The following is a 72,089-nucleotide window of genomic DNA, read 5'->3' as shown; positions in this document are numbered from 1 at the left end:
GGTTTCACTTACATTCATGTCAGAGAATTATATAATTTCCCTTGTGACTTACCCTTTGAAATATTGGTTCTTTAAGAATATCTTGTATAATTTTTCATACACTGACAAATTTGCAAACACATATCCCATTTTTCAATTTTAGCTTCACATCTTGGTTTTCAGAGAATATACTTGGTATTATGTAAAATACTAAGACTTGTTTTATGCCTTAATGTGAAGCATATTTTTGAGAATATTCCAAAGAAAGTTCAGGTACAATTGAAAATATGACATACACACACACACACACACACACACACACACACACACACACACACAGAGTATGTGTTTATATGCCTATTTGAACATATCAGTGTAGGTACATAATTTTAAATATATATATATATTTTTACCCTTCTTTGATCTTGAAGTGTTTTGGGTCATGTTCCTCAGATTTATAGTTTGCTTTCAGTCTCCTGTCTTTTTGGGATTTATACTAAACCTGTATTAGGTATTTTCACATTACTTTAGGTCCTCTGACTCTGATGATGGGAGGGATTGGAGGCAGGAGGAGAATGGGGTGACAGATGATAAGATGGCTGGATGGCATCACTGACTCGATGAACGTGAGAGATGGTGATGGACAGAGAGGCCTGGCGTGCTGCGATTCATGGGGTCGCAAAGAGTTGGACATGACTGAGCGACTGAATTGAACTGAACTGAACTGATGTCCTATTCAGGCAGAAGCCCACAGTCAACTTCTTTGAGAGTGTAAGAATCTTTCTAGAGACAGTATCTTTCTGAGGTTGTAGAGAATAGAGCACACTGTGAACCAAGAAATTTGCCAGCCATATCAGTAAACAAATGATGCTGCAGGCATCAAGTCATAAGCCCTTGAATCTATCCATAAACGTAAAACCTGGGGGAACTCTTGATGAAATCAGTTTGCCCACTATCAAGTCCTTAGTTACTGCACTTGAAGCTAGTGTGGCCTGAAGAACTGACTTGAGACAGAAAGAATAGATACTAGCCCTAGTTAAGGTGATTGTCAAAGGAATTATTTCAAGGAGCCCAGATTCTTGCATCTACCATAGGTAGAAAATATTTAAATCCATTCACTTGAGGTGTCCAGTTTTTCTTTCGTTAACCATAATATTCAGACATTCTCCATACCTGATCATTGTACCAAAATTTCTGTAAAACTTGGATCCTCCTATCCTTCGTTAGAGCAGTCTTTTTGCGATACTTGAGAAGTCGCTTCTCATGATTAAATCCTTCTTAGAATGAAAGGCTTGATGAAGAAAACATAATTCTCCACTTTTGAACCATGCATTTTTCCCATTAGGTAGCACACATTCTAGAACTGCAATATAAGGGATTCTTGTGCAGCACCTCACTGTTAACCTATGTTTACTAATTCCTACTTCCCAAAGTTTTGAAAGTCAAAGGTCAGCTATTACTTGGGGCTGGTGCACTGGAATGACCCAGAGGGATGGTATGAGGAGGGAGGTGGGAGGAGGGTTCAGGATGGGGAATACATGTATACCTGTGGCGGATTCATTTTGATATATGGCAAAGCCAATACAATATTGTAAACTTAAAAAATAAAATTAAATTTAAAAAATAAAATTAAACTTGAGGGGATTCATGGTTTCATAAACCAGTGACATCAGTTTATGAAAATATATAACCATATATGTTTACTTTACTTTTAGAAAGCCGTTCTTTACTTTTAGAAACAATGGAAAATTAGGGAAGTGAAGGGACACAAGTATAGAGTCTGAATTTATTCTGCACAACATAGCTCTGCATTTAAGTTTGTCTTTTTTTTTTTTTGCTTTTTCTATGCCTATACATACTAAAGCCATCCTGGGTACACATTTTAATTGACATGCAGTGATGCTTTACTTGTCACTAGCACAAATTAGACAAAGACTGATTTTCTTTCCTTACAATGTTGTGTTGGTGTCTGCTGCCCAGCAAAACAAATCAGTTATTAGTAAATACAGGTGAGCCTCCCTTTTGAGCAGTCCTCCAATCTCCCACTTGGGCCTCCTCTCCTACTCCAAAACCAATTCCACTAGAGCACTGCATAGCAATAGCTATCTACTACATACTTGGTATGTCCTTCCTGCACTGTGTCCACAAGTCTGTTTTCCATGACTGCATCTCTTCCTACACTCCAAATGGTTTACTCAGCATCTGTTTTCTGGATTCCACTTAAATGCATTAATATGCACACACATATATTTATTACTTCTTTATTTGGTTGCCACAAACCTCAATCGCTCTGTGTGGAATTCAATTCCATGACCAGGGATCAAACCTGGGACCCCTGCATAGGGATCATGGTGTCTTAGCCACTGGACCAACAGGGCATTCCCCTGTTGTTGTTTTTTTTTAAATGATGGCCATTTGTAATGGTGTGAGGTGATACGTTGTTGTACTTTTGATCTGTGTGCCTTTGTTAAGTTGAGGTCGTTTTTTCTATGTTCAGTTTTTGAAGAGCTTCTATCACAAGCACTTGTTGAATTATTTCAAAAACTTTCACCAGCTATTGAGGTAATCATATGGTTTTAAACCTTGACTATACATTGATATGCAACTATTGAAGAATGTTTCCATATCTTGAATAAACCCCACACTTAATTATGGTGTCCAATCCTTTTACGGTATTGGTGGAATTTTTTGCTCATATTTTGGTAAGGATGTTTGCCTCTGTTCATCTATGAGATATTAGTCTCTAACTTTCTTTTTCTGTGTTATTTCGGAGTTGGTATCAGGGTGATGGTGAACTTGTAAGATGACTTCTGGGTTTTCCGTCCACTCTAGAGTTTTGGAAGCGTTTCAGAAGTGCATGTGCCAGCAGTTCTCTGACTGATTCATAAAATTTCCCTGTGAAGCTTTCTGGAGTTTAAGTTTGCCAACTGGAAATTTTTTCATCACAGTTTCAATCTTAGTGCTTGTAATTGCTCTGTTCATATTTTCTGTTTTGTTTTTTTCAGCTAAAAAAAATTTAGCTGAATTTCTTAGTATTTGTCCATGGCTCAAATTCTAAATTTTATTGACTTATAGTTGTTTGCTGTAGTCCCTTATGACTCTTTGTTATTTCTGTTATATCAGTCATAATGTCATCCTTTGTCATGTCAAATTGATGGATTTGTTGTCCTCTTTGTCTTGATAAGTCTGTATCATGATTTGTCTATTTTACTTCTCCTCTCCAAGAGACCCTTTTTAGTGATACTGATTTTGGCTATTTTTTTTATCATTTCTTTTTTTTTAAATTTCTGCTTTGATTTTTATCATTTTTTCCCCTTCTATTCACTTTGGGGAATTTTGCCTGATTTTTCTTCTTTCTCTAAATGCTTTAGATTGTAGGTTATGTTGATTACTTGAGATGTGTAGAATTTATCAACTTCACTCTTTTACTGCTTTAGCATGCTCCATAACTTTTGGATAATCATGTTTTTAATATTATTTTCTTCTAAGATTTTTCTTTCATTTTCTCTCACATTTCATGAGTGATCTCTTGGCCATGTACAGTTGTATTTATTCATCTACATGGATTCATGTTTTTCACAGTCCTCATCTGCAAATTCTGCTATGTAAATCATAACGTTGTGGTTAAAAAAAAAAGATTAATACCATTACCACTATCTCAAATTTATCAAGGCTTGATTTGAGATCCATTTTGTGATATATCTTGAAGATATTTTATTTTCACTTAAGAAAAAATGTGTATTCTGCTCTGCTTCAGTGAAATGTACTATACGTATCAATTAACTTTGTCTGGTCTCGTGTGCCTTTGAACACTTGTGTTTCATTTTAAACTTTATTTCTAAATTGGAGGATAGTTTCTTTCCAGTGTTGTGTTGGCTTCTGCTGTACAACAGTGTGTATTAGCATATAGGAGGCCAAAGTCTTTTTTTGTGTGTGTGTTGTTGATTGTCTGTTACTTATTCATTTTTCTAGTCCCTATAGAAATGTTTATCGTCTTTTCCCCATTCCATTTCTAGAATGTTTTATCACCTTTACTACCACAACATCCAAGTTATTTTCAAGGAGCTTGCCTACTTTTTCTTTCATTATGTTTTGAGTTTTTACCACATTCCTTTGCCTACAACATATTTCTCTGACTTCACATTTCCCTACTGCGTTCCTCATCATTTCTTCCCAAACTTCTGCGTAATAGTTATTGCTCCTCGTCTCCACTCCAAGTTGATAAAATTAGTTGAGTGTCTAGTGTGGGCTTTGCAGTTGGAGAGACTGACAACTATGTTCTTGAATCTGCAGTTGAGTCTTCCGTCTCTAATGGTGATACCATATCTGTTCATGTCATTTGTAGATGTCTATAGAATTAGTCTGACATTAGGCAGTCTATTTGCTGAAGATTGGTTGCGTTTTTCTGTCTTGCTTGTTGTGTAGTGTGAGGCATCAGCCCTGGGTTGTGTAGGCAGTTGGGTGCAGTACATCTGAGATTAAGAAAGAGGCCTTCAACGAGACTGTCACCAGTTAATAATCAGTGTAGACAGGAATTCTCTAGTGTCCCATGATCCTGGTCTCAGTGTGAAAGGTTGTAATGGAATGCAAAGAGCTGGGATTCTTGGCCTCCAGAGGAGAGGAATTCAATCTGGGGCCAGAGATAAGGCTGGATCACTCAGAGCTTTGTATAATAAAATTTTATTAAAATATCAATGAGATAGAGAAAACTTCTCATATAGGCATCAGAATGGGGCAGAAAGAGTACCCTCCTGCTAGTCTTCAGCTGGATATTATATAGTCACTAGTAGTCTGTTAATGAAAGAAAGGAATGTTTTAAAACTCAGAGTGGTACCAGGCCCCCTCACACATAAGATGCATTTTGGGATAATCTTGGCGTCAGATGATTCATCCCGGGCCATAAAATGATTGTCTTGAAGAAGGATAGATTACCATACAAATGATTCATTTACATAGATTAGGGAAATACTATCTGAGTATGACATACTGGTTTGTCAAGTAGGTTCTGAGCCATTAGGAGGAACTGACTTAAGAACAGAGTTTGGGGTAAAAGCATAGTACATTAGCATAGTTTAAGACAAACATTTCCATAAGAAAAATGCATTGGTTATCTCAAGGTTTGAGAATAGTTAACTTCAGATGAAACCAGGTGTCATTCTGGCAATATAACATTTTAAGAGAAACCTCCTTTTAAATTTGTATAAAGACAGAAAAAAAAATATTGCTAGTTTGTTTCCTCCTGCTACTTAAGAGAGATAAAAATGTCTGATACTTTCAGGCCAAATCCTTCATTTGGAGACCCCGGCCTTCCTGCCTGTTACCCTCTCAGATGATGACAGCAGAAAATATCAGGCCCAACTTATGCCCAGAGAACTACAATACCATAGTGATAGATTGAGGAGATTACAAAAGTAACATAGATAAATGGTAAATAAATAAGTAAAAGGTGCCACAAGCAATAAACACTACAGAGAAGACAACAGATTCATAATGAGAGCAAATCAAGTAAATCTCAAGGCAAAAAACACCACCAGAGTAGAGTGCCAACTGAAAAATAAAGAAAGCAAATCTGACAAGAAGAGCAGGACAGCCCCCACAGAATAACAGAAAACCACAGTTAATATAGAAATGCATACCCATGTTAAAGAATGAAGTGATGCAACAGCAACTAAAGGCACAGAAAATAGGGAACCAAAGTAAAAGTAGAAATAGCTATACAAAAAATAAAAATATAGTTGAAATAATCTTCAAGATCAAATCAATGTGTAGTAACAAAGAAGCATACAACTGAGAAAAATAGTGCACAAACAACACAACAATTCAATGCATCAAAAGAATAATACATATTTCCTTGTGTCTCATCTGTGAGTGTCCTAGGGCTCAACATGGGCCAGAGGACAATTACACCTCTTTGGGAAGTTCTCCAAAGATGGAAAGAACTGGATTCTGGATATCTCTAAGGGCACCTCAGACTCAAAACTGCTATAATTCCTGTGCGTTCTTATAGCTGCCTGAGCCTGGGCATTTTTTTTTTTTTTTTGACCTCTTCTCAGCTTTGGATGTAATCCGTAGACACAGGGTCTGCATCATTAATCCTGTGTATTTAATCTGCAGCATGCACAACTGGATGGAAGATTCATAATCCTCTTTCTTAATGGCTCTGTCCCTGGGCCTCAGGTGTAAATTTCATCCTTGCTCACATGTGGTCACCAAATGTGTCTGACTTGAGACACTTGTGGTGCACTGGGGTCTGCCATGATGAGCACAGAAGGTTAAGGTACAGCTGCTTGGAATTCTGGAAACATGGTGGTGCTAGTTATGAATAGGAGCCAGCAGCCATAGGCAGAAGAGGTTTTGCCTGAATGGGATCCTTTTCTAGCCTGTGTTTGCAGGAGCATGAGTGGTACTTCTGCTGGTCTTTCTCTATTGCCTTATAGTAGGTGTTAACAGGTGGGAAGGTGAGGCGCTACCAAGGTATCTCTGCCTCCTGAGTGTGACACAGTACAGTTGCTTTGGCAGTTTGGGAATTCTCAAAAGGTATTCCCTGCTACACAATGACTCGTACCTGCTCCATCAGGCCACTTCCACATAGTCAACAGCAGTCCTCTCCCAGGATCCCTCTAAATCCCTTCTTAATTCCTTTTCACTCAGGTATGTCTGGAACCCACATGGGACACTCTGGTGAGCAGGGTCTTCTGCTATTTGATGCTGTGGGAGAACTATTGTCCTTGCAGAAGTATTATTTGTGAACCATTTATTGAGAGAGTTGCATTTCACATCTGCCTACATTTCTGCCTTCTTGGAACTTCTCAGTTTTTCCTGGAAAGCTCAATTATTATTTTTTCCTTGACAGAAAAACATGAAACATTAGTTGCCATGAATCAATCTGTTTGATGGGACATTGCTTACGTACACACGTAACTGGTACTACTTTGACTTTCAATATGCAATCAAGCATATTGTGTTGTCTTTTTTTCTTTCCCCCTTGGAAATTTCTCTTAATGAGGAATTGTCATCAGCATGAAGAAATGCAGAACTTTCCACATAAAATATAATAGCAAAATTGGGCTCAAAAAGGCAGCACTTGAATATCTCTAGCTATTTTTTGAACGTTCCTGACATTTTCCCAGCGTACAAATGTCTAACTTCAGATCTCAAAGCGCAATTCCATTCAGTAGATATCAAAGGTGAGACTTCCATGGGCATAATTTAAGTATTGTGTAATAAGATGGCAAGTTCATAGGAAATTACCAGTTGGTACTTGGCTACTTGAAAAAAGAGAGAAAACGACAGCAATGACCAAAAAATAAAATTGAAAAAAAAAACAAAACAGGAATGTGTAGTTAATTATTTAATTATAAGAGGTACACATGAATTGATGTTTGTATCACAGAATAAGCAAGGAGATAGCATACAATCATCTATATCTGCTTAACTGTCTCTGCTAATGACTTGGACACTGTGGATCACACACAAACCAAAAAAAAGAAAGAAAGAAAGAAAGAAACATAATTTTGTAAAATTCTTAGAGATAAGAATACAAGAATACCTTATATGTCTCCTGGGAATCGTGTATGCTAGTAAAGGTGCAGCAGTTAGAATTGGACAGGGGACAATGAACTAATTCAAAATTGGGAAAGGAACAAGTCAAAGCTATATATTGTTGTCCTGATTATTTAACTTCTGTGCAGAGAACACCATGAAAAAATAAAAATCTAGATGAATCTCAAGTTAGAAACCGAATTTATGTGGGAGATATGAATAACCTTAGTTATCCCAGTGACAACACCAAAATGACAGAAGAAATATAATAATTAAGGCGCCTCTTGATGAAAGTATTATCTGTTTCAAATATAGACATCTGAAATGAGATAGTCCTACATAAAAGATGAAATTCTCAGTTTCACATATGAAAACCTAGATAAAGATTTCAGGGTGTGAAACATGAAATTCTCCATTATTCACATATACAAATCTGGAGAAAGATTTTCCAACGTAAAGTACGAATTCTCTGTACATCATACATGAATGTACGGACACGAAATATTCTGCAGAAAATGTGGAATTTTTTTACATTAGAGTTATGAAAATATGGATGCAGATTCTTTGACAGGAAATACAAAAATGTCTGTTTCACATATCCACACATGGTCACATGAAACATGAATTTTTTCATATTTGTCATTTGAAAATATTTGTGAGGTCTTTCCTTCATGAAATATTGAATACTGTCTATTTCACATTTGAAAAACCTGTGTTAATTTTCCTACAAGAAATATAGAATTTTCCCACAGATTTTCATGCTTGGGCTCTGAAATTCTCTATCTTTTCATCAAGAATGTTTGGAAGGTATTCTGATATGAGATTCGGAATTCTGTGTATTTCCCATTTGACAATCTGGGGAGAAATGTTCTCATATGAAATATGAATTCTCAATTGTTCACATGTGAAACATTTTCCAGATTTGTACACATGAAAGAGAATTTCCCGTCATTCAGAAATTAAGATCTGAGCTAAACCGCAAACATCAAACAGCTATATTTCATGTATATCCTGAATACCATATAGAGTTTTCTGTATTTCTTTGATAAAAATCTGGGTGAAGATTTCCCTATAAGAAATAGGGAATAATATATTTTACACATGTAAAATCAAAACCCTTATGATTAGACAGTGGAATTGATAAATAGATGCAGGGGATTCTATCTGACAGATGAGTGCCTGAAGACCTATGGATGGTAGTTAGTGATATCGTATAGGAAAAAGTGATCAAGACCATCCACATGAAAAAGAAATGAAAAATGGTAAAGTTACGAGGCCTCACAAAGAGCTGAGAAGAGGAGCGAAGCTAAACAAAAAGGGGAAAAAGAAAACAATAACCCTGTATCAGATCAGATCAGATCAGTCACTCAGTCGTGTCCGACTCTTTGTGACCCCATGAATTGCAGCATGGCAGGCCTCTCTGTCCATCACCAATTCCCGGAGTTCACTGAGAGGAGACAGCAAAAGAGACACAGATGTATATAACTGTCTTTTGGACTCTGTAGGAGAGGGAGAGGGTGCGATGATTTGGGAGAATGGCATTGAAACATGTATAATATCATATATGAAATGAGTCATCAGTCCAGGTTCCATGCACAATACTGGATGCTTGGGGCTGGTGCACTGGGATGACCCAGAGGGATGGTATGGGGATGGAGGAGGGAGGAGGTTTCAGGATGGGGAACACATGTATACCTGTGGAAGATTCATTTTGATATATGGCAAAACTAATATGATATTGTAAAATTAAAAAATAAAATAAAGCAAACCTTAGAGGGAAAAATGAACATTCACAGTGTTGTGTAACTATTGACACTATTTCTGGAATGTTTTCATCATTCTTCCTGCCAGCCGTGTTAAAGGACAATTTTGCAACACCTATAAATGTTTTTATTTTATTTTAAAATGCAAAATATTTTGATTCATTGTTTTAATCAATTTGGAACATGTGTTCAAATAGAAAATAAATGTTAACTGCTTCCTCTCAACCTGTATTTATATAATAATAAATCTGGATAGCACATAAAAAGAAAAGAAAAGAAAATTATACACATTTGGATGAAGATCCCCAAAGAATTGCAAGGAGAGGTAAAACCACCCTCAGTTATCAATGTCAATAAATAAAGCAAATCAATAGAATTGGAAAGTCTACTGATCTCTTCAAGAAAATCACAGATACCAAGGGAAAATGTCATGCAATCATGGGCACAATAAAGGACAGAAATGGTATGGATGTAGCCAAAACAGAAACTATTAAGAAGAGGTGGGAAGAATACATGGATGAAATGTGCACAAAAGATCTTCATGACCCAGTTAAGCACGATGGTGTGATCGCTCACCTGAGGACCCGATGTCCTGGAATGTGAAGTCTAGTGGGACTTAGGAAGCATAACGACAAACAAAGCTTGTGGAGGTGATGGAATTCAGTTGAGATATTTCAAATTCTAAAAGATGATGATATGAATGTGCTGCCCTCCATATGCCAGCAAATTTGGGAGACTCAGCAGTGGCCAGAGGACTGGAAATGGTCAGTTTTCATTCCAACCACAAAGAAAGGCAATCCAAAGAATGTCCAAACTACCACTTAATTGCACATGTCTGACACACTTGCCCAGAACTGCTCAGAATTCCCCAAGCCAGGCTTCAACAGAATGTGAACCATGAGCTCCCAGATGTTCAAGCTGGATTTATAAAGGGCAGAGGAACCCGAGATTCAATTGTCAACACCCGTTGGGTCCTCCAAAAGGCAAGAGAACTCCAGGAAAGCAGCTACTCTTATTTGACTATGCCAAAGACTTTGACTGACACAACAAAACGACACACACACAAAAAGTCACATCAAAACGTGGAATATTCTTCCAAACATCGGAATACATGCCTCCTGAGAATTCTTACATCCATGTAAATAAAATAAATATTTATCAACTTGGAAAATTTTCTCAGTCAATAGGAAAGGTGAATTATGATAGTAGTGCAGGTTATAGAATGTTGTTGAGTAATGTGTAGAGCATTTGATTGGTTATTACATTTCTTTATTGATAATTCAGTAAGCACTTAAAATGTGTCATTTTCAGGCTCTATGTTTCAGCTGTTGTGAAAGATACATAAAGAGGGTAGACCCAAAACACATTGAAGATATCTGTACTCTCCTTCGTAGGAGGGCAAACAGTAGTTCCTTCCAACCGCAAGAAATAGTTGAGACAAAGTTGTTAGAAGGGGCTTAGCATAAGGTAAGGTAAGGTTAGGTAAGTTACTTCAGTTGTGTTTGACTCTAGGCGACCCCATAGACGGCAGCCCAACAGGCCCCCACATCCCTGGGATTCTCCAGGCAAGAACACTGGAGTGGGTTGCCATTTTCTTCTCCAATGCATGAAAGTGAAAAGTGAAAGTGAAGTCGCTGAGTCGTGTCCGACTCTTAGCGACCCCATGGACTGCAGCCTACCTGGCTCCTCTGACCATAGGATTTTCCAGGCAAGAGTACTGGAGCGTGGTGTCATTGCCCTCTCCGAGGGCTTAGCATGACTGAAAATAATTTGTGATTGTAGCTTCAGAAGAGAAAGATAATGAAATGACTAAGGAAAACAGATATCATGTCTTCCAAGAACTTTGTAACCATGCTGATGTGCTGCAGTAATGACCAGGAATTTATTCTGTCTCTATGGGGACAGATAAGCAACATCTAAACATGCATTTGAAATTATAGGGTGGAATCTTGGTGTCAGGAAATAGAGACATGGCTTAAGGACAGCAGCGCAAAAATGACCCTATAGAATACCACTTGTAAAGTACATAACTTGTGCTGACCATGGGCCAGTCACTGATTATATCATGCTATCTTTTCTATCACAGTGATGGTATAATTGTGATCATGATTTTGGGTGTACTACAATATCTATATTTTCAGGGACAAAATTAATTTCTATAATGAAAACAATCTGCTGTCTAATCTTTAAGACTCTACCAGTAACTAATAGAATATAATATGTGAATGTGCTGAAGATCATACTGTGTATTTTTATTTATCTAATTTTATTTGCATCTCTTTCTTCACCCATACCATCCTAATTTAGACACCCCTTCATTTCAGCAGGGATGATTTCAGAAATCACTTTACATCCATTACCTCTTTTCCCTTGCTTCTCATTTTCTTGCTTACAAATATTATATCAGGTGTCATTTACCTAGGATGCATAACGAATGCTTTCTTGAACTGAAGAGTTTGGAATACCATGCAGTAAAATAGTAAACCAATGAACTAAAGCCTCATTTTCTCTTCTTTGTTTAAAAATTGAAAATGAAACTATGAAGATGAACATGTAAATTTATTGTTCAAATACAGGAATGGTAGGTATTTGTTGACATCTCCCAAAGTAACGTTCAATCTTCCTTAGGCTCCATAATCTGACACGTATTTGATAGGACAGTTTTAATTAGCATGGTTTCCATATAATGATGATTGTTGATGAGTTGACTTGAAAGAGAGGAAGCAGATGTGTAAGTGCTTGTTGGCACTGAGAACCACGAGTTGCCTGTCTCTTGGAGGTTAGGAAAAGGATTGTCATGGCCTGACATATCGCTATGCCTGACTGGAAATTTAGAAGGCTCCACCATCAGTCCAGAATAAGTGCTCTGTAATGGGGATACAATGTGGTTCTGAGAAGTAGATGTAGTTGTAGTAGCAAAGTCCTCAATGGGGCCATTTACTTGAGTGTAGCTGCTATGTGAATGCCAATTAAAAATGCTCAACTTTTTTAAAACAGCAGGTTGATTTACCAAAATCTGTTCTGTTTGTCTAACCGATATTGGTGATGGGTGGTTAGGTAAGTCACATGGAGATAGGGCATTTGTATTAGTGACAATCTGGATGGTATGAGGCTTTTGTATGAAAGGCACAGGTAAACGTGTGGAGGCTGAAAATGCGCTCTCTCTACTAATTTCTGGAATAAATTCAGAGTTACGATCATCTTCGTTGACACTTGCTTTAACATGCTTCTTGTTATCTTGCACTAATGAAGATATTTGAGACACATTATTAATCCCAACTCTTCTTTGCACTCTTAATAAAAGTTGAGGATGACCTCTTTTGAAATTTGGATTATAGTAGGTCTGTAACTAAAATCAAAGGATTACATTATTTAGTTTCTTTATAAACCAAGGTAAAACTGACAAGCAAAGCTAAGTTATAAAAATGTATTCCTTTAATGAAACCAACTAAATAGCATCAAATAAAACACCTCCATTAGTAGTTTAACAGGTAACATGTTAGAAAGAATATGATCCTCAATGAAAAATATATTTTATATATACAGTAAATACCACTTTAAGTTGCTTCAGGACTTATATCTGGTTTCACAGTGCTAGGAAAGTTTGTCAAACATCCAATATTTTAACATATCCAGCTGTTCTCAACTTCAAAAAATAAAACTTTTTAACGATTTGTTAGCTCAAGTTTAAATTCGGTTTTAGCTACATATGTAAATGTGCTTTCTACGTCACATGATTTCATCTTACATATTGCCAATAAGTGAAAATGTTGGAATACCTTACTCAAAAGAGAGATGTTTTTTTTGGAATGTGAACATTTTTTTTTCTTTTTTTTTTTTTTTAAATTTTATTTTATTTTTAAACTTTACATAATTGTATTAGTTTTGCCAAACATCAAAATGAATCCACCACAGGTATACATGTGTTCCCCATCCTGAACCCTCCTCCCTCCTCCCTCCCCATACCATCCCTCTGGGTCGTCCCAGTGCACTAGCCCCAAGCATCCAGTATCGTGCATCGAACCTGGACTGGCAACTCGTTTCTTACATGATATTTTACATGTTACAATGTCATTCTCCCAAATCTTCCCACCCTCTCCCTCTCCCACAGAGTCCATAAGACTGTTCTATACATCAGTGTCTCTTTTGCTGTCTCGTACACAGGGTTATTGTTACCATCTTTCTAAATTCCATATATATGTGTTAGAATACTGTATTTATGTTTTTCCTTCTGGCTTACTTCACTCTGTATAATAGGCTCCAGTTTCATCCACCTCATTAGAACTGATAGAGAGATGTTGTTTTCTTCTTCCAGAAAGACAGGTAGTGAAGCAGATCTTTGAAAAGTTTGTCGCTTTTTACTAAATCCATAAAGGTTAAGCTGTCGAATTAAACTCTTCATACTCTTGGTTTCAAATATTCTGAAAGGTGCCTTTCTTTCCAAGACTTCTTTCTTCAAGTTCCCCCTTCATCCAACTCTTTTTGATTGTTCATTGTTTCTGAAATATTCCCCTTCACTGCCTCATGTTGGAATATTACACTTTGGTCATATTTTCTTGTATCTTGAAGTGTAATCCTGTGTCATAAAATCATCCTTCTAATGTATACAGTTCTTTGATTTTTAGTGCACTTTCAAGTTTGTTCACTTTTTACTACTATCTACTTCCAGAACGTCTTCATCAGCCCACGAAGAAATCTACACCTTCTAGCTCTCACTCTCCTTTCCTTCCTCTCAAGCCTGGCAACTGCTAATATTCTTTTTGATTCTATGTGGTTTCCTATTATTGGCCTTGCATATAAAGAGAATCATGCTCTGTGTGTGTGTGTGCTTCCTGTTAGGTTTATTTTCTTCAGTAAAATATTTTCAAGTTTCATCCATGTTGTTACATGTGTTAGAATTTTGTTTCATTATGTGGCGGAATAGCATTTCATGTTATGGATATAATACACTTTGGCGATCCATTTTTCAGAAGGATGAACACTGGCTTGTTTCTACTTTTCAGCTGATATGACTAATGACACTATAAACATTCCTGTCAATCCCTTTCAAGACAGCCCTCATTACCAAATATCAGCTTTTTCCCATTCTCCAGCCACATATCATCCAAGGACATTTCACTGATTTTGTGACTTCATCACATTGTCTAAATAGTGTACTCTTTTCTGAATTATGTTTATTTTATTTATTTAAGATTTTTTTTTAGTACATTAAAGGTCACAGAAATAAAATCAATGATTGCTTTGTATTCCCTAAACTATATGGTACTAGTATTTGTAAAGGTAGTGGTTTCTAAATATTTATTATTATGCATTTTTCACTATTAAATGAAGACCAGAGAATAATTGCAAGGATAAAAACATACTTGCTTTGGGAATTTTTCTATGTATATAGATCATATGAGTGAAGATGTCTCATTTTAAAAATTGTCCATGGTGATGATTATTTTTTTTTGCATTTCTTTTTATATTTATTTTACTTTTTAACTTTAAAATATTGTATTGGTTTTGCCATATATCAACATGAATCTGCCACAGGTAAATCAACAGAGATCTATTATTTTTCTTAAAATAATTTGTTTACTATTTTTATATTAGTTATGTACAAAATTGGAAAAAAAAAAACATATCTTGGATGTTAAAAAAAAAAAAAAAAAGAGTTCTTCGTGGACCACTACATGTGCCTCTCTCATCCCACCAAATAGATTCAAACTGATCACTTTCAACTATATTCCAAAGTTTTTGTGGAAAGGTGAGTGAAAGAAAATTAGTCACCTCATCTGTTTCAGATACAGAATATTTGTAGCATGGCCTTTTTATCACAAGATCCTCAGACAAAGCCTGAAAAGCATATTCTTCAATCATAGATCTCAAAACTGAGTCCCTAGTAAGTGTATAATCATACAAAGATCTAATGGAGGTTTCTGAATCAGTTGATTCATCCTTAGGAGGCCCATCTTGAATTTCTGAAGGTATATGTGCCATCTCAGAGAAATCTTTCTTCAGATCCTTTTCTCATTTGTCTGATTTTACTGACCACTACTTCAAAAATTGCTTGGCTGGCCAACAGAGAGAAACTCTCTAGACCATCGCAGAGGTCCTCAAAGTCAAAAGGCTGTGACATCACAAAATCACTTGTCTCCTAGCAATCAAAGGGTAGCTGTGACATCACAAAATCACTGGTCTCCTAGCCATTGAAAGGTGATGTTCAGCTAGGGTTTACTTCAGCATCAACTTAAAAATACAGCCTGCTTACAGAAATAGTAACCAAAACCATGAAGCATGCAAAATCTCATTCCTAAAGAATTTTTACACAGAAAAATCACATCAATAAATCTACTTGGTTTCTGAAATACAAGTGATTTATCACCCTTCTATACACACATTTTTCATATTCAGTACTGTTACCCAAGCAAAATTGGTCTACTGGCCTCTGCAATAAAATCTTTTAACTGTCTGGTTTCAACTACTCTGTGGTCTCTGTACTTAACTTTCAGCCTGGCTGGGGCTTTGGCATCTCTAAAACTGTTCATAGGATAATGCTCAGGATGTTATTGATGGCCCTTGAGGAGGAACTAAAGACCCTTGAATTTGACTAATGGCTAAATCATTATTATTCTCTATCACTTGATTATTATCCTTAGATTCTGTCTTTTCTAGCCTCACTGTTTAAAATTACTTTTTTTTATTGTTTTGTGTGTATTTTATTTTATTATTTTTTATTTGATTTTTTAACTTTACAATATTGTCCTGGTTTTGCCATACATCAACATGAATCCGCCACAAGTATACATGTGTTCCCCATCCTGAAACCTCCTCCCTCCTCCCTCCCCATACCATCCCTCTGGGTCGTCCCAGCACACCAGCCCCAAACATCCAGTATCGCGCATCGAACCTGAACTGGTGACTCGTTCATACATGATATTATACATGCTTCAATGTCATTCTACCAAATCATCTCACCCTCTACCTCTCCCAAGAGTCCAAAAGACTGTTCTATACATCAGTGTCTCTTTTGCTGTCTCATATACAGAGTTATTGTTACCATCTTTTAAATTCCATATATATGTGTTAGTATACTGTATTGGTGTTTTTCTTTCTGGCTTACTTCACTCTGTATAATAGGTTCCGGTTTCATCCACCTCATTAGAACTGATTGAAATTTATTCTTTTTAATGGCTGAGTAACACTCCATTGTATATATGCACCACAGCTTTCTCATTCATTCATCTGCTGATGGACATCTAGGTTGCTTCCATGTCCTGGCTACTAGAAACAGTGCTGCGATGAACATTGGGGTACACGTGTCTCTTTCAATTCTGGTTTTCTCAGTGTGTATGCCCAGCAGTGGGACTGCTGGATTATAAGGCAGTTCTATTTCCAGTTTTTTAAGGAATCTCCACACTGTTCTCCATAGTGGCTGTACTACTTTGCATTCCCAGCAACAGTGTAAGAGGGTTCCCTTTTCTCCACATCCTCTCCAACATTGATTGCTTGTGGACTTTTGGATCGCACCCATTCTGACTGGTGTGAAATTGAACACCAGGAGGTCTACAATCTCCTACCTCTTTCTCTCGGTTTTCATACTTTTCAGTCTTCAGAAGGGACTGCTTAGAACACGAAAGGAAATAAAGTGTTGGACTTAGAACTCAATCATAAATGTGACAGAAAATCTCAGTTGCAGGTTCGATGTCTTTTTCAGGTTTTCCAGCTCTTGGAGTGTTTCAATCAGCAACAACTTTGGCTATTTCCTGTTGAGATGGAGCCTGGAGTTGGAAATAATTCTGAAATCTAAGCTTGGCATCAATATTTTCTCTTATGAAAATATACTTCTATATTTTATGTATGATATATATGTATATATAAGTCTATATCTGTCTATTTTTGTCAAAACTGGACAAAAATTTGAAAATTGGTAGATCTTTATTAAAAGCAGAGAGGTGAGTGATATAAAAGAGTCCTCATATTTTACATTCAGCCAAGAAAACATATTTTGAAGTATTTCCGCTTACATATATTCAACAACCGAGTCGACTTTTTAATCATTCTTCATTTGGGTTTTAATTTTTTTCCATTTCTATTAAATCTAACAGGAGTTAAAAGCCATTGCACCTTTTTTATACACACACTCATACACACAGGTGTATATATGTCAAAATATAATTTTATGCAACACTATTTAGGTGGCCAAACTCATTGCTTGCTCCCAAGATCTTAAATAAACTGTTTGGGAAGCCTTACATTACTTAATAATTTTCTGGCTGAACAATTCAGATCCTGTTGCTGAAAAGCTCTCCTTTAATCTCGCTCATCTTCCACAATTCTTTCTGTAATAAGAGGTAGGGCTCATACTTATGGGGACACCTTGAACGCATAAAATCACAACTCTCATTTACTTAGATATATTGTTCAAAGAACGCTGTTGCTCTCCTCACATTGGACACAATTTTATTTTATTTATTTTCAATATAAATATATGTATTTTAATTGGAGTCTAATTGCTTTACAATATTGTACTGGTTTTGCCATACATAAATATGAATCTGCCACAGGTATACATGTGTGCCACCTCCCTCCTCATATCATCCCTCCTGGTTATCCCAGTGCACCAGCCCCAAGCATCCTGTATCATGCATTGAACCTGGACTGCCAGTTTGGTGACCTATGTTATTATACATGTGTCAGTGCCATTCTCCCAAATCATACCACCCTAGCCATCTCCCAGAGCTCAAAAGACTGTTTTATACATCTGTGTCTTTTTTGCATTCTCGCATACATGGTTATCATTATCATCTTTCTAAATTCCACATATATGTGTTAGTTTATTCTATTGGTGTTTTTCTTTCTGGCTAACTTCATTCTGTATAATAGGCTCCAGTTTCATCCACCCCATTAGAACTGACTGAAATGTATTCCTTTTAATGGCTGAGTAATACTCCATTATGTATATATCCCACAGCTTTCTTATCCATTCATCCACTAATGGACATCTAGGTTGCTTCCATGTCCTGGCTATTAGAAACAGTGCTGTGATGAACATCGGGGTACACATGTCTCTTTCAATTCTGGTTTCCTTGGTGTGTATGCACAGCAGTGGGTTGTTGGGTCTTATGGCAGTTCTATTTGAAGGTTGTTTGTTTGTTTGTTTGTTTTTTAAGAATCTAAACAGTGTTCTCCATAGTGGCTGTACTAGTTTGCATTCCCACCAACAGTGTAAAAGGGTTCCTTTTTCTCCACACCTTATCCAGCATTTATTGCTTGTAGACTTTTGGAGCACAACCAATCTGACTGGCATGAAAAGGTACCTCATTGTGGTTTTGATTTTTATTTCTCTGATAATGAATGATGTTGAGCATCTTTTCATGTGTTTGTTAGCTATCTGTATGTCTTCTTTGAAGAAATGTCTGTTTAGTTCTTTGGCCAATTTTTTCATTGAGTCGTTTATTTTCCTGGAATTGAGCTTCAGGAGTTGCTTGTATATTTTTGACATTAATTCTTTGTCAGTTGCTTCAGTTCAGTTCAGTTCAGTTGTTCAGTCATGTCCGACTCTTTGCGACCCCATGAATTGCAGCACGACAGGCCTCCCTATCCATCTCCAACTCCTGGAGTTCAACAAACTCACGTCCATCGACTCGGTGATGCCAACCACCATCTCATCCTCTCTCGTCCTCTTCTCCTCCTGACCTCAATCCCTCCCAGCATCAGAGTCTTTACCAGTGAGTCAAATCGTCACAGGAGGTGGCCAAAATACTGGAGTTTCAGCTTTAGCATCATTCCTTCCAAGGAACACCCAGGACTAAACTCCTGTAGAATGGACTGGATGGATCTCTTACATCAAGAGTCTTTTCCAGCACTACAGTTCAAAAGCATCAATTCTTCCATGCTCAGCTTTCTTCACAGTCCTACTCTCACATCCATACATGACTACAGGAAAAACCATAGCCCTGACTAGATGGACCATTGTTGGCAACGTAATGTCTCTGCTTTTGAATATGCTATCAAGGTGGGTCACAACGTTCCTTCCAAGGAGTGTCTTTTAATTTCATGGCTGCAGACACCAACTGCAGTAATTTTGGAGCCCCAAAAAATAAAGTTTGACACTGTTTCCCCATCCATTTTCCATGAAATGATGGGACCAGTTGCCACAATTTTCATTTTCTTAATGTTGAGCTTGAAGCCAACTTTTTCACTCTCCTCTTTCACTTTGATCAAGAGTCATTTTAGTTCCTCTTCACTTTCTGCCAGAAGGATGGTATCATCTGCATATCTGAGGTTATTGATATTTCTCTTGGCAATCTTGATTCCACCTTGTGCTTCCTCCAGCCCTGTGTTTCTCATGATGTACTCTGCATATAAGTTAAACAAGCAGGGTGACAATATACAGCCTAGACATACTCCTTTTCCTATTTGGAACCAGTATGTGTTCCATGTACAGTTCTAACTGTTGCTTCCTGACCTGCATATAGGTTTCTCAAGAGTCAGGTCAGGTGGTCTGGTATTCCCATGTCTTTCAGAATTTTCCACAGTTTATTGTGATCCACACACTCAAAGGCTTCCACATAGACAATAAAGCAGAAACAGATGAATTTCTGGAACTCTCTTGCTTTTTCAATGATCCAGCGGATGTTGGCAACTTGATCTCTGGTTCCTCTGCCTTTTGTAAAACCAGCTTGAACATCTGGAAGTTCACAATTCACATATTGCTGAAGCCTGGCTTGGAGAATTTTGAGCATTTCTTTACTAGCATGTGAGATGAGTGCAATTGCATGGTGATGTGAGAATTCTTCGGCATTGCCTTTCTTTGGGATTGGAATGAAAACTGACCTTTTCGAGTCCTTTGGCCACTGCTGAGTTTTCCAAATATGCTGCCATATTGAGTGCAGCACTTTCACAGCATCATTAAAAGGGGCCAATAGCTCTAAATAGACATTTCTTTAAAGAAGACATATGGATGTCTAATAAACACATGAAATATGCTTAACATCATTCATTATTAGATAAATGAAAATTAAAATTGTAATGAGCAGTCATCTCACACTGTTCAGAGTGGCCATCACCAGAAATTCTACAAGTAAGAAATCCTGGAAAGGCTGTGGAGAAAAGTTAACCCTAATACACTGTTGCCCGTAACACAAACTGGTACAACCTGTATTCAGAACAGTTTGGAGATTCCTTGAGAAACTTGGACTAGACCTGTCATATGACCCAGAAACCCCACTTCTTTGCATATACCCAGAGGGAATTAGGATGGAACATAACACATGTACCCCAATGTTTATTGAAATTGCCTTTACAATAGCTATGACATGGAAGTAATCTAGATGCACATCAGCAGATGAATATATAAGGAAGTTGTGGTATATATACAAATTAAATATTACTCAGCTACAGAAAGGCATATAGTTGTGTCACTTTTAATGAGGCAGTTCAACCTACAGCCTATTATTCAGAGGGAAAAAAGTTAGAGAGAGGCAAATATTGCACATTAATGCATATAAATTGGATTTAGGAAGACAGTAACAATAACCCTACCCACGTGGAGGCTAGTAAAGAAGATCCACATATAAATAACAGACTCTTAGACTGGGATGATTTGAGAACATAGCATTGAAACAGGTATATTACCATATATAAAAGAGATGATCAGTGCAAGTTCAGCATATGAAAGATGCACCCAACACTTGTGCTGTGGAAGAACCCAGAATCATGGGGTAATAAGAAGGTTTGAGTTGTGTTCAGGATAGGGAGATACATATTTTCATGTGGCTGGTTCATGTTGATCTATATGTCAAAAACCATCACAGTAATACATAGTAATTCTATTCCAATTAAATAAATCATTTTTGTAAAAAGAAATTAGAAGAAATTTTAAAAAATGCATTTAGAAATAGCATGGACATGATCCAGAATACAACCTCAACAGTTGTTTTATACCTACTCAAGAAAGTGCTGTGATGAACATTGGGGCAGCACTGTTTATAATAGCCAGGACATGGAAGCAACCTAGGTGTCCATCAGCAGATGAATGGATAAGAAAGCTGTGGTACATATACACAATGGAGTATTACTCAGCCATTAGAAAGAATAAATTTCAATCAGTTCTAATGAGGTGGATGAAACTGGAGCCTATTATACAGAGTGAAGTAAGCCAGAAGGAAAAACACCAATACAGTATACTAATGCATATATATGGAATTTAGAAAGATGATAACAATAACCCTGTGTACGAGACAGCAAAAGAGACACTGATGTATAGAAGAGTCTTATGGACTTTGTGGGAGAGGGAGAGGGTGGGAAGATTTGGGAGAATGGCATTGAAACATGTAAAATATCCTGTAAGAAATGAGATGCCAGTCCAGGTTCGATGCACGATACTGGATGCTTGGGGCTAGTGCACTGGGACGACCCAGAGGGATGGTATGGGGAGGGAGGAGGGAGGAGGGTTCAGGATGGGGAACACATGTATACCTGTAGTGGATTCATTTTGATATTTGGCAAAACTAATACAATTATGTAAAGTTTAAAAATAAAATAAAATTAAAAAAAAAAAAGAAAGTGGACTTAGGGCCCTTCCCCCCAGCCCATGACCCGCCTCCGGCCCCCGCCCTCCAAGTCCAACCTCCAATCTGTTTAATAAGAAGGCGCCTGTATCTGGCAGAGCTGGTGTGAGACGAAGAGTCAATCCTTCCCAGCCACCGGGATAATCAAGAGTTTGGCGGGACCTTCAAGCACACACCGAGATAGTGAGGAGCCAGATGAAAAGCACAGACTATGGCGCTGAAATGGATTAATAAGGAACTTAGTGATTTGGCCCGTGACCCTCCAGCACAATGTTCTGCAGGTCCAGTTGGGGATGATATGTTTCATTGGCAAGCCACAATTATGGGACCTAATGACAGCCCTTATCAAGGCGGTGTATTCTTTTTGACAATTCATTTTCCTACAGACTACCCCTTCAAACTACCTAAGGTTGCATTTACAACAAGAATTTATCATCCAAATATTAACAGTAATGGCAGCATTTGTCTCGATATTCTAAGATCACAGTGGTCTCCTGCTTTAATTATTTCTAAAGTTCTTTTATCCATTTGTTCACTGCTATGTGATCCAAACCCAGATGACCCCCTAGTACCAGAGATTGCACGGATGTATAAAACAGACAGAGATAAGTACAACAGAGTATCTCGGGAATGGACTCAGAAGTATGCCATGTGATGCTTAAAGTCAGACTAACCTGCATTATAGCTGGAATAAAATTTAAATTACTGTTTGTTTTTTTTTTTTTTTTCCTTATCTGGCTGCTCCCCTATCAGACCTCATCTTTTTTAATTTTATTTTTTGTTTACCTCCCTCCATTCATTCACATGCTCATCTGAGAAGACTTAAGTTCTTCCAGCTTTGGACAATAACTGCTTTTAGAAAGTGTAAAGTAGTTACAAGAGAACAGTTGCGCAAGATTCAGAATTAAAAAAAAAAAAAATGGAGCATGTGTATTATGTGGCCAATGTCTTCACTCTAACTTGCTTATGAGACTAAAACCATTCCTCACTGCTCTAACATGCTGAAGAATCATCTGAGAGGGAGGGAGATGGATGCTGAGTTGTCACATCAAAGGAAGCAGCATTATTCTAACAGCATCCATTCTTTTTTAAGCCTTCCACTGTTAGAGATTTGAGGTTACATGATATACTTTATGCTCATAACTGATATGGCTGGAGAATTGGTATTGAATTTATAGCATCAGCAGAACAGAAAATGTGATGTATTTTATACATGTCAATAAAGGAATGACCTGTTCTTGTTCTACAGAGAATGGAAATTGGAAGTCAAACACCCTTTGTATTCCAAAATAGGGTCTCAAAACATTTTGTAATTTTCATTTAAATTGTTAGGAGGCTTGGAGCTATTAGTTAATCTATCTTCCAATACACTGTTTAATACAGCACTGAATAAATGATGCAAGTTGTCAATGGATGAATGACCAACTAATAGCTCTGCTAGTAATTGATTTATTTTTCTTCATTAAAGTTGCATAAACCAAAAAACAAAACAATAAAGAAAGTGGACGTAGGAGGGGCAGACCATGTGTGCTGGTATAGAGGCTGAAAGTCAAAGAAGATAAGCTTGAGATTGCAACTATGTTTTCTTTCTACCTGTGTAGCTTTCTGTGTTCACCTGTCTAACTGTGCCTCCAAGAGCTACCTCCCTTTAGCAGGAAAAGGCCAAAGAGATGCCCGAGCCTCCAAGGGCCCCCAGAGTCTTTGACAGGCCTGGGTGTGATCCAATGTTGTGAAGAAGGTGCACATAGATAGATGGTCTCTTCTGATACAAGGCATGAAACCCGAGCCATAATGGTAAGGTGGCATTCCTACAGGTGGTCCCTTCTGTTTATTCCTACCCAGACCCATGGAGTCCCCAAACAGATGATGATCTGGGAATCCTGCCCTTTCTGGGCCCACAGCTCATCCCTCCCTTGGGCAGAAAGCAGCTCTTCTATCTCAGAAACACCAAGAGGGCTTGATTCCACCCAGGCCTCATTGATTTGCTAAATGCAAATACTCTCTTTCATTGGGTTCATTAAGCCCAGGTAGGACTCCCTACAACCAGGCATCTCTGCTTACCTACACAGCCCAAGTGCCAAGGAAGCCAGTCCTTGGTTGTGTACATGGACATCCAAGACGGTCACCTGGAATGCAGCTTCCCTCTGAGTGTCACCTGGTGCAGATTGCCTACAACAAAATCAGAGATTGTGGTCCAGAGAGACTGACAAAATCCTCCCCTAGGTGCAGACACTCACCTTTGCCCCTCAGGCCCCCAAAGCCAAGGGAAAGCCCCAGAAGAAAGAGGGAATTTATGTCAGGGCTTTCTGCACGAGCCATGGGGTATCTTTGGCAGGACTGCTATTGCCTTTCCCCTGGACCCTGAAAACCAGCAGGCCCCGAACTGCCCCCAGGGGCTTCCCTGTCTCCCACTCTCTTGAGTTCCCATGGGACATGCAATAAGCCCACCATCCTTGCTTCCTCCCTGTTCCCTCCCTCATAGGCACACCCCAGCAGAGGAGCACACACATACACCAACACCTGCACTTTCTTCGCCTTTTTGCACTGCCAGGGAGGCTGGAAGTGCCCAGAGGCATGCCATGCTCACACCTTGTCTCTCCTAGGATGCCTGTGGTTTTGCATGGACAGCCTACCTTAGCATGTCTCACATTTTGTGTCACATCGTGCCAATGTTTGCCACCTTCATGGAGAGGGTGCCGGCTGATGGGCTGATCCTAGCAAGCACTGGCCCAGGACCTTCCCGGGTCTCCTTCTCACGTGTGTAGGACAAGTCTCCAGGACAGCAGTCAATCTGTGCCTCTTTCTCCTTTGAGTCTCTGTCCTTCTCAGCAAGACCATAGCCTCCTCAACCATCCCAGGCCCTCGGTATCCACATCCACCACTTCCACAGGCCAGCCCATATCCACACAGACTGTGGGCTCCACAGGTGGGGGTTTTAAAGCCCCACCCCACCTGATTTGCCCTGGGTGAATCTGCAGACCATGCATCTGCTCTTCTCGTCCAAACACATACAAGAACATGGTAGAAATGGTGAGTGTGTTTTTGTATTTCATCTCATTGCAGATTTTTGGAGCCAAGGTCCTGAGTTATCTCTGGCCATCCTTTCCTCATTCCCATCCTGGACAGGGTCACTGCGGAGATAGGGCGACCTACCACCCTCAGACTGGAGACACCTTGTGCTGCCTCTTCTGACTGCTTGGCTCTTCCTCTCTTGTCGTCTTTATCTCTGCTTTTTCCCTGGGCCGGACACACACACACACACACACACACACACACACGCAAACACAGGCGACACAAACACACACATGTATACATACACAGGCTTGATATGGGGACACAAACGCAAACAGGGAACACAGGTGTTTCAGGAGCTGAAGACTCCCGTGTCCAGCAATGTCAGAGATGACATGAGTAGGCACCATGTTCTGCACTTAGAGCTCTCTGTCCACCTCCTCCCCAAGCATTTCCATATTTTCTGAAGGCAGCCAGAAGCCTCTTCCAGTGCAGCAAGTGTGGTCATGGTGAGACACTGATTGGTGAATGTGCAAAATCACAGAAGATCCCAAAGTCAGCACATAGGTCCGCTGGGACCCTTGAGAGGACGCCCTTTCAATGATAGGCCTTCCCATGGTAAGGTTAAACTCAGTGAGAAACAAGAGGCCGGGGGATGGCAGGACCCACGGAAGGATGATTCTGACAAAGACACTTAATTCACCCTGCCTCTAGTAGTATCACCTAGGACTCTCACACTGCAACCACAGCTAAATTGAGGGAGTCTTGCTTCACTCATCGACACACTGAGTCCCAAAGCCCCAGGTCTCAGCAGGTCATCTGCTACATGCATGACCCAAAATCTGGCTCCACAGATAGCTTGCATGTGCCTGAGCATCCTCACTTGGGAAAGGACAGTGGCCCAGCACTACACTACAGGGCATACCTCCAGACCCCTTTCATCACATGTGTTTCTGTCAGTTACCGCTCATAGCAGAACCTTCCTTCCTATTATAATATTTCACATGATCGTCCCCCACATCTCCACCAATGATCTGCTGGCAGCACAAGCAAGATCAGCCCGGGGCTGTCCAGGGCCCCAACCCTCCCGTGAGCATCCAAGAACTCCAACATCAATCGACACCTGTATGCAGGCCCAAAGCAAACCCACCTCAGCAATCCTGTTTGACTCTGGGCAGTAGCGGCCAGACAACCAGTTGAGAAAGTTAAGGCACCTGATGTCCAGCCTGCGGCTTGTGCTCCTCATTCAAAGTCCCAGAACCAGTGGACTGGAGTGGAATAACGTGCCCTATAACCTGCAGAAAGACAGGGGACACAGGGGCGGATTCCACAGGTGGATCATCCACCTCCTTACACACCTACACTCACCACCCTGGAGCCACATTTTACCAGTGATGCCAAGGTAATACTCCTTAATGATCATCGTGTTCCAGAAGTAGGAGTTGTCCCAAAAGGAAAAGATTGGCTTGCAGTGCGACCTTCTCTGCACCTGCACCTGCCAGGATAGGGACAAGGATAAAAGTGCAAGCTTCTAGGTGCCTCAGGTTGCCTCCCAGGCAAGCATTAAAAACTTCCATGATGCCTCTCCAAAGTCTCACAGTGCAGGAACATGGCTAACACGATCCTCCCACTCCCCACCAGGTCCCATACCCACCCATAATCAGTCTCCCTCAATGACCTTCAAGTCGATCTTGTAGCTAAGAAAGTCTTTATCTTGGTTGCTGATCATGATGGAATTGAGGGTGCTTTAGGTCAAGGAGCCATTCAGGCCACATGCTGGTCCAGAATATCCAATAGCAACAGCCCTAGTCTTGGTTGGAAGAAGCACACTGGAACTGAGTTTCCAAGGATGCTGGGTACTTCCACATGCCCAGCCAGCAGTGATGTGCTCAGGTCCTGCCATACCATCAGACAAGCTCATGGCTCCATGTTCCCTGTGGTGTTCTGCATCTGAGGTGGTCTGTATCCCCTAACCAGGGGCTGTTTCTCACAGCTACTGTACTCCTGACTTGTGTGTGCTGGCAATTGTCATGTCACTGCTTACCTGGTCAGGATTTAGCAGTCCCTGTTGCACACTGTGTCTTCAAGCAAGGGGGTGGTGTGCATGTGTATATGTGTGTGTGTGTGTGTGTGTGTGTGTGTGTGTGTCTTCAGCAAGAAAACCCTGGGTCTCTGACCTGCTCCCTGTCTTCACAATGGATGGCAGGCATGTGTCTGAATTCGTCTGGCACTCAGAGCAGATGAGAACAGCAGCCCCTTCCAGTTCCACCTTGCTTGTGGGCCACCTCATGCCTTTGCACTGCTCTAGTGAGTGCAACTACAGTGGGTCTGACTGATGGGTATGGGTCTTGGGACTCCTGCTCTCTCAGCTATTTCCTGGGATCATTCATATTTACAACCATAACTGTCTATGATGGCTGCTCTGGTGTACTGTCTCTGGTCATTCCTGACATACAGGCTTCGGGTGCTGCTCCTTCTCAGATGCAAGCCTGAGGGAGACCCCCAAACTCATGGCTGTGACACTTACAGGTGTGGCCCTGCCAGATTCTTCTCAGCTGTGTCTTTGGAGCCTGCCTTTCCCCCGGACCACACTTCATTCAAGGGTCTCCCACACCTTCCCTCTTCCCTTGCCCTGTGGCCTCACCTGTTTTAGCAGGATCTTTAGCACAACCATCTTGAAGGTGTTTTTGCCATTCTTTAATTTGGCTATAAAGCTCACAAATTTTAACAGCACAGAAACACAATTTTTCTAATGTGCTCTGTTACAGTTTGGTGAGCTCTTGGTGAGTTTCTTGGTTTCAGTTAGAAAGCCCTGCATTACTCTTAGGGCTGTAGAATCTTCTGAAACTGAAGGAAAGACTACAAATATTCCAGGCTAAATTGATTATGATACATTTTTCTAAAGACTTAAACAGTTTCTGCTTCCCCACCTCCCAAAAAATTACCCCTAACTCCTTAAGATCTTCATGATTTTATTGTGGGAATCTGGTAGAATTGAGATTTCTCAGTGCTTTGTAATTTCATCAGTAAGCTTTTCTGAGGTAAAAAACACATTGGAATTAGTTTTTAAATTAGTCCTAGACACAGCAATCAGGGGAGAAGGAAATAAAAGGAATACAAATTGGAAAAAAACAAAAAAACAAACAACAACAACAAAAAAAACTATTCCTGTTAAAAGATGGCATGACCCTTCACACAGCGAATACTAAGGATGCCAGCAGAAAATTACTCGAGCTAATCAATGAATAGAATATAGCTGCAGAATACAAAATTAATCCTCAGGAATTGCTTTCATTCTGATACACCAGCAATGAAAAATGAAAAAGAGAACTTAAGGAAAGTATCTCATTCACCATACAATTAAGAGACTCAAATATTTAGGAATATATTCCCCCAAAGAAAGTAAGGACCTGGTACAGAAAACTATAAAACCAAGTTGAAAGAAATCAAAGATGGCACAAATTGATGAAGAAGTATACCGTATTCTTGGATCTGAAGAATCAATATAGTGACCATCAGTATACAACCCAAGGCAAGCTATTGGTACATTCATTCACCATTGATATTCTTGGATTCAACTGTGGAATCCCTATAAAAACACCAACGGTGTATTTCACTGAACTAGAACAAATAATTTCACAATTTGTGTGGAAATGCAAAAGATCTCCAATGAGCAAATCACTCTTGAGAAACAATGGAAATGGAGGAATCAGCCTTCCTGATTTCAGACTATACTACAAAGCTACAGTCATCAAGATAGTACGGTACTGGGCCAAAGACAGAAATACAGATCAACGGAACAAAATAGGAAGTCCAGAGATGAAGCCACACACCCACGGTCATCTTGTCTTTGACAGAGGGGGCATAAATATGCAATGGAGAAAAGACAGCCTCTTGAACAAGCAGTTCTGGGAAAACAGGTCAACCACATTAAAAGAATGAAATGTTTTCTAATGGCGTACACACAAATAAAGGCAAAATGGATTAAAGACCTAAGTGGAAGACCAGAAACTATAAAGTTCTTAGAGAAAAACATGGGCAGAAAACTCTCTGACAGAAATCACAGCAAGATCTTCTCCTCTATGTTCCACCTTCTAGAGTAATGGTAATAAAAACAGAAGGAAACAAAAGCGACTGATTGAAACTTCTAAGCTTCTCCAGAGTGAAGGAAACTATAAGCAAGGTGAAAAGACAGCCTTCAGAACTGGAGCAAATTACAACACATCAAACAACTGCCCAAGAGTTAATCTCCCACATATACAAGCAGCTCATGCAACTCAATACCAGAAAAACAAAGAACCCGATTAAAAAGTGGGCTGTAGAAATAAATAGACATTTCTCCACAGAAGATATGCAGATGGCTAATGAACACAGGACAAATGCTAAACATCACTCATTATCAGGGAGATGAAAGTCAATACCACAATGAGATGTCATCTCACACTGGTCACAATGACCATCACCCAAAGTCTCAAATAAGAAACTCTCGAGAGGGAGTGGAAAGGTAACCAGCTTACACTATTGGTAGGAATGAAAACTGGTATAGCCACAATAAATCGTATGATGTCTAAAAAACTTGGAAATAGAACCGTTGTATGACCCAGCAATCCCACCGCTTACATACACCCCAAGGAAAGCAGAACTGAAAGAGACGCTTGTACACCAACATTCATCCCACGACTATTTATGATAGCTAGGACATGGAAGCAATCTAGATAGTCAATGCAGATGAATGGACAAGAAAGTGGTGGTATATCTATACGATGGACTATTACTCAGCTGTGAAAAGGAATGCATTTGAGTCCATTCTAAAGAGGTGGGTGAAACAGGAGCCTGTTCTACAGAATGAAATAAAGTCAGAAAGAGAAATACAAATACTGTGTAGCAATGCATATGTGTGTAATTTGAAGAGATGGTCACAATGATCCTACATGCTGGGCAGCAAAAGAGACAGAAATGGAAAGAACAGACTTTGGGGCTCTGTGGAGAGGGCAATGGTGGGATGATTTGAGAGAATAGCACTGAGACATGTACATGACCATACGTAAACAGATAACTGGTGCAAGTTCAGTGCATGATGCAGGGCACCCAAAGCCAGTGCTCTGGAACAACAAAGGACAATAGTCTGGGGAGTGAGGTGGGAGGAAGGTTCTGGATGCGGGAACACATGTGTACTGCTGACTGACTCTTGTTGATGTAAGGCAAAAACTAACCTGATACTGTAAATTTAATATCTTCCACTAAAATAATTTGAAAAAATGAAAAGGTTGCTTTCTGAGGTTTCAGTGTTGGGAGTACATGGTACAGCATATCTTCTGAACCTATATAACAATGTCTGATTTGAATGAGGGAAGTATCAGATTTTGATGCCAAGGACTGTGTTCCAATATTCTCAAATCCTACAAAACAGAACTGTTAGGTTTCCATTAAAATAGTACTTTGTGCTCCCCTTCAGGACATCTTACAGAATGTTTCAAGTGACTGGAGAGGAAACAAAAGAGATTACTCACTTTTTAACACCAATTAATGTGGGACATTCAATTGGAATAAAGTTTCTAGGCCTAACAAAAATGTACCTATACAATTTCTACATGACATGCATCAAAATAATTCTTCCATAGAAAATTACACATAAGCAACTCAAGAGGAACACTGCCTCATAGTTACTAGACAGTGAGAATGAAACATGTTGTCACCAGTGTGTCACTTCATTCAAGTTCTTACGACAAAATACTACAAACTGGCTCCTCAACAATGGAAAGTTTCATTTACAGTCATGGGAAGTCTAGGATCAGTGTGCTGGTAGGGTTAGGGTTCTGGTGTAGATCCTCCTCTGATTTGCAAACTGCTGAGTCCTTGCTGCCTCTGCTCATGGCGGGCCCTCTGAGGTCTCCTTCATACGTGGAGAGATTCCTTTCCCAACAGTTCCTCTATGGTGGCACAAGGACATCCCAGAGGATCTGCTTCCCAATACTATCATCTTCTGGGGTTAGGGCATCAGTATACAATTTTTAGGAAGATAAAAACAAACAACAACAACAAAACAAGCATACAACAATCAAATTTCCAGTTCTAACTTTCTTCCTGGCCTGCATACAGATTTCTCAAGAGGCAGGTCAAGTGGTCTGGTAATCCCATCTCTTTGAGAATTTTGCACAGTTTATTGTGATACACAATACACAAGTCAAAGGCTTGGCCATAGTCAATAAAGCTGAAGTAGATGGTTTTCTGGAACTTGCTTGCTTTTTTGATCATGCTGCAGATGTTGGCAACTTGATCTCTTGTTTTTCTGTCTTCTTGAAAACCAGCTTGAACATCAGATAGTTCACAGTTGAAGTATTACTGAATCCTGACTTGGAGAATTTTGAGCATTACTTTTCTAGTGTGTGAGAAGAGTGCATGTGTGCGGTAGTATGAACATTCTTTGGCATTACCCTTCTTTGGGTTTGGAATGAAAACTGACATTTTCCAGTCCCCTGGCCACTGCTCAGTTTCCCAAATTTGCTGGCATAATGAGTGCAGCACTTTCATAGCATCATCTTTTAGGTTTTGAAATAGATTAAGGGGAATTCCATCACCTCCACTACCTTTGTTCATAGTCATGCTTCCTAAGGTTCATCACATTCCAGGATGTCTGGCTCTAGGTGAGTGGACATTCTATCATGATTATCTGTGTTATTAAGATCTTTTTTGTACAGTTCTTCTATGTATTATTGCCACCTCTTCTTAATATCTTCTGCTTCTCTTAGGTCCATACCATTTCTATCCTTTATTGTGCACATCTTTGCATGAAATATTTCCTTAGTATCTCTAATTTTCTTGAAGCGATATCTAGTCTTTTCCATTCTATTGTTTTCCTCTATTTCTTATCTGAGGAAGCTTGAGACAAAAAGTCAATGTGGGTATATATTTTACTTTAATACAAAACTTACCTTTGTGAATTCTTGAAGACTTCAAAAATAGTGATTTATGTGACAATATAAATCCATAAAATTAGAAAATCCTCGATAACTTTCATAATAGGATTTATATTTAGAAAGAATGATTTGTGACACCTAGGCTGGATTTATGCCAGATATGTTTGCACTTGAGGAAACAGACAAATTCTGTGTATGAAACAAATGTCCTAGACTCTTAACAAAAATATTAACCCATGAAAGAAAAAAAGAAAATTATTTTTAAGACAAAATGACTCTAATTGCTAATTAACTATATAGAAAAGGCAGAGGAACCAGAGATCAAATAGCCAACATCTGCTGGATCATGGACAAAGCAAGAGAGTTCCAGAAAAAAAAAATTATTTCTGCTTTATTGACACTGCCAAGCCTTTGACTGTGTGGATCACAATAAACTGTGGAAAATTATGAAAGAGATAGGAATACCAGACCACCTGACCTGCCTCTTGAGAAATCTGTATGCAGGTCAGGAAGCAACAGTTAGAACTGGACATGGAACAACAGACTGGTTCCAAATAGGAAAAGGAGTACATCAAGGCTGTATATTGTCACCCTGCTTATTGAACTTCTATGCAGAGTACATCATGAGAAACACTGGACTGGAAGAAACACAAGCTGAAATCAAGATTGCCAGGAGAAATATCAATAACCTCAGATATGCAGATGACACCACCCTTATGGCAGAAAGGAAAGATGAGCTAAAAAACTTTTGAGGAAAGTTAAAGAGGAGACTGAAAATGTTGGCTTAAAGCTCACCATTCAGAAAATGAAATTCATGGCATCCGGTCCCATTGCTTCAGGGGAAATAGAGGGGGAAACAGTGGAAAGAGTGTCCGACTTTATTTTTTGGGCTCCAAAATCACTGCAGATGGTGACTGCAGCCATGAAGTTAAAAGATACTGACTCCTTCGAAGGAAAGTTATGACCAACCTAGACAGCATATTAAAAAGCAGAGACATTACTTTGCCAACAAAGGTCCGTCTAGTCTAGTCTATGGTTTTTCCAGTGGTCATGTATGGAGGTGAGAGTTGGACTGTGAAGAAAGCTGAGTGCCAAATAATTAATGCTTTTGAACTGTGGTGTTTGAAAAGACTCTTGAGAGTCCCTTGGACTGCAAGGAGATCCATCTAGTCCATTCTGAAAGAGATCAGCCCTGGAAATTCTTTGGAAGGAATGATGCTAAAGCTGAAACTCCAGTCCTTTGGCCATCTCATGCAAAGAGTTGACTCATTGGAAAAGACTCTGATGCTGGGAGGGATTGGGGGCAAGAGAGAAGGGGACTAGGGAGGATGAGATGGCTGGATGGTATCACTGAATCGATGCACGTGAGTCTGAGTGAACTCCGGGAGTTGGTGATGGACAGGGAGGCCTGGTGTGCTGCTATTCATGGGGTCCCAAAGAGTCGGACATGACTGAGTGACTGAACTGAACTGAACTGAACTGATAGTGTATGGTCCAGTGTAAGACTTGGATTTGTAACAACAGCTGTAGGTCCTGTTAGGAACATTTGAAATTGAAACATGATAGACCATCTTATTTAGTAACTTTGGCATATTTATTGATCACTTTGTTTAAAAATTCTTTCAACCCTAATTTTTTGGATTAAAAAATCCTTTTGTTCTCTTGAGTCATTCTTTTCCAGTTAGTGATTTGGGGCCTGAACTGATGTAGATTGGTAATGGATGGCTATATTTGTGTCAATGGGTTATTTTCATTTGTTTAAAATAACTAAATACAGTATTCTAACGCATATATATGGAATTTAGAAAGATGGTAACAATAACCCTGTGTATGAGACAGCAAAAGAGACACTGATGTATAGAACAGTCTTATGGACTCTGTGGGAGAGGGAGAGGGTGGGAAGATTTGGGAGAATGACATTGTAACATGTAAAATATCATGTAAGAAACGAGTTGCCAGTCCAGGTTCAATGCACGATACTGGATGCTTGGGGCTGGTGCACTGGGACGACCCAGAGGGATGGTATGGGGAGGGAGGAGGGAGGAGGGTTCAGGATGGGGAACACATGTATACCTGTGGTGGATTCATTTTGATGTTTGGCAAAACTAATACAATTATGTAAAGTTTAAAAATAAAATAAAATTAAAACCAAAAAAAAAAAATAAAATAAAATAACTAAAAATTCGCAGAGCGATTTGTGAATAAAAGTAATTTATGTGACAAAGAACTATGCTTTTGTAATTTTAAAAGACTTTAGTTGAAGTAAAATTATTGTATTTATTAATAGACTAAATTAGAAAATTTGACCCAAACTGAACTGCCTAACTTTAGTTTTTGCTTAATATATTGTCTCTATCTATAACTAGACTTTGTCTCATAGGCATGAACACACACACACACATCATACACACATACCTGCACAGGCACACAAGACACATACACACCCCCATACACACCCCACACATCTGTAGTTTTCCCCTAAACCTTAGCAGACAGTTTTCACACAGTCTGTGAACTGTACTTTTTGTATCATGTTAAGTATGGCTTAACACCAAACACTATTTTTTGTTTGTATTTTAAATGTAATATACTGTGAGTTTTATTTTATAGATTTGGATAAATACTTCAGATATTATATTGATTGGTCTTTGAGACTATCAGGTAACAACTACACTTAAATTTATATTGTTCTTGAATTTAGGAATCATTAATATCATTATTTCTCTGATGTGATAAAATGCATTTGACCTGTCCTAGCCAGTTATGATTCTCATCCTTCTGGCATCAAAATTTGTTACGATTCACTTATGTTTAAGATGATAGGATTCTGGCTGACTTACGGTATATGTGTTCTCTGGGAAGACTGGTTGTTTCTTTTCTTATTTTAAATATAATATGCAATACATATTCTCTTATCATTTTGGATAAATACTACAGCTCATCATTCTGTATTCATTTAAAGTCCAAGTGTATTCAAAGCTTCGTGCTAGATTTTCAGGGTTTATGCTGCAGGCTGACTTTTTCAGGTTTCTGTAGTAAAACAAGAAGATATCATTGTATTTTATGAAATATATTTCACAGAGCTAGATTATTCATTTTCCTTTCAATTTTTTTTTCTTTAATTTTTGACAGCACTGCAAGCTTGTGGGATCTTAGTTCCCCAGTCAGGGATTGAATCCAGAATACTGCTGTGAAAGCCCTGAATCCTAATGTTTGGACCACCAGAGGACTCCCTCCAGTTTTACATTTTAAATATTTTTGAAAAATGACTTTTGCTGAAATAAGAACAGTAGCATATGACAATGATTTTCATTAGTATTCTCATTCATCAAAAGAAAAAAGTACTAGTAAGTTTATATTGGGTTCTCAGTTATGATTTTAAAATTTAAAGGTCTCATTTCCAAGTTTGAGAAACCACTGCTGTAGATGATTCAATTAAATAAGGCAAAACCTCTATCTCCAAAAAGGTTTTTTGGGGCTTATAGGAGAAAGGTAAGACATAGACTAGAGCTTTTAAAGTGTAAGTTATAAATCTGAGATGGATACTTAGAGAACTACTTGGTAGTTGCCCACTGTTATCTCAATGTTTGAAATATGACTTGTGAGACAGAAATCCTTCTGATTTCTGGGTCAAACCCATCACTTGTGCTTAAGTAAATTTTGAGTGAAATAATTACTGTTTCTCTCTATTTTGTTATCAGGTCATGTTTTCTGTAAATACCTAAGACTTTCTGATTTGTAAAATTTCAGTCTTCTCTTTCCTAGTTGATTTTTTGGTGTGGTTGTTCTATTAGTGATCTACAGAGACAGTTTGAAGTCAGCCACTCCACTTTTCATCTCCACAGGTTTTCTTTTAAAGAATCTGTATGTCCCGGTTCTCTAGTGAAATATTCTTGACAATTTAAATACACACACATGAACACACACACACATGCATATTGTTTCTCGTATTCTTTTTATCTATACTACCTGATGTAAAGTCTCCGTTAAGTCCAGCTTCTAGGCTTTCTGAGCCATGCTTTGTATTAAGTACTTATTTCCTTATATGTGACCAGACACCTTCTCCTATTTCTTTGTGCATCTCGTGTTTTGTTGTTGTTGAAAACTAGAAAATGCAGATATAACATGGTGAGATGGAACATCAGATTTCTTCTCCCTGAGCTTTTTCTTGTCATCATTTGTTGGATGATTTCTGAAACAGATTCTGTATGGTATGTATTTTTTCCTTGTGTGTGGCCACTGAATGCTTGTTTATAACCTAGCAGAAAGCCCATGTTTGAGGTTTCATTAAAAACCAGCAGACCTCTCAACCTCTGTTTTTAGGCTCTGTGCATGGTGAGGCATACCTTATATACTCAGCCAGGCAACTGATAATCCTTCTCTTCATTTCAGGCTTGTGCAGAAAATCCAGGTCACTCAAAGCTGAGCAATTAGGAGCATCCCTGAACTTTGATGAGTTTGTGTTCAGTCCTGATTCCACATATAAATGAGGTCCTGCAGTGTTTGCTTTCTCTGTGTGACTTGTTTTTCTTAGCACACTACTTTCCAGGTTCATCCATGTTGTTGCAAATGGCAGGATTTATCTACCTTGGATGTTAATCCCTTATCGGTCATATCATTTGCAAATATTTTTACCGACCTAGTACACTGTCTTTTGTTGTTGTTGTTGACAGTGTCCTTTTCCGTGAAAAATCTATTTAGTGTGATATAGTTTCACTTACTAGGTTTTGCTTGTGTTGATTATGGGTTTGGTGTCCTATACCAAAAGCAAAGAGCAGGGTGGAATTTGGTAGTTGTACACTGTGTTCTCTTGTAGTAGTTTTATGGGTTCAGCTCTGTGTTTAAATCTCTGATCTATTTCAGGGTAATTTTAGGTAGATTCTAGTGTAACAAAGGGGGTCTACTTTTATGTTAAGTATTCTGTTTCCAGTCCTGTCTCTTGGAGAGGATGTGTTTTCTACACTGTGATCTTGGTTCCTTTCATAAGTGTTAGTTGGGTGGTTTTGAAAAATTGTATTTCTGAGTGTTCAGTTTTGTTCCAGGATCTGCATTACTGCTGGAATGTCAGTGCCATATTGTTTGAACAGTTGTGTTTCAAAAGCAGGAAGTGTGTGTCCTTGAGCTTTATTCTTTTTTATTTATTTTATTATTATTGTTATTATGTTTTTAATTTACAATATTGTATTGGTTTTGCCATACATCAACATGCATCTGCCACAGATATACACGGGTTCCCCATCCTGAAACCCGCTCCCACTTCCCTCCCCATACCATCCCTCTGGGTCATCCCAGTGCACCAGCCCCAAGCTTCCTGTATCCTGCATCAAACCTGCACTGGCGATTAATTTCTTATATGATATTATACATGTTTTAATGCCATTCTCCCAAATCATACCCCCTCCATCTCCCACAGGGTCCAAAAGACTGTTCTATACATCTGTGTCTCTTTTGCTGTCTTGCAAACAGGGTTGTCATTACCATCTTTCTAAATTCCATATATATGTGTTATTATATTGTATTAGTGTTTTTCTTTCTGGCTTACTTCACTCTGTATAATAGGCTCCAGTTCCATCCACTCATTAGAACTGATTCAAATGTATTATTTTTAATGGCTGAGTAATATTGCATTTTGATATGTACCACCACTTTCTTATCCATTCATCTTCTGATGGACATCTACGTTGCTTCCATGTCCTGGCTATTAAAAACAGTGCTGCGATGAACATTGGGGTACACATGTCTCTTTGAATTCTGGTTTCCTTGGTGTGTATGTCCAGCAGTGGGATTGCTGTGTTGTATCGCAGTTCTAGTTCCAGTTTTTAAAGGAATCTCCACACTGTTCTCCATAGTGGCTGTACTAGTTTGCATTCCCAAAAAGAGTGTAAGAGGGTTCCCTTTTCTCCACACCCTCTCTAGCACTGGTCAACGACTTATGAAAGAATGAATCTAGAACACTTTCTAACACCATACACAAAAATAAACTCAAAATGGATTAAAGATCTAAACCAGAAACTATAAAACTCCTAGAGGAGAGCATAGGCAAAACCTTTCCATTTTTTGTATTTGCTGACTAAAAACATAGAATCTGTCCATAAAACTGTATCATTTTCATGTCCATTTATTTTAGTTTAACTTCATATAACCCCACAAATGGATCAAATGATAGTTAATTCCCAGTTAAATCCTCTGTTTGATGGGTGGTGTAACCACAATTATATTAATCCCTTAAGGGATTAAAATATAACTGTAAAGTGATAGCCACAAATAGCTCTTCTGATTTTTAATCAGTTGTGGATAATTACAAACCCTTGGTACTCACATCATAATCTAAAGATAATAGCAGCATCACTACTCTATGGAATTGTATGAGCAGGTTATTAGCTTATCTCTTCACTACTGAGTTACACTCAGAGTTTTAACAACATACCTATGTGTTTTTGGCACACATTGTAGTGTGAGAAGTGTTGGTTTGTATTACACTGCAGTTTTATGACTGATATTTTCAGTTGTCTTTCTTTAGGCCTTTTCTAGCTTAATTGTAAGCATTCAGAATGTTTTCCTCTGTCAGTGACTCAGCTTCTTTAAAATGGAGAACAGTGAACTCCCTAAAATGCAGTAATTCTCAAGCATATTTGCATCATAAACACACAAAAACTTCACTTCAGGCCTCTCAGGTTTTAGGAAGATATGGTATCTTTGTTAAAAGCACCACAGATAATTCAAATCGGTAAGATACTCTAAGAACTATGGGTTATAGAAAGATATCTCTTGGGTAATAATACCACTTTCAGTTTGAACTACAGTGTTAGAGTGTGGACAAGGACTGCATTGCCACCCCACCTGTTTTCTTTTCTTTCTTTGATTCAGTGCATTGTATACATAACTTTCCTAGTCTATACTTTTTTTGGTCATGCATGCAAACTTCATCACGAGGATTGTGTGTGTGTGCAGATGACAGAGGAGGTCTAAGTGTGTTTAATTTGAAAGGAATTTATGAGACAAATGATGATTCTTTGCATAACCAGTTTTGATGCTTCCTTGTTTTTCTCCAAGGACCACAAAGCTGATGTAATTTTAAAGTACAATGCAGATGAAGCTAGAAATATGAAAGCTTATGGAGAGCTTCAGAAATATGGTAGTTAATATCAAAGTTATTACATTTCCCTGCCTTTTCATAGTATTTGCTACTTAGTATTTAGGTGAAACGGTCGTTTCAGAATTCTCTTTTCTGTATTTTTGCAAAGATGCTTAAATTTGCTTTAAGTAGGTATTAAATACTTCAGAATATTAACAACTTAGTAATGGATTCTCTCCCTAATATATGTTCTTTTGGTGGGGAATTAAAAAGCTTACAAGTCCTAGACTTGTACATAATAATTGTTAAAGGAATGCCTCTTTTACACTCTTAAAAACAACTCTTAAGAGATCATACCTGTTTTCAGCTAATCAAGGACAACATTTATGGTACTGGTATTGATTTTTTTTGGAAAAGAGTATTCAGTTTTTCTTAGTGTATAGAGTACTGTTGTGGAGCTTTGTGGACAGTGTTTTTAAATCCCTTTTATTTCTTAGAGACAAAATATTTTATTCTTCCTCTAGTAAGTTTGGGAAAATTAAAATAAGTTTTTAGTAGACAAAAAAGAGGAAGTGTACTAAACTCACATTTTGAACATGATAGCATTTTTTTATTCTGTTACAGTGCATTTTATTATATAAATTATGAGGTGTTTTGTTTGTTTTGTTTTGTTTTTGTTTTGTTTTTTTGCTTCCCTTGTAGCTCAGTTGGTAAAGACTCTGCCTGCAGTGCAGGAGACCAGGGTTCGATCCCTGGGTTAGGAAGATCCCCTGGAGAAGAAAGTGACAACCCACTCCAGTATTCTTGCCTGGAAAATCTCATGGACAGAGAAGCCTGGTGGGCTGCAGTCCATGGGGTCGCAAAGCGTTGGGCACTACTGAGTGACTAACACATTAACATGAGTTTTTGAGTAAGAGTGAAGATTCTGATGATGTATAGGTCGTTTAAGAAATACTAAGGTAATTGGGAATCAGATAAATACTTACTTGGCAGTGAACTTCTTTTAGCGGTTTCATTGTGAGTTTGTTCTCTGTGATATTTGTGTAGTTAGGAAGATTTTTCTGGAATAAAACTGTTGAATCGAAGATTTATTACAAGTAGTTTCTTGTACAGTTCAGTGTTTTAGTATTAATCCAGTATTATTTCCTTAAATAGACAATTAATCTAATAACATCTTGATTTTATATCTTTAAGAGTATGCTCTTACTCTTTTTAGCTGAACTTGATGAAACAGACACCTTTGATCCTGAAGATGATGATGAAATCTAGTTTAAGGACCCCGAAGGTGAGGATGAAGACATTAACTCCAGGCTGGACCATGTGTATGTGTGCTTTTTACTGTTTTATATATGAAAGTAGTCAATTCTCTCACCGTCTTTGGTCTCAGAAGGTTGAACATTGAATTGAATATATATTGAGGATTATGTATCCATGATGGAGAAGGCAATGGCAACCCACTCCAGTACTATTGCCTGGAAAATCCCATGGACAGAGGAGCCTGGTAGACAGTAGTCAATGGGGTCGCTAAGAGTCGGACACGACTGAGCGACTTCACTTTCACTCTTCTCTTTCATGCATTGGAGAAGGAAATGGCAACCCACTCCAGTGTTCTTGCCTGGAGAATCCCAGGGACGGGGGCGCCTGGTGAGCCACCGTCTATGGGGTCACACATAGTCGGACACGACTGAGCAGCAGTAATAATCCATGAATTTGAATATTCATTAATATTCAGAAACCAGCTTGGCAACCTTCCTAAATTTTCTAAAACTTTATAATTCTTTGGATCCTCTTTTTTTTTTTTTTTTTTTTAATCAGTTAGGTCTGACACTGGGTACTCCATAATGACACTTTATTAGACAAGGGGGTCTACAGTGATAGTAGTAAGAAGTTTAACAGGCAGTTTTAAAATGTATCATCTCCCAAGGCTGGTATATTAAAAGAGGAAAAGCAAACTGCAGCCATCTTGCTGAAGTATTGGAATTCCAGTGTACTCCAAAGCATTCTTAAAATGAAGGCCTGTTTTGTTGCCCATGGATTTAGAGGTTACATTAATTGTCTGGTATCACTCTAGGACAAACGTTTGGTTTGGAATTTGTGGGAAATGGTTGTTTATCTTGGTAAGGAAATAGTGATGGTAGGAGTTTAAATGCCTCACTTTTCTGCTATGGACGTATTTAAGTAAACATTTTATTGATTTGTATCTCTTGATTAGACAGGCATATCAAGTAATTGGAATGACAGTATGGCTTATACTCTTGTAAGCCCTGTTAGACTTCTTCTTATTCTTTTGGTACTTCTGTAGTAAAAATGCACTGTAGAAACCAAACACGCAAAAGAATCAATGAGTGTTTGATTGAAAAAGCAGAAGTTTAAAATTCCAGGAGCAGATTTTACAAAGTCTAAATTGTATCACTGACCTAGAACACTGATTTCAAGATCTTTCAGTCACCAACATTCTTATGAAGAGCATTTTCAGACACTCAAAGTGAATTTTAATTTGAAGTGAGCAATCACATATTCACCAAGATTATACAGTTTACAATCTTCTACTCAGTGTGTCCCATCTATCCTGTTCATATCAGTCCATATTATTCGTTGATGGATTTCCAAATCATTTAAGAAATAAAACCAAGACACTACCCTGGTGGTCTAGTGTTTTAAGATTCTCACTGCAGGGTTCATGAGTTCAATTCATGGTTGGAAAAGAATGGTTCGCATCCTGCGGTGTCATGGTCACAAATAACAATGAAAACCCTAGTTGTTTCAGATTACTCACAACATGAATTAGAACAGCTGAATATGTATCTTTAATAGTGAAACTGTTACCAGATTTTTTTTAACCATATTTTACAGATTTTTAAAAATATCATAATATTCTACTGAAGTGAAAGTGAAGTTGCTCAGTCGTGTCTGACTGTTTGTGACCCCGCAGACTGTAGCCTCCCAGGCTCCTCCGTCTGTAGGATTCTCCAGGCAGGAATACTGGAATGGGTTGCCATTTCCTTCTCCAGGAGATCTTCCTAACCCAGGAATGGAACTCGGGTCTGGATTGCAGGCAGACATTTTACCTTCTGAGCCACCAGGGAAGCCTAATACTCTACTGATGTTATAATGCATTCTAAAGCACATGAGAACTATGAAATGAAAAAAGATTAGAAAAATATTGTTGAAATATCATTAAATGTTTTGAAAATTTCCCTGTTCCACTTTTGCTATCATTTATCAGAGGCTCTAAAAATTTAACATACCTTTTTATTTTATGAATTTATGATGTTTTTGTCATCATCTTTTATGTATTTGGAGTTATGAATTATGTAAATGTTAAAATGAACATCTTAAAGACGTCAGTTAAATCTTGGCTTTAAAAAAAAGGCACTTTTATTTGAAAAAGTGGACCCCAGGTTTTATGAATCAGTTGCACATCAGAAAGTATAAAACGATTATATACAAAGAAAGAATCCAGTAATGAAATGCGTATTAAGATGTCTATTTAGTGATGACTTTGTAGTTTATATGTCATTTGTAATACTGACAATGGATTTCATAGAAGTGCTCTCCTCTCTCTCTAACATTTTGTTCAGTTTTTCCAGAGATTCCTTGTGGCTAAGTTAATACTGTGGAGGTACAACTGACAGTTATTTTCTGTGGTAAGAATGTAAAATGCACCAGTGGCATAGTATGTTATTTGAGACCTGAAGGTTGTCACCACTGAGCTGGAGTTGAAAGCAAGGGATCTAACCAAAGGGAACACGTGAATACCAAGCCCCACAGAAGAAGGAAAAGAGAATAGCTTTCTGGAGCTGTGACTAAGCAGCTCAGTTGGGGAAAAGACTAAAGACAATAGTAATGAAAAAAGTCTGCGTTAGTTTGGAGATTTTGTTTATCTTTATAAGTTTTATGTCAGAATCCCAGTTCTTGCCAAAGTCAGTTATCCCGGTGATTTACTAGAGTGCCACTCTTGTGATGAATTGAGTCAGAAGAATTTGATTGATTACCACCTTCTCTCTTTATGAGGAAATAAGATGCCAAACTCCAATTAAAATGAATGCTGTTGCTGCTGCTGCTTGTAAGACGATTCAGTAGTGTCTGACTCTGTGTGACCCCATAGATGGCAGCCCACCAGGCTCCTCTGTGCTTGGAATTCTCCTGGCAAGAATAATGGAGTGGGTTGCCATTTCCTTCTCCAGTGCATGCATGCATGCATCCTAAGTCACTTCACTCGTGTCTGACTTTGTACAATCCTATGGAGAGCAGCCCTCCAGGCTCCTCTGATCACAGGGTTCTTCAGGCAAGAATACTGAAGTGGGTTACCATTTTCTTCTCCCATTAAAATGAATGTTTATTTAAAACATTAAAAAAAAAATAATAGCGTGTATAACATGTGATGTTCTCATGTCAATCATAGAGATTTGGTGAAAACAGGAATTGAGAAAACAATCTGGTTGGTGTCCTTAACTTTAGTTCAAAAGGACTGATTTTCTAAGTAGTGTAAAGAAGATCCCATATGTATTATTAAAAGAATTAATTTTTATGTAGATCAGGTGTTCTTGTTACTTACAGATCTGAATTGAACTCAGAGGTCTGAGCATCGTGCTACAGTTTGAATTTTGGTCATCACCTGTGAAAAAGAGTAAAACTTCAATATGAATGTTGTTTAAAGCACACTGTACCTTAAATAAACAACGGTGTGTTTTCATTGTTTTAAAGTATCATATTTCTTTTAAAAACGAATGAGGCTGAATTATTTTGAGGAAAATGTCAACTCTTGGTTCTTTCAATATAATGGAACTTAGGGGTAAACCCAAAATATCTGCTGTGAAAACACTGGGAAGAAAAAAGAAGAGAAAAGATTTCTCTCCGGTTTTGCCTCCAGTCAGTCACCAGTACACATGTGTTCCCACATCCAGAACCTTCCTCCCACCTCACTCCCCAGACTATTGTTCTTTGTTGTTCCAGAGCACTGGCTTTGAGTGTCCTGCATCATGCACTGAACTTGCACCGGTCATCTGTTTACGTATGGTCATGTACATGTCTCAGTGCTATTCTCTCAAATCATCCCACCATTGCCCTCTCCACAGACTCCAAAAGTCTGTTCTTTCCATCTCTGTCTCTTTTGCTGCCCTGTATGTAGGATCATCGTGACCATCTCTCCAAATTGCATACATATGCATTCCTACACAGTATTTGTATTTCTCTTTCTGACTTTTATTCATTCTGTAGAACAGGCTCCTGTTTCACTCACCTCTCTAGAATGGACTCAAATGCATTCTTTTTCACAGTTGAGTAATAGTCCATCGTGTTTATATACCACCACTTTCTTATCCATTCATCTGCAGTGGATATCTAGATTTCTTCCATGTTCTAGCTATTGTAAATAGTCGTGAGATGAATATTGGTGTACATGTGTCTCTTTCAGTTCTGCTTTCCTTGGGGTGTATGCAAGCAGTGGGATTGCTTTGTCATGCTGCTGCTGCTAAGTCGCTTCAGTCATATTCAACTCTGTGAGACCCCATGGACTGCAGCCTACTAGGCTTCTCCATCCATGGGATTCTCCAGGCAAGAACACTGGAGTGGGTTGCCATTTCCTTCTCCAATGCATGAAAGTGGAAAGTGAAAGTGAGGTCCCTCAGTCATGTCTGACTTTTAGCGACCCCATGGACTGCAGCCTACCAGGGTCTTCCATCCTTGGAATTTTCAAGGCAACAGTACTGGAGTGAGGTGCCATTGCCTTCCCCCTGCTGCGTCATATGACAGTTCTATTTCCAGGTTTTTAAGAAATCATATGGTTTATTGTGGCTATACCAGTTTTCATTCCTACCAACAGTGTAAGCTGGTTACCTTTCCACTCCCTCTCCAGGGTTTCTTGTTTGAGACTTTGGGTGATGGTCCTTGTGACCAGTGTGAGATGACATCTCATTATGGTATTGACTTTCATCTCTCTGATAATGAGTGATATTGAGCATCTGTCCTGTGTTCATTTGCCATCTGTATATCTTCTCAGGAGAAATGTCCTATTTAGTTCTTTTGCCCACTTTTTGATCGGGTTGTTTGTTTTTCTGGTATTGAGTTGCATGAGCTGCTTGTATATGTGGGAGATTAACTCTTGGGCAGTTGTTTGATTTGTTGTAATTTGCTCCAGTTCTGAAGGCTGTCTTTTCACCTTGCTAATAGTTTCCTTCACTCCACAGAAGCTTAGAAGTTTCAATCAGTCACTTTTGTTTCCTTCTATTATTTCCATTACTCTTGGAGGTGGGACATGGAGGAGAAGGTCTTGCTGTGATTTCTGTCAGAGAGTGTTCTGCCTATGTTTTTCTCTAAGAACTTTATAGTTTCTGGTCTTCCACTTACGTGTATAATCCACTTTGCATTTATTTTTGTGTGTGCCATTAGAAAACATTTCATTCTTTTGATGTGGTTGACCTGTTTTCCCAGAACTGCTTGTTCAAGAGGTTGTCTTTTCTCCGTTGCATATTTATGCCCCCTCTGTCAAAAATGAGGTGGCCGTGGGTGTGTGGCTTCATCTCTGGACTTCCTATTTTGTTCCGTTGATCTGTATTTCTATCTTTGGCCCAGTACCTTACTATCTTGATGATTGTAGCTTTGTAGTATAGTCTGAAGTCAGGAAGGCTGATTCCTCCATTTCCGTTGTTTCTCAAGATTGATTTGCTCATTGAGGTCTTTTGTGTTTCCACACAAATTGTGAAATTATTTGCTCTAGTTCAGTGAAAATCCCCGTTGGTGTTTTTTATGGGGATTCCACAGTTGAATCCAAGAATATCAATGGTGAATGAATGTACCAATAGATTGTCTTGGGTTGTATACTCATGGTCACTGTATTGATTCTTCTGATCCAAGAATATGCTATACTTCTTGATCTATTTGTGCCATCTTTGATTTCTTTCAACATGGTTTTATAGGTTTCTGTACCACGTCCTTGCTTTCTTTGGGGGAACATATTCCTAAATCTTTGAGTCTCTTCATTGGATGGTGAATGAGATACTTTCCTTAAGTTCTATTTCTCATTTTTCATTGCTGGTGTATCAGAATGAAAGTGATTCCTGAGTATTAATTTTGTATTCTTCAGCTATACTCTATTCATTGATTAGCTCGAGTAATTTTCTGCTGGCATCCTTAGTGTTCACTGTGTGGAGGGTCATGCCATCTTCTAACAGTAATAGTTTGTTGCCAATCTGTATTCCTTTTATTTCCTTTCCCCCTGATTGCTGTGTCTAGGACTAATTTAAAAACTAATTCCAATGTGTTTTTCACCTCAGAAAAGCTTAATGATGAAATTACAAAGCACTGAAAAATCTCAATCCTACCAGATTCCCACAATAAAATCATGAAGATCATCAGGAGTTCGGGGTCATATTTTGGGTGGTGGGGAAGAAGAAACTGTTTAAGTCTTTAGAAAAATGTATCATACTCAAATTAGTTCGGAATATTTGTAGTCTTTCCTTCAGTTTCAGAAGATTCTATGGCCCTAAGAGTAATGCAGGGCTTTCTAACTGAAACCAAGAAACTCATCAAGAGCTCCCCAAACTCTAACAGTGCACATTAGAAAAATTGTGTTACTGTGTTGTTAATATTTGTGAGCTTTATAGCCAAATTAAAGAATGGCAAAAACACCTTCAAGAGGGTTGTGCTAAGCATCCTGCTAAAACAGATGAGGCCACAGGGCAAGGGAAAAGGGAAGGTGTGGGAGACCTTTGAATGAAGTGTGGTCCGGGGGAAAGGCAGGTTCCAAAGGCACAGCTGAGAGGGGTCTTGCAGGGCCACACCTGTAAGTGTCACAGCCATGACTTTGGGTGTCTCCCTCAGGCCTGCATTTGAGAAGAAGCAGCACCCGAGACCTCTAGGTCAAGAATGACCAGAGACAGTACACCAGAGCAGCCATCAGAGACAGTTATTGTTATAAATGTGGATAATCCTGGGAAATAGGTGAGAGTGGGGGTGTCCTAAGACCCATGACCGTCAATCAGAGCCCCTGTAGTTGCACTCATTATTGCAGTGCAAAGGCACCAGGTGGTCCACATGCAAGGTGGAACTGGAAGAGGCTGCTGTTCTCATCTGCTCTGAGTGCCAGACAAATTCAGACACATGCTTGCCATCCGCTGTGAAGACAGGGAGCAGGTCAAAGACCCAGGACTTTCTTGCTGAAGACACACACACATACACACATACATACCCATGCATACCACCCCCTTTTTGGAAGACACAGTGTGCAACGGGGACTGCAAATCCTGACCAGGTAAGCAGTGACATGACACTACCCAGCACACACAAGTCAGGAGGAGTACAGTAGCTGTGAGAAACAGCCCCTGGTTGGGGAATGCAGAATACCTCAGATGCAGAACACCACAGGGACATGGAGCCATGAGCGTGTCTGATGATATGGCAGGGCCTGAGCACATAGTGCTGGGAGTTGAAGAACCCAGTCCTTGGAAACTCCTGTTCCAGTGTGCTTCTTCCACCCAAGACTAGGGCTGTTGCTATTGGATCTTCTGGCCCAGCATGTGGGCTGAATGGCTCCTTGACCTAAAGCAGATTATGAACCACTCTCAACTTTCCATCATGATCAGCAACCAAGCTAAAGACTTTCTTAGCTACAAGATCAACTTGAATGTCAGTGAGGGAGGTTGAGGATGGCTGGGTATGGGACCTGGTGGGGAGTGGGAGGATCATGTTAGCCATGTTCCTGTGCTGTGAGACTTTGGAGAGGCATCATGGAAGCTGTTAATGCCTGACTCGGAGGCAATCTGAGGCACCTAGAAGCTTGTACCTTTACCCTTTTCCCTATCCTGGCAGGTGCAGGTGCAGAGACATCCAAGGTCCCGCTGCAAGCTGATCTTTTCCTTTTGGGACAACTCCTACTTCTGGAACATGGTGATCATTAAGGAGTATTACCTTGACATCACTGGTAAAACGTGGCTCCAGGGTGGTGAGTGTAGGTGTGTAAGGAAGTGGATGATCCACCTGTGGAATCCGCCCCTGTGTCCCCTGTCTTTCTGCATGTTATAAGGCAAGTTATTCCACTCCAGTCCACTGGCTCTGGGACTTTGAATGAGGAGCACAGGCTGCAGGCTGGACATCATGTGCCTTAACTTTCTCAACTGGTTGTCAGGCCACAGAATCGAACAGGATTGCTGAGGTGGGGTTGCTTTGGGGCTGCATACAGTTGGCAATTGATGTTGGAGTTCTTGGATGCTCACAGGAGGGTTGGGGGCCTGGTCAGTCCTGGGTTAATCTTTCTTGTGCTGCCAGCAGATCATTGGGAAAGATGTGGGGGATGATCCTGTGAAGTAGTACCATAGGAAGGAAGGTCCTGCCATTAGCGGACCACAGAAACACATGTGATGAAGGGGTCTGGAGGTGGGCCCTGTAGGGACAGCCGTGTAGTGGCCGGGACACTGTCTTTTCTCAAATGAGGATGCTCAGTCGCATGCAAGCTGTCTCTGGAGCCAGATTTTGGGTCATGCATGTAGCAGATGATCTGCTGAGACCGGGGCTTAGGGACTCAGTGTGTACTTGAGTGCAGCAAGTCTCCCTCAATTTAGCTGTGGTTGCAGTGCGAGAGTCCTGGATGATACTACTAAAGGCAGCGTGAATTAAGTATCTTTGTCAGAATCATCCTTTTGTGGGTCCTGCCATCCCCTGGCCTCCTTTTGCTCACAGAGTTTATGATTGCCTGGGCCCTACACTCAGGCACCTTACCTTGGGAAGGCCTATCATTGAAAGGACGTCCTCTCCAGGGTCCCAGTGCACCTGTGTGCTGACTTTGGGATCTTCTGATTTTGCACATCCACCGATCAGCGTCTCACCATTACCACACTTGCTGCATTGGAAGAGGCTTCAGGCTGCCTTCGGAAAATACGGAAGTGCTCAGGGAGGAGGTGGACAGAGAGCTCCAAGTGCAGGACGTGGTGCCTACTGATGCCATCTCTGATACTGCTGGACACATGGGCGTCTTCAGCTCCTGAAACACCTGTGTTCCCTGTTTGTGTTTGTGTCCCTGTATCGAGCCTGTGTGTGTATACACGTGTGTGCTTGTGTCACCTGTGTTTGCGTGTGTGTGTGTGTGTGGCCCAGGGAAATATCAGAGAAAAAGGCTACAGGAGAGGAAATGCCAAGCAATCAGAAGAGGAGACACAAGGCACCCCCAGTTTGAGGGTGGTTGGTCGCCCTATCTCTGCAGTGACCCTGTCCAGGATGGGAATGAGGAAAGGATGGCCACTGATAACTCAGGACCTTGGCTTCAGAAATCTGCCATGAGATGAAATACAAAAACACACTCACCATTTCTACCGTGTTCTTGTATGTGTTTGGACCAGGAAGAGTGAGTGCATGGTCTGTGGATTCACCCAGGGCAAATCAGGTGGAGTGGGGCTTTAAAACCACCGCCTGTGGAGCCCACAGCCTGTGGGGACATGGGCTGGCAGGTGGAAATGGTGGATGTGGATACAGAGGACCTGGGATGGGTGAGGAGGCTAAGGTCTTGCTGAGAAGGACAGAGACCCGAAGGAGAAAGAGGCACAGATTGACTTGTGTACTGGAGACTTGCTCTACACATGTGAGAAGGAGACCTGGGAAGGTCCTGGGCCAGTGCTTCCCAGGATCAGCCCATCAGCCAGCACCCTCTCTCCATGAGGGTTTCACACACTGGAACGATGTGACACAAAATGCGAGACATGCTAAGGTAGGCTGTCGTGCAAAACCACAGGCATCCTAGGAGAGACAACATGTGAGTGTGGCATGCCTCCAGGCACTTCCAGTCTCCCTGGCAGTGCAGAAAGGCGTAGAAAGTGCAGGTGTTTTATGTGTGTGCTCTTCTGCCGAGGTGTGCCTATAAGGGAGGGAACAGGGAGGAAGCAAGGATGGTGGGCTTATTGCGTGTCCGAAGGACCTCATGAGAGTGGGAGACAGGGAAGCCCCTGGGTGCAGTGTAGGGCCTGCTGGTTTTCAGGGTCCAGGGGAAAGGCAATAACGCTCCTGCCAAAGATACCCCATGGCTTGTGCTGAAAGTCCTGATATAAATTCCTTCTTTCCTCTGGGTCTTTCCCCTGGCTTTGGGGACCTGAGGGCAAAGGTGTGTGTTTGCACCTGGGGGAGGATTTTGGCAGTTTCTCTGGAGCATAATCTCTGATTTTGTCGTAGGGGATCTGCACCAGCTGACACTCAGAAGGAAGCTGCATTCCAGGTGACCGTCTTGGATGCCCCTGTGGCCAACCAAGGACTGGCTAACTTGGCACGTGGGCTGTGTAGGTAAGCAGGGATGCCTGACTCCAGGGAGTCCTACCTGGGCTTAATGAACCCAATGAAAGAGAGTATTTGATTTAGCAAATCAATGAGGCCTGGGTGGAATCAAGCCCTCTTGGTGTTTTTGAGATAGAAAAGCTGCTTTCTGTCCAAGGGAGGCATGAGCTGTGGGCCCAGAAAGGGCAGGATTCCCAGATCATCATCTGTTTGGGGACTCCATGGGTCTGGGTAGGAATAAACAGAAGGGACCACCTGTAGGAATGCCACCTTACCATTATGGTCTCGGGCTTCATGCCTTGTTTCAGAAGAGACCCTCTATCTATGGGCACCTTCTTCACAACATTGGATCACACCCAGGTCTCTCACAGACTCTGGGGGACCTTGGAGGCTCAGGCATCTCTTTGGCCTTTTCCTGCTAAAGGGAGATAGTGCTTGGAGGCACAGGTCTTTTCCTGCTAAAGGGAGATAGTGCTTGGAGGCACAGGTAGACAGGTGCACACAGAAAACTACACAGGTAGAAAGAACAGGGGACCTCACTCAGAATGTTGATGTGGTAGGCTAGCAATAGGGACACAGTTTTGACCAGGAATGACTTAGAAGGGGCACACTGAGAAAGCAGTACTCCAAGTCAGCTGAGCCCAGACGTCCTTGTTTTCTGGTCCCCTGAAAGAATGCACAGGCAATGGATCAGGCCAGTGTGACTGGTACTGTGAAGCTGTCCAAGGTAATGGGAGAATGTAGAATGCAGGCAGAACTCATTCAGCTGTCCAGGGCGAGCATTTCCAACCCTGCCTGAAGCTCTGCAGATCGGTCCTTGTCAGGAGCAAATGCCAAAATTTTGTAACCTTTGAGGCTAAGTCAAAGGGTTAGAAGTGTAACCTGACAGGATCGATGAGAAAGTGAAAGAAAATAATCAGGACAAAGAAAGTCAGGTGCTTACCAAAATTGATGTTCCTGGAGAAGAAAGTTTGTATGTCTGTATATGTGCAAGTTTCCTCTCAGGGATGTTAATGTGTGCACACGCATGTGTGTGCATATATGCATGAAAAGCGCCTGACAGTATGCTTGTGAGTATGAGGTGTAGAAACTGACCTAACCAGGTGATAGAAGTTGAATAGGGAAAACATAAAAGCCATAGGGAAAGGTACATGCTCTGGCCATCAGAAGCACTGGAGCCGGGTTGCCAATCCCTGTTATCTCACTGAGTGAGCAACTTCTAAGTGGAATCACAGTGGTGCACCCAGGATGCCTGGCAGAAAGGAGAGGCAGGAAGAAAGTGCCTGGGGGTGACCAATGAGAGTGCAGAGGATCCGAGACACAGAACAGGCTGCAATTCCAATACACAGAGGTCATAGTGGGTGACCCCACAGCCCCTTGGACATGTAGCTACCAGGGCGTTCTATCCTTCTAGAACACTGGGCTTTCTTTCCCTGTCCTTGCCATGAGCATGAGCACCCCGTGCCTTTTTTTGAGGTTTCAGAAATGGACCAGCACTGCAGCATAAGCACCTGCTACCTGCATAGTCTTCCAGTTTGAAAAATCACTCTTTGTACTCTTTGAAGAAGGTATATATCGGGAGTAAGGACTATAGGATGGATGGATTAGCTTGATCCTCTTGCTGCTCCTGGCCCCACAGGATTGGCCTATTGGGCAGGCTGGTACGTGTTCTTACATGGAGAACAGAACCATTTTGAAACGACCTTGGTAGGGTAAATGGGCAGACGTGCATGTCTCGGGCACCAGGAAGTCCTGGAACTTAACAGGGAGTTGTCCTTAGCATCTCACTGGTAGGCGTTTGAACAAGGTTCAGGGAGTTTCCTCATGCCAGCAGAGCATGCCCCCATTTCTCCCTCTGTGCAAAGTGTGGCCAAGACGCTGCAGACCTGTGCAGTGTTCACATCTGTCCAGTGAGGGAGGGAGGATAAACCGGCCCCTTCTGAGGTTCAGCAGTGACCGCCCACTGTTGGCTTTCAAGTTTGAGAAAGTACTGTCTGAAAGTGTGGACTAAAAATGTCTGATTTTGTACACCCGTGGTGGACTCATGTTGATGTATGGCAAAACCAATATAATATTGTAAAGTAATTAGCCTCTACTTAAAATAAATAAATTTAAATTAAAAAAGAGTCTGATCTCCCGTTAGTGAAACTCACTCAGGAGGAGAAGGGCTTGCCTTCATGCCAAGGATAAGCTTCTCGTATGAGTGCTGGTGTCCAGACAGTGGCAAAGGGTAACAGCATCACTTAAAGAGATGGAACTACATAGACACCAGCCCTGGTACACACACAGAAGGATAGCCCAAAACAGTGCTATGCCAGAAGCAGAGATAAAGAGACACAGAGCGAGCTCTGTACCCTAAGGTTCTGGTGTCCCCGAACAATGCAGATCAACTGTTTCCTCTCAGGGATGTTAATGTGTACACACGCAAATGGTACTCCTACTCCCGTAGCATCCGGACAGCAACAGGTACTCTGTCCCATGGAGAAAAGTATCCAGCCACTGGATCTTTTGGATACTCAGAGCGAACGCCCAGTTATTAAAGGTTATTAAAGGTCTTGTGGGACCCAGGAGTGTGTTTTTCGGATTGCGGAGCAGGAACCCGTGGTTGGAATTTCCAGATCCAGGTCAATGACAGCCCCCGGGGAAGCGGCAGATGCAAAACCTGCTAGCTCCTTGGAGCAGAATCTGGCCACGTGGTGGAGCTGGAGCCCAGGAACCAGGAAAGATGCCCTCCAGTCTAGGGGCATGTCCATAAGGGTGCCGTCCACTACCCTTTTGGCCATTGGTCTAGATTTGGGCCAGCAGCCTGTGCGTGGCTCACAACCTAGGGCCCTGCCTGTTTGGGTGATGTCCCAGGGCCCGTTCAGCCTGTCCTGGGATGTCCACTACCCCTTTCTTCAGCCTCAGGCGACCCCAGACACACCAGCCCCTGCCTCCCAACCATGCCTCTCACTCCCCACCCCGAAAAAGCAAGCGGGCCCCACAGGTTTACTGCAGACTGGGCCTCCATTGCACACCACTTGCTTTGGTGCTATTATGTCTGTCCTTTCGCTTCTGACAGCCAGGGGTCATGGCCAGGGCCAAGAGGAGCGTGAGAGGTGGTCATAGGAAGACGGGAGCGTCCTGGGACCCTGGACCTTCTTAGTTGTGAGCCCAGGTGTTCAGGGGGATGGGGCCCCGCAGCCTGCCCTTGTGATGCTATGCACAGCTGGGACCTAGCAGCCACCAGTTGTCACACCAGGCGAAGATGCCACCCTCTTCAGGGTGGAGATGGCAGAGGATGGCAGGGCCCTGGTGGATGGAGATGTGGTGGGAATCAGGCGGGTGTTCCAGCTGCCTGTGGAAGACATCATGGAGGAGGTAGAGGTTTCAGCTGATGAGGAGCAGCAACAGGGATCCTCCCAGGAGCTGGAGGAGAAGATGTTGGAGAAGCAGGGCCAGGAAAGGCCTGAATGAGCTTCTGGTGCTATATGTGCTACAGGTGCTGGCCGCCCTGCAAGTGGAACTGACGTCTTAGCATGAGAAAAACCGCAGGGCCTATGTTTGTTTCATGTGAAGAGCCATCAGAGGAGGACTTGGCTCAGAGGAGCGCCACCATCCAGGGCATCCCTGGCTTCTGGGACAAAGTGGTATCCTTTCTGCTGCTCCTTGGGGTCTACTTAGGAGGAGGAGAAGGAGGTGCAGAGGCAGGAGCAGGAGGAGGGGTGGGGGCGAGTGCTGGTGGACCCTGAAGGAAGTGTGGTACTGGGCAATTCGCAGGCTTCAAAGGCACAGCTGAATAGAGTCCTGGCAGGGCCACACCTGTGAGTGTCGAAGCCATAACATTGTGTGTCTACTTCAGGCCTGCATCTGAGGAGGAACAGCTCCGAGGCCTCTAAGTCAGGAATGACCAGAGACAGTACACCAGAGCAGTCTCAGCAGACAGTTATTGTTGTAAATGTGGATGATCCCGAAAATAACTGAGACATGGGAGTCACACATACACACACACAGACACACATACACATACGCAAACACACACCAACAGCTTTGCTTTCAGACACGATGTGTTACAACGACTGCATGTCTAACCATGTAAGCAGTGACATACCACTACCCAGCATACACAGGTCTAGAGAAGAGTAACAATCAGAAACAGTCTCTGCTTGGGGAATGCAGACCACCTCAGATGCAGTACACCAAAAGGAACCCAGAGCCATGAGCGTGTCTGATGGTATGGCAGGGCCTGAGGACATCAGTAGTGGCTGGGCAAGCAGAAGTGCCCAGCATCCTTGACGATGCCTGTTCCAGTGTCCTTCTTCCACCCCAGACTAGGACTGTTGTTCCTGGATCTTCTTGGCCTAGTATGTGGCCTAAATGGCTCCTTGACCTAAAGCAGATTATGAACCACCCTCAAGTTTCTGTCATCATCAGCGACCAAGATAAAGACTTTCTCAGCTACATGATCGACTTGAAGGTCAATGAGGGAGACTGAGGACAGGTGGGTATGGGACTTGGTGGAGAGTGGGAGGATCATGTTTTCCATGTTCCTACACTGGGAGAGTTTGGAGAGGCTTCATGGAAGCTGTTAATGGGAGGCAAGCTGAGGCCCCTAGAAGCTTGCACCTTTTCCCTTCTCCCTATCCTAGCAGGTACAGGTGCGAGCCATCTCTGGTCCCACAGCAAGCTGATATTTCCTTTTTGGGACCACCCTTACTTCTTGAACAACAGTGATCATTAAAGAGTATTATCTTGACATCACTGGTAAAACGTGGCTCCTTGGGTGATGACTGTCAGTATGAAAGGGTGTGGATGATTCACCTGCGGGATTCGCACCCTTCTCCCCTATCTTTCTGCAGGGTAAAGGGCACATTGTTCCACACCAGTCCATTGGTTCTGGGACTTTGAACAGGGAGGAGCCAGCCACAGGCTGGTCACCAGGAGCCTAAACTTTCTCAACTGGTTGTCAGGCCACAACTGCCCAGAATCAACAGGATTGCTCAGGTGGAGTTGTTTTGGTCCTGCATACAGTTGATGATTGATGTTGGAGTTCTTGGCTGCTCATGGGAAGGTTCGGGTCCTGGTCAGCCCAGAGGTGACATTCCTCGTGTTGCCACCAGATCATCAGCTAAGACGAGTGGGACGATCCCCTGAAGTGCTACCCCAGGAGGGAAGATTCTTCCATGAGTGGTAACTGACAGAAACACATGTGGTAAAGGGTCTGGAGGTGGGCTGTGAAGGGACAACTGTGTTGGAGCCGTGACACTGTCCTTTCACAAATGGGGATGATCAGGCTCATGCAAGCTGGCTGAGGAGCATGGATTTGAGCTATGCATGTAGCAGGTGGCCTGCTGAGACTTGGGTCTGGGCATTCAATGTGTCCGTGAGTGAAACAAGTCTCCCTCAAATCAGCTGTGGTTGCAGCATGAGACTCCTAGGTGGTACTACTAGAGGCAGGGTGAATTAAGTATCTTTTTCAGAATAATCCTGCTGTGGGTCCTGCCATCACCCGGCCTCCTGTTGCTCACTGAGTTTGACATTGCCTGGGGCCTTCATTCCCGCCCCTTAACTTGGGAAGGTCTATCATTGAAAGGGCATCCTCTCTGGGATCCCAGTGCACCTGTGTGCTGACTTTGGGATCTTCTGTGAATTTCCACATGCACCACTTGGTGGCTCACAAGCATCACACATGCTGCGCTGGAAGTAGCTTCAGGCTACCTTGGGAAAATATGGAAGAGCTCGTGGAGGAGGTGAACAGGGAAGAGCTCGTGGAGGAGGTAAACAGGGAAGAGCTCGTGGAGGAGGTGAACAGGGAGCCACAAGGGCAGGGCATGGTGCATACCGACTACATCTCTGACATTGCAGAGACCACCCACCCTTAGACTGGGGACACCTCATGCCTCCACTTATGGTAACTAGGCTCCTCCTCTCCTGTCACCTTCATCTCTGTGTCTTCCCTGGGCTACACACACAAACACACACACTCACAAACACAGCCGACATAGGCACATGCGTGTATACACACACATGCTCGGCACGGAGACACAAACACAATCAGGGAACACGGGCTTCTGAAACACATGAGTTTCCTGTTTGCATTTGTGTTCCTGTGCCGAGCATTTGTGTGTATACATGTGTGTGCTTGTGTCGGCTGTGTTTATGTGTGTGTGTGTGTGTGTGTGTGTGTGTGTGTGTGTGTGTGTCTGGCCCAGGGCAGACACAGAGATGAAGGAGACAGGAGAGGAGGTGCTGAGCAACCAAAAGAGGAGGCATGAGGCGTCCCCAGTCTAAGGGTGGTCGGTCGCCGTATCCCTGCAGTACCCTGTACAGGATGGGAACGGGGAAAGGATGGCCAGTGATAACTCCAGACCGTGGCTCCAGAAATCTGCAATTAGACCAAATATAAGACAAGCTCACCATTTCTACTGTGTTGTTGTGTGTTTTTGGACCGGGAAGAGGGGATGCATGGCCTGAGGATTCACCCAGGACAAATCAGGTGGGGTAGGGCTTTGAGACCACTGGCTTTGGAGCCCTCAGCCTGTGGTCACATGGGCCGGCCTTTGGAAATGGTGGATGTGGCTATGGCAGGACTGGGATGGTGAGGAGGCTAAGGTCCTGCAGAAAAGGGCAGAGACCTGAAGGAGAAAGAGCCACAGATTGTCTGCTGCACTGGAGACTTGTTCCACACACGTAAGGAGAACTGGAAAGGTCCTGGGCTGTACTGCCCAGGATCAGCCCAAAAGCCAGCATGCTATGTCCATGAGAGTGGCACACACTGACACAATGTGACACAAAATGGAAGATAAGGTAAGGCAGGCTGTCTGTGCAAAATGACAAGCCTCCTAGGAGAGACAGGATGTGAGCGTGGCATGCCTCCAGGCACTTCCAGCCTCCCTGGCAGTGCAGGTAGGCAAAGAAAGTGCAGGGCCTAGTGTACGTGTGTGGCCCTCCGCTGGGTTGTGCCTGTGAGGGAGGGAACAGGGAGGAAGCAAGGGTGGTGGGCTTATTGCATGTCCCAAGGGAACTCGGGGGAGGGGAGATGGGGAAGCCCCTGGGGGTAATTTGAAGCCTGCTGGTTTTCAGGGTCCAGGGTCTAGGCAATAGCGGTCCTGCCAAAGATACCCCATGGTGTGTGCTGAAAGTCCTGACGTGAATTCCTTCTTTCCTCTGGGGTCATGCCCCTGGCCCTGGGGTCTAGAGGGGTAAAGGTGTGCATCTGCATCTGAGAGAGGATTGTGGCTCTCTCTCTCTGGAGCAGATTCTCTGATTTTGTCATAGGGGATTTGCACCAGGTGACACTCAGTGGGACCCTGCCTTCCAGGTGACTGTCTTGGATGTCTTTGGGCCCAACCAGGGACAGGCTTCTTTGGCACTTTGGCTGTTAGGAAAGCAGATATACCTGATTGTATGAAGACCTACCTGGGCCTAATGAGAGCAACTGAAAGGGAGTCTTGGCATTTAGTCAATCAGTGATGTCTGGGTGGTTCTAACACAGTCGGTGCTAAGTTACAGAGTCAGAAGTGCAACCTGAGATGAGCAAGTGAAAGAAAATAACCAGGACAAAGAAAGTTGGGTGCTTACCAAAGTTCATGTTCCTGGAGAAGAAAGTGTGTACTTCTGCATATGTGCAAGTTTCCTCTCAGGGATGTTACTGTGTACATGCACATGCACACAAAGAACCACCTGCCAGTACGCTTATGAGTATGAGCTGTCGGAAGTGACCTAACCAGGTAATGGGAGTTGAATAGCAAAGCATGAACGTCATAGGGAAAGACTCCACCTAGACTCCAGCCAGCAGAAGCACTGATAACAGTTCCTGTTATCTCACCGAGATAGCAAGTTCTAAGTGGAGTCAGAATGGTGCACCAAGGATGCCCGTCAGAAAGGAGAGGCAGGAGGAAAGTGCCTGTGGGCGACCAGTGAGAGTTCAGAGGTTCCAAGACACAGAACAGGCAGCAACCCCAGACACAGAAACCAAAATGGGTGACCACACAACCCCTTGACCACCCGGCTACAAGGGTCTTTCTGTCCTTCTGAAGTGCCAGGCATACTTTCCCTGACCTTGCCAAGAGCATGGGCAAGGTTTGCCTTTTTCCTGTGTTTTCAGTGATGGACCAGAACTGTAGCATAAGGACCTGCTACCTGCAGAGTCTTCCAGTTTGAAATATTACTAATTGTACTCTTTGCAGAACACATATATTGGGTATCAGGACTATAGGATGGATGGCTTAGCTTGATCCTCTTATTGCTTCCCTCCCCACAGCCTTGGGCGACAAGGCAGGCTTGGGTGTGTTCTCACATGGAGAACAGAATCGCATTTGCTGGGAGCCACCACGGGAGACCCCATGCATGACAAAAGTCATGCAGAGAATATCTGACAGGCAAAGGCGGATCAGGACTCGAGGGATTCCCTGGACCTGCTCAAGCATCTGCCCCCAAACCAAAATCTGTCTGTCTACTGTTTACTATAGTATGCCTTTCATCAGTTCTTCTGACATTAACAGGGTGCTCTCCCTGACAATCATTCTCTGAAGAAATTCAACTTAAGGCTCTAGTTAATAAGTCTCCTGGGCTTGAAAGGAGCATTTTAATTCTAACCCCTCTGTTACTATTTTAGCTTGCTTGGCAGGTCTATTCATACTCTTGTATTTAACGCACATGATTGTTCACAACAAAACCCAAGTATAACCTTTGAGTGATAAAACAGCATTATTAGAATAATACTGCATTGTTGAGCCAATGTTTCCTTCTGAGTTTCCTTGTCCTTTACCCAATTTGCACCTGGGAGTGCATTAGCTAGTATATTGGAATGCAAGAAAAACAAGCGGTAGCCTTGGTATTAGCAACATAAGACTCTTGAGTTAATAAGTTTGTTCTTTCTTGTAACCCACTGCACCTTTGCTCCATAAGAATGTAACTCTGTTTCCTGACGGGGAAAGAATGTAACTCTGTTTCCTGAGGGGGACTGCAGACTGGAAAGATAAAGGGAAAGCAGGTTTTGAGGTTGACCAACATTTATCAAGAAAGAGTTGCAAAATGTTAACAGGCCACAGAGCCAGAAGATAGTGTACATAACATAAGACCCTTGTTTGTGAAAAGCTTTGCAAAAAATGTCCTGGTTTCGATAAAGGTAAAACTGATGGAATGTTGAGCTTATTCTGCATGACTTTGTATCTTTCACTTCTGGAAATGTGTAACTCAGGGTATAAAAGCCCCTTTTGAAAATAAAGCTGCAGACCCGTTTCACCTAAGCTGGGTCTCCCCGTGTCATCCTCTCTCTCTCTCTCTCTCTCTCTCTCTCTCTCTCTCTCTCTCTCCCCTCCCTGCCTCCCTCCCTCCCTCCCTCCCTCCCTCCCTCCCTCTCTCTCTATCTCTCTCTCTCTCTCTCTCTCTCTCTCTCTCTCTCTCTCTTTCTCTCTATCAGCCAGATTCCCTAGAGCACAACGGCTCTCTGTGTTAACTTTTTTGCCCGGGCTTCTAAGACCCAATCTAGAAGGTGCTCTGCGTCTTCGCTCCATCGGGAGTGTGCCTGTGGCCTCCATGAACAGAGCGAGTGCTGTGTTAGGGGCTTTATTGGCTTTCTGTGTAAACTAAGGAATATCAGCCTCTTTTGCTCTCCTTTACTTTCCCTCTTGCCAACGCCGTTCATCCTGAGAGTATCCCTAAATCCTGCTGGGGCTGGACCCTGGCAAATGGCACCCAGAACAGGAACCTGAAGGTAAGTCTCCCCATTGTCCAGTTTTTGGAACGGCCAGGGTCCCACTTAGGGTGCTGCAAACCCCCTTGCATACGATAGGTAGTGTGAGGAAGAGTGGGTAGTGTTGAATCTTTCCTTGAAGACAGAAATCACTGACACGGGGAACAACGAATCAAAAGAACGACAGCTCTTTATAGGAGTAATCTTGCAATTGTTAAATAAAAGAGGAATTAAAGTTAAGGTTAGTATTCAATCATTTTTTACGTTTGTACAAGAGCAATGTGTTTGGTTTCCAGAAGAGGGCACTGGTAACCTAGATACTTGGGAAAATGTAGGGAAACAGGTAAAATCTTATTACACTTTTGCATTACCCAGAAAAAGTAACCACTGACACCCTTTCTCTTTGGAATATGATTAAGGATGCTTTAGATCCTGCTCATAAATCTGAAGGGTAAATAATTTGAGACCGTAATGTGGGGCGGTTAGGATTGTACCTGCCTAACTGCCAGCAGGGTGAAGAGGGTACAGAATGAATAAGAATATTCTCTAGAAAAATAGGTTTCTCTGCATCTAAGAATAGACAAATGTTTATTGAAGTACTACTTCACATGTTAGCCCATAGAGACATTAAAAAAAGCACAGGAAAACTGTCTAAATTTCTACATTGTTTTATACTTTTCATGGGCCAGAAAATGTTCCTGTAGATGCTTTGCTCTGTGAAATATGATTAGAAATGTCCTGAACCCTTGTCATGAGGCTGTTAGACAGCCTATGGGCGAGGCTAGAGTGGTCGGTGGTGGGTCTCCACTTTTGTGCAGATCATATTTTCTGCCGTTGAAGAACAAAAAGGAAACAGACTGTGCTCTACCTCCCGAGGAAGGAGGGGGCTTACAGGATCCTATGGTCAGGCGCCCTGGTGAGCCCCCTCCCCCTCTGCACAAACCTTTAAAAACTTATCCACCACTTTCTGATTTAAGGTGACTGCCGCCACTTCCATTTGTGCCTCCCAAAGCCTCCGAAGGTGTTGCCTAAGGCTGAAGAAGATAAAAAGTTTTTTGCACAACAGAACTTTTAAAGCAGACACATACACAATATGCAGAGCATGCTCCTTGGAGAAAACCCTCAGGGGGGCCTCACACAGGCTAGGAGAGAAGTGGAATGGTAAGGGGATTTAACAACAATATTAACTCCGGACATGCCTGTTACTCCAATTCCAATGGGAGTGGCTGTCCCCCTACCTGAGGGTATTATAGGATTAGTGTTTGGGCGTAGCTCGCTTTCTTTTCGAGGAATTTCACTGGTGCCTGTTGTAGTAGATTCTGATTATATTGGGGAAATTTAAGTTTTGATCTTGCCACTTGCCAAAACTGTGCAAATTAATAAAGGTCAAAGAATAGCACAGCTTTTGCTTTTAAGTTATTATCAGAAAGGAAAAAAAAAAAAAAAAAAAAACTTGACTTCTCAAGCTAGGGGCCACAGAGTATTTGGATCTAGTAATCTAGCTTTTTGGGTTCAGGAAATTACAGCTTCTCGGCCTTCAAAAGACCTTTTAATTCAAGGAAATGAAATAGGGCTGTTAGATACTGGAGCAGACGTCTCTTGCATTGCTGGACTTCCACCTTTAGAAGGGACAATTTTAGTTTTCACAGATGATTCCTCTAATGTTAAAGCAGTCACAATTATTGATAAAATATCCCATGTTCAGGTAACTGAAGTGACATCTGCCCAGAGAGCTGAGTTATGAACAGTTATTTGGGCTCTTCAACATTTAAGAGACCACACCTTCAATTTTTTGACTGACTCCCGATATACTGTAGGGTTGATTCCTCATATAGAGACCGCTAATATCCCCCCAAAATAAAACTACTATATTCTCCTTGTTATCTGGTTTACAGAAAGAGATTAAACACAGAGATAAGAAATACTTTGTGGGACATATTAGAGCCCATTCTGGCTTGTCTGGCCCTTTACATGAAGGAAATGCTTTGGCAGATGCATTGACTAAAGTAATTGCTTTAAACTTACAGAAAAAGATGAACAAAGCCAAAACTTCTCACAAAAGTCACCATCAAAATGCAACTGGTTTAAGGTATGAATTTCATATCCCTAAAAGAAACAGCTAGACAAATGGTAAAGTTATGTCCAAATTTCCCAATATTTAATCCATCTCCACTGTTAGGAGTAAATCTCCGAGGCCTTAAGCCTAATGCTCTCTGGCAAATTGACGTAACCCTATCCCGACCAAAAAATGAGTCTACTTATTTTATTTTAGCTTGCCTACCCTCTCCCTATGTTTTTCTCTTCACTAATGACTCCAAAGGACTTAATATACAAATAAATTATTCAGGTGGACCTAACATAGTATCTTGTGAACAATGTACGCTCTCATCTTGTGTGAACCCTCAATATAACGTTTGTTCCTTTGCAGTGTTGCGAAGTCCACCCTATCTTATGGTGCCTGTGACTGCACTCACTTATTGGTATGATAACTGTGGTCTTGCTGTGCTGCAACAATTACAAGATTTGATGTGATCATGACTGTTTGTGAGCTTGCTTTTCTTGAGAATATCAGCTTTAATAACTGCAATTACCTCTGTCACGGTGGCGGCAATATCATTGACTCAAAAAGTGCATACTGCTCAATATGTTAATACTATGTCTAAAATTGCCTGGAAAATCCCATGGACAGAGGAGCCCGGTAGGCTACAGTCCATGGGGTCGCAAAGAGTCGGACACGACTGTGTGACTTCACGTTCACGTTCTCGTTCACGTTCATGTCTAAAAATGGCTCTTTAGCTTTGGCAGGAAGTTATAGATAGGAAACTAGAAATGGAGGTAGATGCCCTGGAGGAAGCAGTAATGCATATTGGGACTGAATTACAGGCATTAAAAGTAAACCTGTCACTGTCCTGTCATGCCGACTACTGGTGGATTTGTGTAACACCCATGAAAGTAAACGAGACAGATTATAACTGGGAGAAAATTAGAAATCATATTTCGGGGGTATGGAATAGCTCCAGCATTAGTTTAGATTTAGGCAAACTTCACACTCAGATAAAGACCATGGAACATTCCCATTGGATTTTTCCACCTCAGGAGCAGCAAATGACCTTTTTTCTTATATTTTTGAACCTTATTTCAGGAAAAAAACATTCTGTCTACTATTTTTAGCTATGCTGCCGTGGCCACTCTAATTCTGCTTCTCATAATTATTCTTCCTTGTATTGTCAGAACTCTTGGACAGAGCACTCAGAAGCTCGTGACTGAATTACATCTGGCTGTTTTAAAAAAATAAAAAAAGGAAAGATGCCAGGAGCCAGGAGAAGACCTGACAGGCAAAGGCGGATCAGAAGTCAAGGGATTCCCTGGACCTGCTCGAGCATCTGCTCCAAAACCAAAATCTGTCTCTCTACTGTTTACTATATTATGCCTTTCACCAATTCTTTTGACATTAACAGGGGGTTCTCTCCAACCACCTTTCTCTGAAGAAAACCAACTTAGGGCTCTAGTTAATAAGTCTCCTGGGATTGAAAGGAACATTTTAAATCTAACCCCTCTGTTACTATTTTAGCTTGCTTGGCAGTTTTATCCACACTCTTGTAACTAATGCACATGATTGTTCACAACACCCCAAGCATAACCATCGAGTGATAAAAAAGAAAAGCTTTATTAGAATAACACTGCATTGTTGAGGCAATGTTTGCTATCGAGTTTCCTTGTCCTTTACCCAATGTGCACCTGTAAGTGCATTAGCTAGTATAGTTGGTATGCAAGAAAAACAAGCAGTAGACTTGGTATTAGCAACATAAGCCTCTTGAGTTAATAAGTACTTTCTTTGTTGTAATCCACTGCACCTTTGCTCCATGAGAATGTAACTCTGTTTCCTGAGGGGGACTGCAGACTGGAAAGATAAAGGGAAAGCAGGTTTTCAGGTTGACCAACCTTTATCAAGAAAGAGTCACAAAATGTTAACAGGTCACAGGGCCAGAAGATAATGTACATAACATAAGACCCTCTTTGGGGGAAAGTTATGCAGAAAATGTCCTGGTTTCGATAAAGGTAAAACTGATGGAGTGTTGAGCTGATTCTGCATGACTTTGTATCTTTCACTCCTGGAAATGTGTAACTCAGGGTATAAAAGCCCCTTTTCAAAATAAAGCTGCAGACCCGTTTCACCTAAGCTGGGTCTCCCGGTGACATTGTTTCTTTCTATTTCTCTCTTTTTCTCAGGCAGATTCACTTGAGCCCAGAGGCTCTCTGAGTTCACTTTTTTTGCCAGGGCTTCTAAAACCCAATCGAGAAGGCACTTTGCATCTTCGCTCCATTCAGAGGGCGCCTGTGGCCTCTGTGAACAGAGCAAGTCCCGTGTCAGGGGCTTCATTGGCTTTCTGCGTAAACCAGGGAATATCAGCCTCTTTTTCTCTCCTTTACTTTTCTCTTGCTGGCACCGTTTTTCCTGAGGGTATCCCTGGATGGTGCTGGGGCTGGACCCTGGCACACGTTGAAAGGGCCTCAATAGCGTACATGGGCAGACGTGCATGTCTCTGGCACCGGTGGGTCGTGGAAGTCATAGGGGAGCTGTCCTTACTGTCTCCCTGGCAGGTATTCGAGTAATGTTCAGGGAGTTCCCTTATGCCAGGAGGGCATGCCTCATTTCTCCATCTGTGCAAAGTGTGGCCAAGCCACTTCAGGCCTGTGCAGCATTCATATCTGTCCAGCAATGGAAGGAGGGTCGCCAGGCCCCTTCTGCAGTTCAGCAGTGACCACCCACTGTTAGCTTTCAAGTTTGAGAAAGAACTATCTGAAAGCGTGGACTAAAAAAATCGGATCTCCCATTGGTGCAACTCACTAAGGAGGAGAAGGGCTTGCCTTCACGCCATGGATAAGCTTCTCATATGAGCACTGGTATCCAGAGTGTGCCAGACAGCAACAGCGCCACGTGGAGAGATGCAGACACACAGACACCAGCCCTTGGTACACACATAGAAGGATTGCCCAAAATAGTGCTATGCCAGAAGCAGAGATAAAGAGACACAGATTAAGCTCTGTACCCTAAGGCTCTGGTGTCCCTGAACAGTGGAGATCAACTGTAGCAAACAGTGGGGTTTTTCCCTACTTCCCTAGCATCCAGACAGGAACAGGTTCTCTATCCCATGGATTAAAGTATCCAGGCACGTGGTGCCCCTGCTTATCCTTTGATACTCAGGGAGAGTTCCCAGTTATTGACGGGCCCGAGGGACACAGGAGTTTGCTGTTTGGACTGTGGAGCAGGAACCTGTGGTTGGAATTTCCAGAGCCTGGTCAATGACTGTGCCTGGGCTAGCAGCAGATGCAAAACCCACTACCTCCCTGGAGCAGAATATGCCACGTGGGTGGGCTGCAGACCAGGAACCGTCGAAGATGCCATCTGGTCTAGGGATGTGTCCGTAAGGGTGCCACCCACCACGCTCTCAGGCTTTGCACTAATTTTTGGCCAGCAGCTCGAGAGTGGCTCACCGCCTAGGGCCCCGCCTATTTGGCTGATATCCCCAGAGCCTGTCCACCATGTCCTGTGCTGTCTTCCAACCCATTCTTCAGCCTAAGGCCACCCCACACACACGAGTTCCCATCTCCCTACCATCCCCCTCACTCCCTGCCCCCAAAGAGCTAGTGGGTCCCACAGGATTACTGCAGCCTGAGCCACATTTGTGCACCACTTGTTGTGCTATTATGACCCATCCCTTCGTATCTGCCCCAGCCTGGGCTTGCGACCAGGGCCAAGAGGAGTGTGGGAGGCGGTCAGAGGAATGCAGGAGTGTCCTGGGACCCCAGACCATCTTAGTTGTAAGCCCTGGTGTTCGGGTTGCTGGGGCCTGTGGCCTGCCATCCTGATGCTTTGCGCGGCTGGGACCTTGGAGCCACTAGTTGTAATGCCAGGCAAAGAGACCACCCTCTTCAGGTTGGAGGCAGTGGACGACAGTGAGCCCCTGGTGGACGGAGATGCGGCAGGGATCGGGCGGGGGTTCCAGCTGCCTGCAGAAGACATCATGGAGGAGGTGGAGGTTGTGGCAGATGAAGAGCAGCAATAGGGGTCCTCCCAGGAGCTGAAGAGAAGATGATGGAGGAGCAGGGCCAGGAAAGGCCCAGGAGATCAACTGAGCTTCTGGGGCAAGATGCACTGCAGGAACTGGCCGCCATGAAGGTGGAACTGAGGTCTGAGCATGAGAAAAACTGCAGGGCCTACTTTCAGTTCATGCGCAAGAACCATCAGAGGAGGAAGCCTGACTTGGCTCGGAGGAGCGCCATCATCCAGGGCATCCCTTGCTTGTGGGCCATAGCTTTATCCTTTCTGCTGCCCTTGGAGTCCGCTGCTCAGGAGGAGGAGGAGGTGCAGAAAACTTTTCCCTCCTCCCTACCCTGGCAGGTGCAGTTGCAGAGCCATCCATGTTCCCCCTGCAAGGTGATCTTCTCCATTCAGGACCAACCCTACTTCTTGAGCACAGTGATCACTAAGTATAGTTACCTTGACATCGTTGGTAAAACATGGCTCCCAGGGTGAAGAGTGTGGGTATGCAAGGGTGTGGGATCCGCACCCATCTCCCCTGTCTTCTGCAGGGTATAGGGCACATCATTCCACTCCTGTCGACTGATTCTGGGGCTTCGAATGGGGAGCACCCAGCCACAGGCTGGACACCAGGAGCCTTAATTTTCTGAGCTGGTTGTCAGGCCAAAACTGCTTAGAATCGAACAGGATTGCTGAGGTGTGGTGGTTTGAGACCTGCACAGTTAACGATTGATTATGGAATTCTTGGTTGCTGGCTCAACTTACTCATTTTGCCAGCAGATCATCAGCAAAGATGTGTGGGATGATCCCCTGAAGTAGTACCCTGGGGAGGAAGGTTCTTCCATGAGCATAAGCGACAGAAACATATGTGGAGAGGGGGTGTGGAGGTGGGCCCTGAAGGGACAGTCGTGTAGTATCTAGGACACTGTCCTTTCCCAAATGGGGATGCTCAGACTCATGCAAGCTGGCTTTGGAGCCTGAATTTGGGTCGTGCATGTGCAAGTGACCTCCTGAGACTGTGGATTTGGGGATTCGGTGTGTCCATGAGTGAAGCAAGTGTACCCCAAATCAGCTGTGGTTGCAGTGCCAAAGTCCAGGTGATACTATTAGAGGGAGGGTGAATTAAGGGTTTTGTTTTTTTTTTCAGAATCATTCTTCCATGGGTCCTGCCATCCCCTGGCTCCTGTTACTGTTACTCCTGTTACTCCAGGGTCCCAGTGAACCTGTGTGCTGACTTTGGGATCTTCTGTGAATTTCCACATTCACCACTCGGCATCTCACCACCACCACACATGCTGCGCTGGAAGCAGCTTCAAGCTGCCTTGGGAAAATAGAGAAGAGTTCGGGGAAGGTGGACAGGGAGCTCCAAGGGAAGGACATGGTGCCTACTATCACCATCTCCGACATTGCAGGACTCAGTTGTGTTAACCTTCTGAAACACCTGTGTACCTTGTTTGTGTTTGTGTCCCATGCTGAGCATGTGTGTGTACACATGCATGTGCTTGTGTCGGCTGTGTTTATATGTGTGTGTATGTGTGTGTGTGTGTGTGTGTGTGTGTGTGTGTGTGTGTGTATGTGTGGCCCAGAGCAGATGCAGAGATGAAGGCTACAGGAGACAAGGTGCTGAACAACCATAAGAGGAGGCAGGAGCGTCCCCAGTCTGAAGGTGGTTTGTCACTGGATCTCTGCAGTGACCCTGTCCAGGGTGGGAACAAGAAAAGGATGGCTAGTGATAACTCCAGACCGTGGCTCCAGATATCTGCAACTAGGCCAATTACAAAACACACTCACCATTACTACTATGTTGTTGGGTGTGTTTGGACTAGGAAGAGGGGGTGCATGGTCTGAGGATTCACAAAGGGCCAATCAGGTGGGGTGGGGCTTTGAAACCCCTGCCTGTGGGGCCTTCAGTCTAGGGGGCCGTGGCCGGCCTATTGAAATGGTGGACGTGGTTATGGCAAGACCCAGGATGGCGAGGAGGCTAAGGTCCTGCCGAGTTGAGCAGATACCTGAAGAAGAAGGGCATAGATTGCCTGCTGCACTGGAGACTTGTTCCACACATGTGAGAAGGAGAACTGGGAAGGTCCTGGGCCAGTGCTGCCCAGGAGCAGCCCATCAGCCAGCACACTCCCTCCCTGAGAGTGGCACAAACTGCGACACAAAACGCGAGACATGCTAAAGTAAGCTGTACCTGCAAAACCACAGGCATCCTAGGAGAGACAGGGTGTGTGTGTGGCATGCCTACAGGCACTTCTAGCCTGCCTCCCTGGCAGTGCAGAAAGGCAAGGAAAGCGCAGCGGGGTGTAAGTGTCTGACCCTCTGCCCGGATGAGCCTGTGAGGGAGGAAACGGGGAGGGAGCAAGGAAGGTGAGCTAATTGCATGTCCCAAGGGACCTCAGGAGAGTGGGATACAGGGAAGCCCCTGGGGGCAGTTAGAGGCCTGCTGGTTTTCAGGGTCCAGGGTCTAGGCAATAGCTGTCCTACCAAAGATACACCATGGTGTGTACTATAAGTCCTGACGTGAACTCCTTCTTTCCTCTGGGGTCTTGCCTCTGACTCTGGGGGCCTGAGAGGCAATAGTGTGTGTCTGCATCTGAGAGAGGATTCTGGAAGTCTTGCTGGAGCAAAAGCTCTGATTTTGTCGTAGGGGATCTGCACCCGGTGACACTCAGAAGGAAGCTGCCTTCCAGGTGACCATCTTGGATGCCCCCGGGCCTAACTGGGGACTGGCTTCCTTGGCACGTGGGCTGTGTAGGCAATCAGAGATGCATGCCTGTAGGGAGTCCTACCTGGGCCTGAGAGCAACTGAGAGTTTTGGCATTTAGCAAATCACTGTGGCTTGGGTGTTTCAAGCCCTCTTGGTGCATTTGAGATAGAAAGCTTCTTTCTTCCCAAGGGAGGCATTAGCTGTGGTCCCAGAAAGGGAAGGTTTTCCAGGGCATCATCTGTTCGGGGACTCCGTGTGCATGGGAAGTGTTAAACAGAAGGGAAGACGTGTAGCGAGACCACCTTACCTTTATGGCCTCAGGTTCCATTCTTTGTATTGGAAGAGACCCTGTATCCATGAGCATCTTCACAACATTGGCTCAGACCCAGGCCTATCACAGTCTCTTGGGGCTCTTGGAGGCTCAGGCGTCTCTTTGGCCTTTTTCTGCTATATGGACATAGCACTTGGTGGCACAGGTATATAGGTGCACATAGAAAGCTACACTGATAGGAAGAACAGAGAGCCTCACTCACAATGTTGTGGGCCATAGCGGGTGGTAAGCTAGCAAGAGGGCCACAACATTGACAAGGAATGACCTAGGTAGGTGCACACCGAGAAAGCGATTCTCCAAGTCAGCTGAGCCCAGAGGTCCTTGTTTTCTGGTCCCCTGAAGGAATGCACAGGCAATGGATCAGGCCAACGTAGAGACTGGTACTGTGAAGCTGTTCAAGGTGATGGGAGAATGCAGAACACACACTCATGTCATACAGCTGTTCATGGCGAGCGCTGCAGGTCGATCCCTGTCATAAGCAAATGTCAAGATTTTGAAACCTTTGAGGATAAGTCACAGAGTTAGATGGAGAAGGCAATGGCACCCTACTCCAGTACTCTTGGCTGGGAATTCCCATGGACGCAGGAGCCTGTTAGGCCGAAGTCCTTGGGGTCGAGAAGAGTCGGACACGACTGAGCAACTTCTCTTTCAATTTTCATTTTCATGCATTGGAGAAGGAAATGGCAACCCACTCTAGTGTTCTTGCCTGGAGAATCCCAGGAACTGGGGAGCCTGGTGGGCTGCCATCTATGGGGTCACACAGAGTTGGACATGACTGAAGTGACTTACCAGCAGTAGCAGCACATAGTTAGAAGTGCAAAGTGACATGATTAATGAGCAAGTGAAAGAAAACAACGAGGACAAAGAAAGTTGGGTGCTTACCAAAATTCATGTTCCTGGAGAAGAAAGCTTGTATTTCTGCATATGTGCAAGTTTCCTCTCAGGGATGTTACTGTGTACACACACATGTGTGCACATAGAGTTCCCTGCCAGTACATTTGTGAGTATGAGCTGTCGGAATTGATCTAGCCAGGTGATGGAAGTTGGATAGCGAAAACATGAAGGTCTTAGGGGAAGGTACATAGACTCTGGCCAGCAGAAGGACTGAAGCCAGGGAATCAATCCCCGTTATCTCACTGAGCAAACAAGTTCTAAGTGGAATCACAGTGGTGCACCCTGGATGCCTGGCAGAAAAGAGAGGCAGGGGAAAGAGCCTGGAGAGTGGGCAGAGGAAAGGCCACTACACCTGCAGTTTATGAAAAGTAGAAAATGTACCTAATGACCTGGAAGGAGAAACTGTATCTTATTTATTGAGATATCTAGCCAAGGAGAATTCCAGCCAAAGAGCCAAAAGTGCTTCCTGGTTTCTTGCTGCCTATAGTAAAATATGAAGGGAAATTAAATGAATAAATAAATAAATATGAGAAAGACTATTTAAAAATAAGACAGAACTTGCTGATTTGGAAATTTTCCAGTCTTTTAAGATGTCAGAAGATGCGAAAATTAATGGCTCTCAAGCAAGTTCATATACAAGGCATTGATATAAGATGGTCTAAATATAACATTTACATCACGTATAGGTCATTCTTCTTATTATTTTTTTTAAATAAAGGTTGTCTAAAGATGAGTGTGACTGTAAAATTCTTTGTTAAGCCTCAGAAAGCTGGAAGGGGATGCTTCATGGCATTATTTAGGCAGGCCAATGCCCTCCAAAGAGTTTAGGGGTGTCACTCAGAGATCATTTCAGTCAAACAATAAGATTTCTACCAAGTTTCAGGGTGTTATCCCTCAGCTATCTCAGCAGAAAACCAAGACAGAGAAGGACTTTTTATGAAAACATGTGTGATTGTGGCTTTCGGGTGGAGTGCTTTACCATGAAAACCAGTAAGATTATCAGGAGACATACCAAGATTTTAAGATAACATATTTAAGTTCAGCTTGGACTGAAAGGACCAGCAATAGTACAAAATAAGAGAGCTCTGGACTTCTACCTTCGACAAGCAGGAAGCAGGCTAGGGAGACTGTTTCACTGTAACCATATACTACCCACCTTTCCTGCAATGGAATCATGTCAGAGAGCAGAATTAAAAATTCAGAGACTGAAGCCTAGGAAGTTTCCAGGCCTTAAATGCTAATCAAAGGACTGCCAAAAAGAACCCGTGGGATTTCAGAACTGCTACTATTGACTCCCACTCCCCTCCCCTTTCTGGAACAGGAGTGTCTATAAAGGTTATCTATGCCTGACCCAGCACTGTATGTTGGCTGTGAAAGTGAGCAGAATAATTCATCTCTTTTGTTTACAGATCATCAGGTCTAGAGGAACTACACTTGTATAATTTGATCTGATGTGTTGGAGAAGACTTGAGAGTCTAGTGGACTACAAGGAGATGAAACCAGGCAATCCTAAAGTAAATCAGTCCTGCATATTCATTGGAAGGACTGATGCTGAAGCTGCAGTTCCAATACTTTGGCTACCTGATGTGAAGAACTGACCCATTGGAAAAGAGCCTAATGGGGGAAATATTGAAGGCAGGAGAAGGGGACGGCAGAGGATGAGATGGTTGGATGGCATCACCAACTCAATGGACTTGAGTTTGAGCAAGCTCCTGGAGTTAATGGTGGACAGGGAAGCCTGGCATGCTGCAGTCCATCGGGTCGCAAAGATTAGAAAACAACTGAACGACTGAACACTTGAGATATTGCACAAGTAGATCCTGATCCATATCTGAAACTGACTTAGATGACAAGGCCCTGAACTACAAGTTAATGCTATAATGGATAAATTATTTGAAAGCATTGGCAGGAAAATGCATTTTGGACATACAAGTATGTAAACAATTTTGTGGCCATGTGTGTACCACGTGGTTTTAAAGGATGTCCGCAAGTCCTTTCTTTCAAGGGTGGATGTTTATACTCCCCTTCACATGTGGGCTGGACTTAGTGGCTCACTTCTAATGTTAGAATATTGTAGAAATGAAAATGAAGTGTCTGAGACTAGGTCATAAAAGACACTGCAGCCTCCTTGCTCATCCTCTTGGATCACTCTAGAAGCCAGCTTAGTAGTATCTTGACAACACTCATGTAACCCAGTAGAGGGGCCCATGGGAAAGAACTGAGGCTTCCTCCCAACAGCCAGCAAAGAAACTGGTTTCAACAGCTATGTGAGTAAGCCATCTTGGAAGGAAATCCACCAGCCCGTGTCAAGGCTTCAGATGACGACAATCTCATGAAACC

General features: G+C 42.2%; 1 pseudogene; it reads right to left on the bottom strand.

The window, feature by feature from the left end:
• Window positions 1-46,819: 46,819 nt before the first annotated feature.
• LOC132344542 (uncharacterized) lies at window positions 46,820-57,353 on the bottom strand (annotated as a pseudogene).
• Between the last annotated feature and the right edge of the window lie 14,736 nt (window positions 57,354-72,089).

This window comes from Bos taurus, chromosome Y (assembly GCF_002263795.3).
Source record: "Bos taurus isolate L1 Dominette 01449 registration number 42190680 breed Hereford chromosome Y, ARS-UCD2.0, whole genome shotgun sequence".
In the NCBI taxonomy this organism is placed as follows: Eukaryota; Metazoa; Chordata; class Mammalia; order Artiodactyla; family Bovidae; genus Bos; species Bos taurus.
This window is presented reverse-complemented; position numbering and strand designations above follow the sequence as displayed.